General features: G+C 32.9%; 2 protein-coding genes and 1 long non-coding RNA gene across 3 annotated transcripts; all 3 read right to left on the reverse strand.

The window, feature by feature from the left end:
* Nucleotides 1-19,165: 19,165 nt before the first annotated feature.
* Nucleotides 19,166-27,133, reverse strand: LOC114727602 (uncharacterized). The gene is made up of 4 exons (XM_028914296.1): nucleotides 25,823-27,133; nucleotides 23,132-23,788; nucleotides 20,595-20,729; nucleotides 19,166-19,807 (listed from the first exon to the last, which is right to left on the reverse strand). The coding sequence occupies exons 1-4, from the start codon at nucleotides 27,131-27,133 to the stop codon at nucleotides 19,166-19,168; spliced, it is 2,745 nt and encodes a 914-aa protein (XP_028770129.1).
* A 46-nt stretch (nucleotides 27,134-27,179) lies between these two features.
* LOC114727601 (uncharacterized) lies at nucleotides 27,180-43,135 on the reverse strand. The gene is made up of 3 exons (XR_003738593.1): nucleotides 43,123-43,135; nucleotides 42,773-42,779; nucleotides 27,180-27,309 (listed from the first exon to the last, which is right to left on the reverse strand). It is a non-coding gene; the product is annotated as an uncharacterized LOC114727601 (long non-coding RNA).
* Nucleotides 43,136-52,947: 9,812 nt separating this feature from the next.
* Nucleotides 52,948-53,925, reverse strand: LOC114727604 (disease resistance protein RPS5-like). The gene has a single exon (XM_028914297.1). It carries the CDS (start codon nucleotides 53,923-53,925, stop codon nucleotides 52,948-52,950), a length of 978 nt encoding a protein of 325 aa, XP_028770130.1.
* Between the last annotated feature and the right edge of the window lie 18,164 nt (nucleotides 53,926-72,089).

Below are 72,089 nucleotides of genomic sequence, written 5' to 3' on the forward strand. Positions count from 1 at the left end.
TCCTCTCAACTTTTCTTCCCATTCAAATGAAGCATAAAGAGTTTGGCTCTAAAGTGACCCTTCCGGCCATGACATAACTTCAAGATCATTCTAGAAGAATATTGAAAACATGTTTGACAAGTCCGATGGAACAAAAATATAGCTCAACCCAAAGCCAGAGAAAGGAAAACAAAAAACTCATTTCTTAAAGAGCCACAGAAAATATGGGATCCTGGATTCATGATACCGTGCAGTATTCTAAAGTCTAGAATGATGATGTTTAGGAAAAGTCTTGTGTTAGAATTGATCTATATATGTTTTATTAGATATGTCACTGGAAGCTTCATGACGACGATGCAGGTAAATATGTGTGGGTGGGACCTCAAAACAAATTGTGGGATTCATATACTCGATATGTCTTGTACTCCTTTGCTCTGTATATTTCTTATTAGATTATCTAATTAAAAATAATATATTTATTATGTCATTATTGAAAGCTATTTCCAAAAGCTTGAATAGGAATAGAATTCAATTGAGATTTGTCCGTTCTTTAGGTTCCAAAGGACAAGGCGGAGTTTACGACTTTCCAAGCAAGCTTTAGAGAGCAGATTCCAATTCTATGTCTCTGATCTTTAACACATGTTTGATCCATTTAAAGAATCCCCATAGTAGTAATTTTAATCAAACAAATGTGCAGACTACACAAAGCATGCAAAACAAACCAAAGTAGAACATAACCTTGTAAGCTAATCCAATTAAGTATTTATGCACGATGATAGATAGATAAGCTAAATAAATAATGCACAAATAATTGGCAAATACTGCTCCATATCTATCAGCTACACGTGATCACGGCTAAATAATCCATGTAAGAAATTAAGGATTATATGTTTTCATGCTTTAAAACCGCAACATGGCACAAACAGACATGTAGCAATCATACACAAATGTAAGATAGGAAAGAAATACTACCTCATCAGCTTCCCTCCAAACCAAACCTAAGCAGATATCAAAACCTATCATATTTATAAGGGTAGATCAATACTTGATCCTACTATAATTTATAAATTAAATAACTCTTTAAATCCCAAATCTTCTTTAATTTCTACCCTTACGTAGTAATTGGTCATCTTAAACAATTTTTCTTATTCAAACCATTATCCATGGAAGGCTTCCTTTCATATCTCAAAAATATTATTCTTATTTATTATATTTTAAGGACAACGTCGTCTCCTCCTCCTTTCTAAATCCGGCTCCACTTTTATCAAGTTGTTGGTCATCATGAGAAAGCTAAAGGGAGAGAGATATACATACACACATATTTATATATATATATATTAATTTAATCCTCATTTAACTTCCATTAACACTTATATTCTAAAGAAACAAGACAGTTTTTTTCCTTCACCAATTGACAATAAATATCTTTCTATTATCACATTCACAACTTGTACCTATTATGCAGCTATTTTCCTATTTGATTTCTCTTCTCCTTTTTCCCCAATAACTTCAAATCACAAGTCAAGTTTAATTCTTCCTAAATTTCGAACATAAATTTTTCCCTTAATCCTTAGGCCATCACCACCCAATGAATCAACCATATATTCACCGATGCAACTGTTAGATATGATTAGTTTTGATGATGTCAAATAATAGAGCAAAAAGTTTACATAAATTATTTATCTCATATTTTGACTAACTATCATACTTACTATCTTGTGTAGTTTCCTCAAGAAAAAAAAGGAGTTATTATGTTGCACTTTGAGTTATGGAGAATGATCAAGAGGAAGAAGAAGAAGAGAGATTGAGAAAAGAAGAACTTGCAAGATCAAATGAAAATATCAAGATTCAAGTTCATAGATTTGATGTTAAATGTTGCTATACTCAATCAGAAGTTTGAATGGCTCAGTCGGAAGCTAAAATATACAACCGGGAAGTTATACCATCATATATTGAGTCACCCTTCATATAAACATGGAAAATAAGCTTCAGAGGTGATTTTTATGGGCAATTATCGATCACTTGATTGATCATCCATTTATGGATCAAGTTATCGATAAAATACATCCTCTGTTATGCTCTGTTCTTCATTCAGCTCTGATATAGGTTCGGTATTTCTTCAATATCTCTCAAATCACAAATCCGTTTGAGGTGAAACTTGATTCCTATGAAACTAAACTCAGAACACGGTTCATGGACACCAAATTCACCTTCAAAGAGTTTCATATGAGGGAGATATGTTGTTCGAAAGGTTGCAGTAAGGATTAACGCCTTTATTCCGACCTTTAGTCATTGTGATGAAGATAACTTTGTAACCACAACGAATTTTGGGGTAATTCTTGTTGCATTAGAAAGTAGACTCAAAGAGATTTCTGGAGATAGGTCATTTGCAAAATTTGGAGCTGAATTGGAAGATTTATGATCACTCAAAGTTGACCTTCGTTTTGCTGGAATCAGACTTCGAATGTATTGAGGCAAAGACCAGAAGTTCTACACTGAACGATTAAGTTCTCAAGCAACATGCTACTCAAACATGTTATTGAGTAAAAGCTCTAGAAGAGACGAAGAAATGAAAAGCCATTATCATATGTTACTCGAGCCTGATCAAGCGACTATATACTCATCGAGTTACTGGTACTATCTCCTCAATTCTTCTCTTTTATCTTCATACATATTATTAAGGTTTTATCAGTAACATGTTGGATAAATGATTTTTGGATAACGTTATAGATGAATATGTTTATCGATCACTTGATCGATAACTATCAAGTTTTATCGATCACGTGATAGATAATTTAGTCTGCTCAATAACTTGCTAGATTAATCGATCAACTAATCGATCATTGGTATAGCTGCTTAATATAAGATGTCGCAGGAAATAATCGATGACTTAATCGATCAGACCTTTATCAATAACTTGTTCGAATATTACATGTCTTCTTACTGTCAAAACCATTCGTTCAAAATCTTTTATCGATCAATTGATCAATCAAATGATCGATTATTATCTTCACTGCATTAACTTATGTTGAATCATTTTTTTGATCACCTAATCGATCATTGATTTATCGATAAAATGATCGATCATCCGATTTCCTGAAACTCCTGTTTTCACATAACGTGATCGATAATCAGTTTCTTTACCTTACAGGATTAAATCTCTGTTTTTCACTTTATCGATCACTTGATCGAATATTCATTGATCGATCACCTGTTCGATTAATCCACATAGTCTGTGTTTTTCGCTGAATATATTCTTACTCATTGTTTATCGATAACCTTATCCATCATCCATTTATCGATAATTTGTTCGATCATCAATGACTGAAGTTTCATTTCTGTAACACTTGGATTATCGATAATCTGTTCGATCACTTGTTCGATCATGGAACGTTTTCCGTTTAAACATCAGTCGACTATGATGATTCTTAAAATCAATGATCTATTTTCTTTCAAGCTTTTCTCATCCTTCTTTTAACATATAACTCTTTATCGAAAAGACACGAAGGCAAACGAAACTTGAAAGGGATTAACCTTGCATATTTCATTCGGAGTTCACTGTGTTCATGTTTCATCATTTATCGATCATTTCTTCGATCATCACATGATCCATAACCTATTCGATAATTGCATATATCTGCTATATCTTTTCTTCATATAATTAATCGATAATATGATCGATCAAAGGATTATCGATCAAGGCATCGATTAAGTAAGTTTATCTTACTTTCTGAATATCTGAAGATCTGATGATTGATTCCATGTTTTCCAACTTATTGTTTCAAAGATTATCATATACTTATCGCTTGATTTGAGGAAGATTATTTCAGGTAAAGAGCCACAACGAATTTATGATGTGAAGAATCGACTTTCGTCAGAAGCTTCCAACAGCTAGTTTCAACGGTCATATTCTTCAAGCCAAACGGGAAGAAAGTGCTCAACGGTCAAGTACCCAATATCATCTATAAATAGAAGAGCATTCAAAACAAGAAAAAGGGAAGAGTCTGAGCTTACAACATCAAATGCTAAAATGCCGAATCAATACATTCTCATTTAGAGCTCCGAGAGAAAACTCCCTGTCTCTGTACTTTATAGACAAAAACTTATGTATTGGTAAGATAGAGAGGAGAGTTTCCCATACGTGCTTAAGATTCATCTATCACTTCTTTGAGAGAAGAAATATTCAATTTTCATTATCATTATTAGATTGTATCCTTATGGTGAGTAAGGGGGAGTATTTACCTCGGTGTGAGGTTGCTGCTAAATAGACTGGTTAGTCTAAGAATTGTAAGTGGCGTCATAAGTGCCCGGATCAAACTTATGATTGTAGTGGTTCTCAAGTACCCGTGTTAAACTTGAGGGAGATAGTCGATTGAAAATCTCAGGGGGAGCCTAGGGACTGGACGTAGGTCAGTGAGGACCGAACCAGGATAAATCACTGTTTGCATCTTCTCTTCCCTTCCCTCTTTATATTTCAGCTAAACCATTTTACTACTGTGATTATACTTATGTCGATTCATTGTTTTTATACTCAGAATTTCTTATGAATTTAATTATATTGCGAAAAGGTTTTTGATTTATATTAACACCCAATTCACCCCCCTTCTTGGGTGATCAGCCATTCTAACAGCAACCTCCAAAATCATATACATATATGCTTATACATTAACGCATGATCACAGGTTCAAAAATTATATTCACTTTCCAAAACCACATTAGAATCTTTATTTTAAATTTGTAAGCATAGTTTAGTCACACAAAATAATCATTAAGTATTTAGAACTTGAACATTAAGCTTCACATGCTTTACTATCCAACTCTCTCCCACTTCCAAAGAACCTAAGATCAAACAATCCCTTGGCCTACTCTTCAAATCTGGAAATTCCAGATCTTTACAATTATTCCAGCATTTGAGGAATCAATTTCTAACACATGGGGGCAGCAACTACACTTAGAAACCGAGCATATACACACATGGATATATACACGTATATATTAGATTTATTCCCTTTCGGCCCAAACGCAGAACACCAATCAAAGGATACTCAACACCAAAACTCTCGGCAAAAACCAGCATATATATATGTATATATATTATCAATCTTTCCTTTACCCCATAAATCCCACAACATTATAATAGTGATTATGGTCCTTGTTTTCGCTAATCATAAACAGAGTAAAAACAAAACTATATGCAAGCCATTCAACACACTCCATTGACACAACCCATTCTCCTCTTAAACCAGAAACTATGGCCTCTATTTTTAGCAGCCAAAACAGAGAAAAAACAGCATTTAACCAAAAATTAACATGCAATACATTATACTCCTCCAGTCCTAAATATAAGACCCTTTTTATAGTGTAATTTATGTTATAAGAGGATTTAAGACCGGAGGAGTAATATATTTATATATATCAGTTTCAGTTTTTTCCCATTTGGCTCCATGAATCCGATACCCATGAACCAGAAACACATCCTATGATTCAGATTCTCACGGAAGAGGCAAGAAGGAAGGCATGCAACAGCGCAACTCAAATTTGCAGAACCTTGATCCCCTGTTCAGTCACCCTCTAAACAACTAAAAGTTGACACGCAAGCTCAAAAACCAACATCATATACCTCATTCTTGCCACAGGACACGAACCAACTGGTCCTCCTCTTCTTTCCTCCATTTTGTCTCACTACCCCATCTCTCTCTCCCCTCCATTACAGCCAAACCATGCAGATAACGGAAAAGAAAGTGGTGGGAGATTGATCAGAAGGCTCACCTTGATAGTTTGATTGGTTTGCATGCAGCAGAAATACCTCCGACCACCAACTTTGCCACTCCTACGTTGCTCTTGTTTCCTCTAGTCTCTCTCGACTTTCTCTCCCTTTTCTTTCGAGCGGTAGAGTGAAAATGAGGAGGAAGAGGGTGTTATCTGATGTTAAAGGAGTGACGGAGGACGTGTGCGATGCGGGAATAAAAATGAAATGTCCATTTTGCCCTTACACTCAATGCTTTCTTCCAATTTCATCCTTCCTCTATGATTCTGAAATTATAAGATGAACCCAGAAATTAATCCACAATATTTTATATGGATTTATATTATCCATTAACTTCTTTGACCAATAAAATAATTTCTCTAAAAAAATTTTAGGTCAAAAGTTGACTCCTAACTATTTTTATTAGAATTTTCTAAGAAACTAGCCCATTTTTACTCTAAAAATAACTTCAAAATTATTTAACCCACTTTTGGGGAATAAACTTTTTGAAAACATTTCTAAATCTTCAAAGTTCATATTTCATATTTTTTCCGATTTATTCAGGCAATAAATAATTTTAAATAAATTTTCTCATTTCTATTTTTCTTAAGTCATAAAATCTGGGGTGTTACATTAAGTGAGTAAATATTGAGTAGTTCTGATTTTAAAAGCAAATTGTTTTAAAAATGAACTTAAGATGAAACGTCGTGATGCTTTGTGGGTCAAATTCCTCAGAGAAAAATATAAATGTGGTAGTGATGTGATCCCAAAAATAGCAAGGAAGAAAAATGAGTCTCAAACTTGGAAGGGCATTCATCAAGCCTGGGAAACGACTCTGAAAGGGGTGGGATGGAGTTTAGGCGATGGGTCCCGGATTCGTTTTTGGCAGGACTGTTGGTTACCTCACCATGAGAGGTTAATATCCTATGCGATCGCTGACGTTCCCAGTAATCTTCTGGATGATGTAGTGGCTGAGTATATCAACGAAACTGGTGAATGGGATTGGGCTCGGTTTACCCGGTTCCTTCCAAGTTCTGTAATTAACTCCATTGCAAGATCTTCCCCGGTGGCACGTGGTGAGACTAGAGACTCAGTGAGATGGAAAGGATCGCGGAATGGTGCGTTTACATTAGAGTCAGCTTATTCCCTGCTGTGTACTCAGAATGGTGCCCCAAGACGTGGTGACTGGCTTAAGATCTGGAAACTTCAGGTGCCACAACGTGTTAAAACTTTCTTATGGCTCTGTGCACGGGGCTGTCTTCTCACGAATCTGTCACGAGCAAAGAGAGGGCTACAACAGAGCGATGCTTGTACGTTCTGTGAGAATTTTTGTGAAGATATTATGCATGCCCTTCGAGACTGCCATAAAGCTCAGAATTTCTGGAAAACTATTGTTCCAGCTGAGTTGCGGGCTAGCTTCTTTTCGGTGACTGATGCAGGAGCTTGGATCAGATGGAATATGAATCAGTCAACTATGTTTATGGGAGCTCCATGGCGTGTCTGGTTTGGGATTGCTTGTAGACAGATTTGGATTAACAGAAATGGAGTTTTTCATGGTCAGTCGCGAAGTATCCTGCAGCTGTTTGGACAAGTTCGGGCCATAGTCTCCTGGGCGAGCTTCCAAATGCGTCAGAATAGCGGGACGGAGGGAGTGGCTGTCAGGTGGCAGCGGCCACTCGTGAGTTATATTAAATTTAATGTGGACGGTGCTCTTGATGGACGGAACAATATTTCGGCATGCGGGGGAATCGCGAGGAACCACGAGGGAGAGGTTTTAACCGGCTTCATGCGTAAAATGGGGAGAGGAACCAGTTTTCAAGCTGAGATTTGGGCTATTTTACTTGGCCTAAAGAGGGCTTGGGACTTACAGTGGAGGAAGGTAGTGATTGAATCTGATTGTCTGGAAGCAGTTGAAGTAATTAGAAATGGGTGGACTCAAGATCATGCTGAGAATGATCTGTTAGCTGATATAAAAGGATGGCTTGAGAGAGATTGGGATGCAAGTGTCGAATGGTGCAATCGTGAAGTTAATCGCGTAGCGGACTGTCTGGCAAAACGCGCGCTTGGGGTCGCAGAAGGCATTGTGCGCTTCACCTCCACACCTGACTGACTTTATTTCTGAGTTTGTGCACAATGATGTAAGCGTTTAATCAGTTTTGTATTTTGGTTTTTTCTCCATCAAAAAAAAAAAAAAGTTGCTAAAAGCATCACTTGAGATTTGAATCGACCTTCTATTATTAGTTTATTACTCTTTTTCAAGGCTAAAGAAAATTTTTTATTCCCTAAATTAATAATTAATAAGTAGATTACTATTCCTACCCTCTCATTTTAAAAAATAATTCATGTTTATTAAAAAAGTTGTTAAAGAGAGTTACTTCTTATAAAAATACTAATTAAGGTTTTTTTTACCTCATTTACTATTTACTGCCTCCAGTTTATAATATAAATTTTATTAGAAGAAAAAATTTGTTTCAATTCATATTTTTTCAGAAGTAGAAAGCAACATCTGTTAATGCTTTTCAATTTTATGATCTACCGTCAAACTTTTTCTTTTATTTATATGCTTCTTTTAATGAAAAGAGAAATTGAGAGAATAAATAAATAAAAATATTTTAAAACAATCTCATTATATTTTGATCAATAAAAGAAAACAAAGAAAAGCAAAATTAGCTAATTTATTATTATAATAACAATAATAATTTGCAAAAGATGTGGGGCATAGGTTTGGAGTGTTGAAAAACTTTTGAAACAATTTTGTAAAGCATATTTTTTGTGCTATCATTTAGGTTTCTTTTATACTGTTGTTTCCTTGGAGATGAAGAAAATGAAAGTATTCCCTTATTTCTTCGGGCCCCAAAGAAATTGTTATTTCAGCCTTTATATATCAAAGAGAAGACAAGATGTGATACACGTCTCACTAATTTGATTGGAATCAAAAAGGGAAAATATAATGCAATTAAAGATGGCTGAGCATTGATTAATGAAAGAAGGTTCTATGGTTGCTTCATATATATTCTCTGATCCCACACGAGGTACATCTTGATCCCATTTTGACATTGTTTCTTTCACTTTCGTGTTGGGCTCATTTCACTACAATAAAAGGCTTTTTAAGGGATTTTGGCCTTAGGCCATATAGTACATTAATTAATCATATGGTTTCATGCCAGCCTTTAAACCATAAAAGCCGAAAAGCTTCTCGAGTCCCTATTCACCTATCACTTTTCAAAATCCTTATTTCTCCACTTACCTTTTTTTTTTTTTTTAATCTTTATCTATATCTGTGTTATTTTTTTCTCCATTGATTTTTTTTCCTTCAAATTTCGAAACACCTTCTCTTGTGAAGAAGAAATGGAAAAGGATAATGCAAGTGAAGATGAGATTATGAGACTCAATGTTGTGGCTTCCAACTCTCTCCATCCATCCCTAAACTCACCATCATAAGGATCAAGGGGACTATAGCAGAGAGAGATTTGCAGATAATAATGCAAGTGAAGAACAGGGATCACTCTCTTACAAGTAAAGGGCCATGGAAAGCTGAGGAAGACGAAGTGCTTCTTTGATTCAGATTATTATTTTTTCCTTTGAATCATTTAGTTCATTCAACCCTGAACCTAAATGCCCTTTCACCTCCATTTTTCACACGGCTCATCTCATTCCTACTCATATTGAGCAATGAGTCACTTCATCTCATCTCAGATTAAACAAATAAAAAATTAAAACATGTTGAGAGCATATAATTTTTCTTTCCATGAAACGCCCAAAAAGTTCAAAAAAGAAAATACTATGTTGATGACTTTGATCAAATTAATTTTTAATACAATTGTGACTTTAATTAGATTAACCTCATATATTGTCCATCATGGAGTCTCATGTTATCCTTAAATCTTAACATGTGGTGGCCTCTGTCTATTATAAGACCTGTGTAACCAAATACTTCACTAAAATGAAAAAGTTGTTAAATAATCATCTAAATTTTTAGTTGAAAATGAAAAAAAAATATTCAAATTTATTTCAGATCGTGCCAAATAACTTGTGTTTTGATTAATTGTTGGTTAATATGCCTTATATTATTAATAGTACAGAGGCCACTGCATGTTAAGATTTTTTTTGGTGACAAAGGCCAAAGGTCAGAGAAGAATTACAAACTAACGAAATAAATCAAGTGCAGCGACGTCTTCTTGGAGAATCTCTTGATCCAGACTCATCGCTGTAAGTTTATCAGCACAACGATTTCCTTCAAAGTCACACTTAAAAATTAATTCAATCAAAGTCTTTAACATAATATTTTGAACTTTCTGGGTGGCTCATGGAAAGAATATTGTATGCCCTCAATATGTTTCATTTTTCTATTTATTTAATCGAAGATGAGACGAAGTGGCTCAATATGAGTCGGCATGAGATAAAACGTATTTCAGAGCGCTCATATAATGAATTTGTTGACGAACTTTTTCAAAGAAAAATAATTATGAGATTTAAAGAGATCATTAGCATAAATTATAGGCAATATTAAAAAGGAATAAAGCTTGTTAATTTCATTAGCGTAGATTAACAAGTTACAATTACAACCTAAACATTTGATTATTACTTTTCTGGTTCTTACTATAGGACCCAATTGTTGAGTTAGTTTTGATCCTAAATATAAGACCCATTTCTCATATTTATCAATTTTCTCTAAATTATCCCTATGGATACTCTCTCAACCATAATCAAGTAGAAGAGGAAGAGGGAGTATTAAGAAAGATGATTATGGTATTTTAGGAAAAACATGTCCCATTTCTTATAATTAACTAACTTACCTAACTTCCTTAATCTAATCAAATTAGTTAAATAGGTCCTATGTTAAGGACCGGAGGAGTACTTGTGGTTGAATGTGCCTAATCTTTCTTCTTCTTCTTTTTGTGTGTCAAAGAATGTGCCTAATCTAGAAGCCATTACATATCAAGATTTAAGAACACGAGACTCCATAATGGACCATTATGAGGTTAGTATAAAGGAAAACTATGTTCTAGGTCCTTATAGTTTCAGTCAAATTTCGTCAAGGTCCCTAGAGTCTATTTTTTCGGATATGGGTCCTTGTAGTTCAAAACCGTTAAGCTTTAACTCCTTCTGTTAATTAATGCTGACATGGGAGAACGTGGTGGAAGCCTTCAGCGATGGTAAGCTAGAAGTCACTGAAGACAAATATGCTCTGTTCATCCCCAATGCTCTACTAAAACAGGGTTGAACTACTGGGAATTACAATCTGGCGGTGTCTCTCTTGCTGCCTCTACATGAAGTTTTCAGCCATCGCGTTTGATCTTATTCTATGGAGAATGTCCTGTTTTAAACAGAATTTTTGTAGAAGTTTTCAGTTTTTTTTTTTTATATTGACAACTATGTTGATTATACGATCAGTGTAAAAGAGTAAGTTCAACGGTAGTAAAATTAAAAAAAAAAAAAAAAACAGATGGATCGTTACTACCAAAACAGCCTTCACTGCGGTATGATGATCCAGTCCCTTCCTCTCCTCTCAATTTTCTTTCTTTACTTTCTCCGTCTCTCCCTTTCTGCTTCTTAACTCTCTCTCTCTCTTTCGTCTTCCAGCCACCTATTAACTTGTTAGAACGTCGCCATATCTGTATGTATATAGCTTTAATTAAAGCTAAGTCCTGTGTATATATCCGTGTTGCTTCTGGGTTTTTCCAGAGGTTTTTCAATTTTTTTTCAGTTTTTTTTTGGCCAGGGGACAACTCCAAACTGTATCTCATTAAAGTAAGCCATATATATTCATTTCTTTATTCCAAAGTTAGTGTTGCTCTCATCTGGAATCATTCTGAGTCTCCTTTCCTTGAAGACCAAGGAAAACCAAAGTATTTTCTTCTCTATTATTGGGGCCCAAAATATTTGTTATTATTTAGCTTTAACATGTCAAACAGAAGAAAGAAGCATGTGATAAAAGTCATTCTTCCAAATCCATGTCACAACAATACACACACACACGCACTAGTATATATAGGCTCTGTTTGAATTAGTATTTGAAATTACTCATAAATACATTTTATATAAATCGAGATAAAATTCCTCTCACATATGTATCATGTATTTTATAAATCACGATTGAAAAATTACTTAGAAGCCATTTCAAACTGGCCCATAATAAATTTTATGTCTCTTTATCATTATATTCTTCTTTAGATCCCCCCCCCCAAAATTTCTCATATGTTCATTTTAGTCTTAATGTAAGAAGTAATCAACTCCCCCTAATTAGCCATCCATGACAAAATTTGAAGAACGAAAGATATTTATTAATAATTTGTCATGTCACTTAATTAATAAATATAGATGTAAGCATCTAATTAATTACTGTAAATATTGTGAGAAGTGAAATTAGAGATAGAAACTTTACGTTTGGGGCCTATTGAAAAGGTTTTAGTAGTTTGTGCTAAGTCTTAAAACTTGAATCTCATTATTACAAATTCTAAAGAGTTTGACTCTAAAGTGACCCCTCTGGCCATGATCCAACCTTCATCACATAATTTCAAGATCATTCCAGAAGAATATTGAAAACATGTTGTTGGACAATTTGGACGGAACAAAAACATAGCATAACACAAAGCCAGAGAAAGGAAAACAGAAGGCTAAAGACCCGTTTGGTATAAAGAATAAATTAGAATGGAAATGAATAGAAAAGAATGGGAAGCAAGCAAATGAAAAATTGCCGATCGACCGCCTGTTTGGTATGCAATGGAATGAAAAATGGATTGATGAAAATACTATGTTTGATTGGATAAAAATATGATAGAATAGGAAAAAGCGAGAAATAAATGTCTTTAATGCCCTTGATTTAAAACAATACTAAGATAATTACTTATTTATTATTAGTAATGAAAATATTAAGATAATTATTTATGGATAGATAATTTTTAATAATCAATAATAATAATTTAATAATGATGATTTTTGTTATTATAGTAATCAAATCTATTTGGTATGATGTACTCTTATTATTATTATTATTATTATTATTATTATTATTATTATTATTATTATTATTATTATTATTATAAATAAGGATCAAATAAAAAATTAATTAAATAAATTCGAATTTGTTGAGGATATTCAGCGGCACATGTGCTTCTCAGCCTTACTTCCTCCTCTACTATTCACTGCAACCTTTTTCTTAATTTCCTATGAATCTGAACAGATTTTAAAGTTTTCATCCTCATTTCGTTCTCTTCCATAAATTTCGGCAAGTCAGAGCTTCATGATTTTGAATCTCAGATGACTCCACCGGAATCAGTTAGCGGCGGAGAATGCTAAGTCATCGGCAACAATCAAAACCAAAGAAGAAGCGGACGTGAAGAACCAACCAACAAAAGACAAGCAATTCTGTAGTGGAGATGGGCAAGCGAATAAGGAAGACGGTTGAGCGGTGGTTGCGAGAGAACCTTCGAACATGGATGAAGAAGATGAAGGGGCTATTTGGGAATTTCTGACCTTGAAAAATTGTTTTCCACCGAAAATGGGAGGAAGAAGGCTTCCCATGGATGAGGGAAAATTTCACCGCCGCCGGAAAATGCTCTTTCGAAAAAATGGTGCACCAACCATACTCAGGAAAGGAAAATGAGCCATTTTCCATTTCCCAGGCCACATTTTTTGGCCACCAAACGGGCCCTATTTTCTTAAAGAGCCACAGAAAATCTGAGATTCTGGATTCATAGCACTATGCATTGTTCTAAAGCCTAGAATGATTAAGGAAAAGTCTTGTGTTGGAGTTGATCTATGTTTTACTACATCTTATTCTTAATATAAGACCTTATTTAATTTTTATTTTGATCCTAAATATAAGACCCTAATTTACTTTGTCTATCATATTTATATATTTTTCTCCAAGATAGTCCTTTTAACAATGGTAATTCTACACAACACACTTAATTAGCAAGGATTAGAAAAAGCAACATATATTTATTATAAATAACTAACTTAATTTCTTTTATTAATCTCTCCAAATTAGTCAACTAGCTTTTATAATTAAGATTGAATGTAGTATTAAAGAATATGTCTGTTACTGGAAGCTTTGTAAGGACAGTGCAAATGATGTGGATGGGACCTAGAAACGGTGTCTGGGATTCATATATTCAACATCTTTTAATTTTTTAAAATCATGGTTTTACTATAAAACCATGGTTTTGTGGTAAGTGAAATTTTTTCGCTTTTTGAACCAATGTCGTCAGCGAAATTGTTTGCTCCATCAGTGTCATCTTCACGCCTTCCCCTCTCCCTGATTCTTTTATCTTTTGACCTATTCTCCTTCCCCATGAAATAATATTTTTCTGTTGAAAAAAATTATTTATTTTTCCATAAACATAATCTTATATTATATATATATTAATAATTACTACCTTCGGTCTTTAATATAAGACCTCATTTAACTTTTATTTTAGTCCTAAGTTTATTATTCTTATCCTTAATATAGGACCTAATTAGAGAGTTAATATTGGTCTTAAATATAAGATTATTACTCTGGTTCTTAATATAGAACCTAATTGGAGAGTTAATATGTAGATAAGGTTTTAAACTTTCATTGAAGAAAAGCTTTGACCAGATTGGTAATATGTAGTTTAAAAAAAACCTTACAAATGTTCTATATCGATACAACATCTTAATTATTACGACACTTCTTTATTTAGTTTTCTATAAACAAATTTAATCTTATTTTTTATAAATATATATACACATTAATTATTTATTGATTACATTTTCTTATATATTATTAATTATGTTGATAAGAAATATATTATTAATAAATTTATTTCTTCAAATTAAAATATATCATAAAATATATCTTTTATGTAATTATCATATTAACGTATGCTTTTTTTAGTAATTTATATATATAAAAAGTGTTTTTGATAACAACTATCTAAACACTCTCACTTCTCAAAATTACTTTTTCACAAAATCTATTCTTCACAGAATCTATTCTCTAAACCATGATTTGGTTTCATCCAAACACCCATCAATATATCTGTATTCCTTTGCTCTATATATTTCTTATTAGATTATTTAATTAAAAATAATAATTGACTTTTGATGATAAAAGTATAATTCAAATTTTAAAAAAAATATTTATTATATTATTATTAAAAACTATTTCCAAAAACTTGAATAGGAATATGATTCAATTGAGGTTTGTCCATTCTTTAGTTCCAAAGGATAAGGAGGAGCTCAAGGCTTTCCGAGCAAGCTTCAGAAAGCAGATTCCAATTTTATGTATCTGATCTTTAAGACATGTTTGATCTATTTAAAAAAAAACATAACTATCTATAGCTGATTCTTAAACTGTACATGAAGCCTTTCTTACTGGCTACATCCAAAGCTTCAGAGCATTTTTAGTTTACTTTTTAAATATTCTGACATGGCATTCCAACTAGAACTATAATTCAGAAGCGTCAGTCATAATCAGAATTGAAATGTAAAATAGATCAACAAATAAAACTAGCACATTAATTCAAATAGATGTTACTTGAAGTAATTGGTTGGATTCATTCTAATAAGATACTATATCTAGTGCTTAATATTATCATACCAAAAAATACATTAATCCTCTGATATCTCAGCTTGCATGTATCTGCCTCCTTTGTATGAGTGAAGATGACAATGTCTCCTAATTTTTTTGCGAGTATCTGCCTCCTTTGCATGAGTGAAAATGCCTATATCTACTAATTTTTGTGCAATTGGACAATCTTGCTTGTGAAGAAAGATCACTTTCTTGAACTGTGATTCAGGTGTATGCGCCTAAGTGATCTTATATTATCTAGTCTGTTACAAAGTTGTAAATCAGTTGGTTACTGGTTGTGTTATGACTATCTACTTTGCAATTGTGTTGTCAAACTTGATTACTTGGTTTTTGGTCTCATAGATTCCCAATTAATGTTTGTAACCTAACAGATTTGTGTTGGGCATTGAACGGTTCTTTGACAGAGAAAACAAAGATGCTTTGTTCACCCCAATGCTCTACTAAAGTAATCATTTCTTTTAACTGAAAAGAGTTGAATTGTTATGAATTACGATCTACGATGTCTCCTTTAGTGCCCCTACAAAAAGTTTTCAGCCATTGTGTTGGATCTTATTCTATTGATGTCAATATCCTCAGTCCTTATTGATATAGAGGATTCAGTGGAAGTTCCAAGCAATCCTCACAAGAGAATGGCAAGTCGCTAAGCAGAAATAAAGGGCATCTACCTTCAGAAATTATCTAAGCCACATTCTAAGACCCTCATATGTAGACTTTTAGGCCACCAACTAATTAGGTTATTAACACTTGCAACTAATTAATCACCTTACTAATTCAACTTTCCAACTGTGACTACTAATATTCTAGCATGGCAATTCAAAAGCATCAGTCACAATCAGAATTACAACAAAAAGGGATTAATTAGCATATAAAACTAGAAAACTGTGAGTCGTTCTGTTTTGTTTTAATGATATTATACCTTTTCTGACAAAAAAAAAACATGTTATTACTTGAAGTTGGAATCATCACAAGCGCCTTTTAAATGTCTGGCGAATATTTAATTTGCGCCTCTAACAGAAGACTTTTGATCCCCACTGCCAAAAAAAAAAAGTTCAGTGTAATGATATATGAAAAGTAGTTCTAATATATATATAATAATAGTTTATAGGTTTTAGTTGTTAATGTGTTCTTTCCAATATTAGATTTATATTAATTGATGTTGTCCTGTGAATAAATGCAAGAAATGTATAACTACACATCCTTATGCTATTTTTTAGGATAAGGATGATGCACGCCATTAACTATTTGCAATGGAGCTTTATTTTTTAAGGAAAATTTTAACGGTTACATTCACATTTTCCCATCTTTTCTGATGATATGAGCTTAACAAGTTAGTTGTTATCTGTTATGATGACAAAGCTGAAAACAAAGTAGGCAGATAGTTTTTTTACACAAGCTAAACTAAAGTTCTGTTTGTTTGTGCTAGAAAGTTTGGAGCTGTTTTTGCATCTATACTGGTCTCAATATAATATTCACTGCATTGTACTGCGTTCTCTTTGGATAATAGATATTTTCTATTAATTTAGAGCATTTAATTTCAAGCCTTTGATGGGATTAAGTGGAAAGTTGTCTTAAAAGGCTTAGATTATTGATTAAGATAGAAGTAAACCATCCCTGCATTGTTGCTGAAATTTTCGAACATCAAGAGCTCATTTTTATGTGTGACAATGTGTCATCTTTGTAGTTCAACTCACTCATAAATGCCATATTCTCATTGCCGGCCACAGTGGCTTTGATCGTGGTGGTGTTCCTTGACAACACGCTCAAGGTGGAAAAGTCAAAGAAAGATAGAGGGATGACATGGTGGGCAAAGTTCAGAAAGTTTAATGGAGATAGCAGAAATGAATAGTTCTATACGTTGTGATTTTTTCCACCTACTTGATATTCATAAGAATGAGAAACACAGATATATAAATCTTGAAGTCATGGCAGGTATGATGAGTAATATTCTTTCTTCACAACCATCCCTCCATTTTTTTTAACTTGGTCCCACTTAGGATTACAAAACATTTGGATTCATGCTCTGTAGATTCAATAAAGAGAACATTTGTGTTTCTAGCTTTAGTACCTTTTCAAAACTCTCAACTCTCAAGACTATTTCTAATTTATAGTTACATTCTTTTATGGAACTTTCTTCAAGTGTATCAATCCATGAATGTAAAGAATCCTAGTTGCTTATATATGTTTGCTAAAGTATACTTTATTAGATGAATAAAAAGGGGAGAAAACAGCAGGACTTTGGTTTATAATAGGTGGACTATGAATGATATTTTTATTTTTAAATTAAACACAAGGAAGTTTTGTTATATTCTTTTTATAGTTATCACTTATCACTGTTCCTTGTGAAGGCCGGATGTAATCTAATTCTTGTGTTTTTATAACATAATCTAATTCTATATGATCATGGAATCTAATAATGCTCAAATTAACAATATAAGATATCATATATTTATAAATGAAACATAAAAGAAAATCATAACATACGTTGTTGTTGAAATGTCCAAATATATACAATAATTTAGTTGTAATGTAACTAGCTTATGTCTTGCCTAACAATATTTTTTAAAATTAAGTTGCATGAATGAAAATTATGACAATTAGAGTTATCAAATAAATGGCGGAGCTCACAACTCGAGCTGATGTGTTTGAAATTTCTTAAAACAAAAGATAATAAAGTATACATTAGCAAGACATAAATTAGTTACATTACAACCAGATAACTTATTTATTTTTCAATTTCTGTCTTTGATGAAAAATATTTTAAATTTATCTAATTTTATTAGTGTTGAATTTTTATTCATAAATATTACATAAATGTTCCCTTTAATGATATTTTTCTCTTAAAAATTGTTTTAATTTTATACAAAATGTTGGCAATTGTTGAAAAATTTACAATTATTTACAGTCATCAAATTGATGGACTGGATTATAAAGTTTAGAACCTTCGAAACAGATTCGTTTACAATTTAAAAGTATGTTATCCTTTTTTTTCTTTTTTAATTTGAGAAAGCTCTTTTGGAATGATTTTTTCTTCATCAAAATGAATATAGAATTGTGATTATATTTTTTTAAATAATAATAACTATATTACGAACTTGAAATAGAGAATAAGATAAAAAATCATTGATTGATACAATATTTGAAACAAAATAAGCAGTGGACACAAGAGCCACGCAATTATTGTATTTTGTGTACATTGTTGAATATAATCACATAACTTCAGAGTAAAGTTATATCTACATTTTCATCTATTTTCAACACAATAATACAAATCCAACACATTTTCACAGACATAAAACCCAGTAAAACACATGCAGATAAAGAAACCAATAGAAGATCCAAAGCTCAAATCACTCCTTCATTATCTAACTTTCTAATTTGATCTCCACGGCTGACAAAAGTCAAAAACAATTAATTAGCAGCCTAATCAAAATGGAACATAGACAAAATAAAAACCAATAAACTTATTTATTCTACACAATTTTCAAAATTTTCCTTGGATAATGTGTACTAAACTACAACTAATTATGCTTATAATGATGAGAAATAATGTGTTACTACGAATGCGAAAATGGTGGAAATTCATTATTTTTTAGTTCTATATAATTATTCAACTTCTAATATTACCATAACATGTCACTTATTTAATACGAGTACATTATTATGATTTTGACATGACGACCATTATATAGACAAGGAAAAATTTTTGGGAGTGATTGCAATTTCTTAAAAAACAAATAGAGCGATGTGTGTGTGGGTGTTAAGATAGAATTTTTTTCTTCTAATCAAAGACCTTTTTTTTTTTCCATATAACGATAGAAATTGTAATGCACAAAATTATTTCATTGATTAAATATGATAGTAGTTTGAAATAAAAAGTGTAGCTACCAACCTGATGACGAGGGCTTGTCTTCTAATGGGATTTTTGAGATTTTTGATATGTTTGGACAATCTTCTATTGTTATAGTACCAGAAAGGAGGTTGGATTCATAACCTTCATAAATCTCTCTCAACTTTGGCAAATTACTGAGCTTCAAATAATTTAGTTCAGGAAACAGCCTTTGATGATGATGAGCAGCTACTTCACCTTCATAAGCTTCAACAACCCCCTCCAATTCACAGCAATTCGCTATATATAATTTCTTCAATGAAGGACAATGAGATGCTAGAGAATATGAGAACACCCTTCTCACTTTGTGACAACGAGATATAAAAATGGTCTCAAGTTTGGGGAAGCAACGAGTGGGAGTAGTAGACAGATTCTTAAGTGACTCTTCACAAAATATTCCCTCCCATTCATTGCATCCGTTTACATCAAGTTCCCTCAACTCTGGAAGGCTTGTAACGACAGCAACAGTGAATATATTTCTTAATCTCGGACATTCCAACAGTGTAATCTCTTCAAGTCTATAGAAGCTCAAAATTTGTATGGGATCTTTCCAGATATATTCTAATTCCGGTAGATCTTCTAACCATGTAGAACACAATTCTGACTTTACCGCTCTCATTTTATCATTCTCATGTTTCTGTGAAGTAAATATATTCAATGATTAGATGAAAATTCAACATATGGATTATGTATACACACACATGAACCACATAAATTTAATGGCACTGTAACATTAAAAAGTCAACCCCATTCATTTCACATATTCATAAAACTGTAATAAGATAAGCTCAGTAAGATGAATTTTATTAAGTTAGACTTTTCTTATACATATTATTGATGGTCCAATGTGAAATATATATATAGACACACACACATACACAATGTATGATCTATAAATATGCATCGACGTTGATTTATTTCAAATCAAACAGTCTTGGACAAGTCATACTTTCCATGATAAAGAACCGCTCACAAAAACAAAAAATGATTCGGCAACCAAGCATTAATGGGAACATTGCTAATACTTCAAGTAATTTCCAGCTTGATTTCATGATGAGAAGACTGCTTCATAGACACAAAATATTAAATAAAATGTGAAATGATTATTGCTTTTCGTTAGAATATAGTCTTGCTACTCGTATATATCGTTTCATAGTAAACACAAATTTTCAAATAAATTTAAAAAGTAAACAAGAGGAAAGGAAAAAAGGTCCTGTAAAAAGAATTTTCTCACGTCCAAAGAAAATGAGAAAATATTTCCACTGATTCATTCTTAACAAAAACAACCATGAATAAGTACTTTTTGTAATAAGAAAGAAGTTATTTCTCAATTTTATGTTTGATAAATAATTTAAAAGACATTTATCAATTTTATCCATGAAAAATCACAAATAAAAAAAGGAATAGTGAGAGAAAACACTCACGTGAGAGAAGATCTCTCTCAATTTCGGCAATGACAACAAGCGTAAGTACTTCAGTTTGAGAAGTGGTAGCCGATCCCCATATGATGCTTCTTCAACAAGCCTCTCAAGTTCAGAACAATTTCGAATCAAAGGTTGCTGAGAGATTAAAGCATGCAATTAGACATATTAAATTGAAAGGAAAACATACAAATTTTAATAGCAATAAAAGATGCACACTAACAAAGACCTTTTTAACGTCCACAGAAAATTTAACAAATTGGTAGTTTATAGATATTATATCAACTCCAACTTATTCTAAATAAAATACAGTCCCACATAATTATTCGCTTGACAAAATAAAAATAAAAAATAAAAAAATGTTGTTCAGAAAAATAAAATTAATTATTTGACAAAAAAATTAAAATGAACTAAAGAGATTAAATTTTTTATCAAATTCATATGTGGAAAGATAAATTAAAAAATGCAGCATGCAAATAATATTTTGTAGTACTGAAAATAGAAAAAGAAAAAGAAAAATTTGAGCAGTTTAATCTTTAGTATTATAATGTAAATGCTAAATAAAAATTCTATGAAAAAGAGGTAGGTGAGCGAAAGAAAAATTTTATCAAAATGTTTGAAATCTCTAGACACCAATTTATATTATGCATTATAAGTATTTTCCGAATTGATCATTTAATGGCAAAATAAAAATAATGTACTTTTAAAATTGTGTTAACATAATCTCAACATGCGTTTTACCAGACTCAATCAATTTTTAGAGTAACATGGAAAATGTGTGACTGGCAAATATTGTATATACTTTTTACTACATGATTATGTTAATTCTCTATTATAACAACTATATCACATTTAATAAATAATATATATATATATATCTTTTTTTAACAAGAAGTACACATATTAAATATTTCTTGACCGACAAGAATTATTTGAACAAAAATACTAATATTAACTTAATTTTTAGCAGAAAAAGAAAGAGCCACAAAAAGGTATTTTCTCACATCAAAAAGAAAAGAAAAGCATGGCAAAAAAATTTGAAAGGGAAAAATATTTCTCTTAAAGTATGTGTAGTTTTTATATAATGCATCAACACTAATTTATTTTTGAATAAAAATAACTTTGAATAAGCACTTCCCACAATACATACCTAATAGCAAAAACAAAATGAAAAAGTCATTTACTTGACCAAAATGCAAAATACGAAATGTAAAATGTTACTGCATTTGACAAATAAAAGTTGTTATATATTTTAAAAAAAAGAAAAAGGAAATAATATTTTATTATCATGAAAATAAGGAAAACTCAAAAAATAGTTTCATCGTGCAGCCTGAATATATAGCCAAGAAAATTTAACAAAAGAGTGTCAAGAAAGAAAACTAACTACATAATGAAGAAAGTGCAGCAAAGACTTGCAGGTTGGAAAGCCAAGTGGATCTATTTAGCTGGTAGAACGTCCCTCTATCATCCAATGTTGGTGGAGGTTTGACGATGGTTCAGTCAAAAAAAGGGTTTCAATTGCTTGGTCCTTCTCTTAAGAACTCAACTGGGAAGGCTTCTGCCCACTTAGAATAGAAAGAATAGGAAGACAAACTAAAAAGAAAGATGGACAGAAAAAGAGAGAAACCTTACCCCGAAACAAGGGACTAAGGGCTAGGGGGTATGAGCTTAGGGGTTACGGGAAGACTTCGACGGCTTAGAAAGAGAAAAGGTACTCGCTCACTGGAGCAATAAAGAAAAGAAGCGTACGGCTTCACTAGGCAATGAGCCCGCATACACACGAACTCACTATAAGACTCACTTGCAACAATGGGAGAGACGGAATGCTTAGAAGAATGGAAGAAAAGATTCCAAGAACTACAGTAAGAAGGAAATCGAAATCCAGGGGAGGTCCTATTCCCTCTCTGTAGATTGTAGAAATTTTTATATCAAAAGGACCTCATAGAAATATTGTCTTATTCCTTATCTTGGTGTCAAGATTTCTAAACCGAAGTCTTTGATATCAGACACTGGCTTCTATGCATTTGCAAAGATGTTCAGGGGACCAGGTGTTGACCTGTCACCTATATCTGTTAAAATGATAAGGTCAGCTTGATTTTCAGTAGCTCTAATGCCGGTTATGAAGCAGATTGGTTGCTATTCGATTCGTATTTCTATGTGATTGAGGGGCGCCGGTTATAGAGGGTATTCTTCTAAGCCGACAGACATCAATCCTAATTAGTTTCGTCATATTTTTGTCGCGTACTCACCCAGTGGCATCTGTCCACCACCCATTCAGGTACAATAAAGTGAAGTCAAAAATAAAATAATTACTGTAGAAGTTATGTTTAATGATTATACAAATATATATTATACGATAACAAACAAAAAATTTTCAAATAAAAGGGAGATGTAAATTGAACATGGCTACTTGAGCAAATGCGTCAACATATATATATATATGGATTATTATTATTTCTAATATGCAATGATTCAAGAGAGACATTGCGGATTTGCTGGTCAAAGAAAAAAGAGAGAGAGACATTGCGGATGAGACTTACCTGTGGATGATCTTGCATATCATGAAGTAGTGGATCCCCATGTGCAGCTTCTTCACCAATAAGCCCCTCAAATTCAGAGCAACTGTCTATGTATATGAACTCTAGTGAAGGACAATGAGATGCCAGAGAATAAGATAACAACCATCTCACTTTGTTGCAATTATATATGTTAATCTTCTTAAGTTTGGGGAAGCAAATATTAGAAGAAGAGAGGTTTTTGAGTGATTCTTCACAAAATATTCCCTCCCATTCCTGGCAGTTATCTACTACAAGTCTTCTCAACTCTGGAAGGCTTGCAACAATAGCTAGAGTGAAAATACTTTTCAATTTTGGACAATCTGTTAGTGAAATATCTTCAAGTCTGTGGAGGCTCACAATTTGGGTGGGGCCCTTCCAAATATATTCCAATTCTGGTAGAACATCTAATTTTAATTCACTCAACTCTGAATCCAGCTTTAGAGGTTCTTGGGCTTTAATAGATTCTTCATCATCTTCTATTCTTCCTCTGACTTGGATTTCCATTATACCATTCTTTTTTCCACTCCTTTCAATTTCTAGACTTTTCAACCTTAGAAAAAGGATCAAGGATTGCTCATTTTGCAACTGATTGAACCTTTTTGCTATAACGCCCACATAAGCACTATCATTTTCCTTTCCCTGTAAATGTATTAAAATTAAAATTAAAATTATGAAATGGACTGATTATAACAACTTGCTTTTTACTCTAACTAGATTTGAGATTAAACCTAGTAAGTTTCTTATATTATATATTAATTATTGCCAACTATTGCTAGTAAATAATCCTCTTTAACAAGTAGGCAAATATATGTAATAACAATAAGGACTTCTTACCAAAACTTGAAATGAAAATATAAAAATTTTAATAGCAATAAAAGAGACACGGTAAGAGAGATCTTTTTAAATATCAAAAGAAAATTTAAGAAAAACATTTATCTTAAAATTTGGTATCCTAAATCATTATTTTATTGACAAAAATATAAAACAAAAAATTTAAAGTGCTGTTCGGAAGAATGAGATCAATTTTTTGATAATAAATTAAAATGAGCAAAAGACATTCAAGTTTTTATCAGATTCTTGTGTGGAAAGAAATAAAAAATACAATTTGTAAATAATTTTTTAATACTCCAAAAAGAAAGAGAAAAATACAAGTAGTAGTGTATTTTGGTTATAATACATAATTAGTAGTTAATCTTCCCTTTAACATTATGCAAAGTTCTCCAATTATATATGATTATGCATGTATCCTATATATTTTTAAAATATTATCATTGAGGTGCACTGCAAACTATATTTTATACTGAGGACTAGCAGTAGTACAAAGATATAGAATTTCATTATACAAACATTATTATATAGTTAAAAATCTTTAAGTCAAGAAAGAAACGACACTAATTTATAATATATTAGCTTCTTTAATTACCTTGTACAATTAATATATAGATCGTGATATAAATTATGATTTACCAAACTATTTTATGATAACAAACAACACTTTACTTTCATTTTGAAATCGATATTTTTTTTTGGGCCAAAATTTTGAAATTGATTTCATGTATTTTTTAAATGGTGATAATTAACATAATCTCAACATGTATTTAACAAACGAATATTCTATATTTGTTTTGCTACATGATTACATTCAACCTCTGTTATAACATTTAATTAATATATATATATATAAGTAGACATATTATATATTTCTTGACCAACACAAATATTTATTTGACCCAAAATTGAAATATGAACATACAATTGTTTAAGACAAAGAGAGGCACCGTTAAAAAGTGTTTTTTCACATCCACAGAAAAGCATGGCAGAAAAATCCAAATGAAGAAAGAAAGAATATTTTATATATGGAAAATGCATCAATGCCAATTTATTATAAATAGAACAACTTTGAATAAGTACTTCCCACAATAAATACTTGATGCCAAAAAAAATTTAATAAGAATTAATATGAAAAGTACAAAGCTTGAAGAAGCAATAGTATTTTGTTATCTTGAAAATAAAGCAAAACCCAAAAAGTAGTTTTATCGTGTAGCCTACATACGGAGCTCAGAAAACTTCACAATAAAAAGAGGCTTATACAGTTACAATGAACTCAAGTCAAAAATAAAATGGCTATTATACCTTACTAAAAATATTTTTTAATATATATTATACGATTGTAAACATGGCTATCTATAAATTAAAAAGAACGTAGAGGCAGAATAAATAAAAGAAAAATAACATGACTATTGTTGCCTATTGACAATATATATATATATATATATATTTGATAACACAATATATATATTTTTTTAATGCTTATATATACTGTTCGATCATAAGCACAGATTTTTCAAATTAACGAAAAAGGCAATATCTTCAATTTGTTATCGGAAAAAAAAAAGGTAGAGTGAGCAAAAAGAAAAAAAATCACCTACAAGTGAAATTATTAGCAGTTGCATGATTCTAGTTTTTTTTTTTCCAGCACAACCAAAAGGATATCAAATTTATGCGTGTCAAAAGAGAGAAGCAAAAAAATTCAGTTTAAAAATTAAATGAAAAGATAAATATTTTTCATCAAATGTGTGAATATGGACTATTATTTCTAATATGCAATGATTCAAGAGGAATTTTGCTTCATGGTCAAAAAAAAAAAAGAGGAATTTTGCGAATAATACTTACATATGGATAATATTGCTTATCATGAAGTAGTGGATCCCCATGTGCAGCTTCTTCATCAATGAGCCTCTCAAATTCAGAGCAATTGCTTATAATTATTTCCTTCAGTAAAGGACAATAAGAAGCTAGGGAACAAGACAATAGCCATTTCGCTTTGTCACAACGATAAATACGAAGTTTTCTCAACTTTGGCAGGCTCGTAATGGTGGCATGCGAGAAGATACAGATTCTCAATTCAGGACAACTCCGTATCCATAGCTCTTGTAACATGGGGAGAGAGCAGCCAATAGACGAATCTTGAAACACTTGTTCAAGACTATTCATTTCAAACAATGTTAAAGTGATCAAGCGTGAGAATACTTGTTGTGTTTGAAGAATGTTCACATCAGGGTTCTTGATGATGAATCTTTTCTCTTGACAGCATGATACCACTAAGTGCTTTATCTGAAAATTTGTATCTTTATAATCCCACTCACAGTTATCTAGCCAAAGGTGGTTTGCTCTAAGAATGAGATCTTTCATTGATGCATTCAAAGTAGAGACTCTAAAGCCTTGTATACATAAAGCTCTTAATGCTTCATCACAACCATCCAAATATTGTTGAAAAGAGTCATCCAAATATTCATAAATTAATCTGGAATCATAGATAACATACCTCTTCAAATTTGAAAGAGAGAGAATTTCTGGGATGACAGATTTGTGGTCCCAAAAGTATAATTCTTCAAGCTGCTCACATCTTCCAATTACTTCTAAAGGGCTTTTCTCAATTTGACAACCAAATATATCCAAAAGTTTCAGCATTTTCATATCTACAATTCCAATAGGTAATTCAGCAAATTGAGAACCACGTAAGTCAAGAATCTCCAATCCTTTAAGTTCACCCAAAAGAGATATGTCCCCCAAATTTTTCCCTCTAAGGCATAAGGTGTGAAGATTAGTTAATGATACAATTGATTGTGGAATTGAACAAAAAGTTGGATCCCACCTCCGCAATTCCCACTCAAATCCATGTCTTATGAGTGCCAAGACTTTGAGTGACTCCATTGCTCCAATATCTCGAATGAACTCATATGGTTGAAGTAGTAGAATCTCAAGTTTTGGAAAATGCAATTGTTTAGAGAGCTCGAGATCCTCATCCAAATTCCACAATGACACTGCCTTTGTATCTTCCAAACTTTGGTGGTTACCAATTAACATCTCTGAAATTTCTTGGTTGTCCACCAGAACTTCTTGACATTGCTCCTTTGCAATCCACAAGGCTACATCTCGAACCACATCATGCAATTTTACATGTGCCTGCTTACCGGTATGCATTAACAAAGAAGAATCTAACAATTTCTCAATGTTAGCTAAAACCCTATTCCTTGTTTTCTCCATTGTGTAAATTCTTTCACCAAGCTTAAGAGTCCCTTTGCCAAAACGAATTAAATCCTCTATATGGATTTCATGATCCTCAGGAAACATAGAGCACAATATGAAGAGCGACTTAGCTAGCGGACTCGACAAATTATCATAACTTACTTTGAGAGTTACATAAGGGGTCTTCAAATCATCTTCAATATCCAGTGGTGGGGGATGTCGTAGCCTTTCTAATGTTGATCTCCACGTATGAATACTCTTTTCTTTTAATGTGCTTCCAACTGTTACAATTGCTATAGGCAAACCCTTACACTCATCAACAATCTTCCTTCCGATGCTATCGAACTCATTCGTTGACACACTAGTTGTGTTAGCATGCATCTTGAACAAAGCCCATGTGAAGTTTGAATTTCCTTTGATTGTCGCTTTGGGGTCACTCCAAAAATTAACCGAATTAATGCAATATAGTGCACAACTCGGGTCGTTTCACTTTGAGGAGCCGAAAACGAAATTAAACCCTAGTAAATAAATTCAAGTAACCTAAACTATAAAAAGAGAGATTTTTGATTTTGAAAAGACTGCTAATTAAATACTACGAATCAAATTGAAATAACTGAAGATAAAAGAAATGAAAATGAGACACACAAATAACACTGATAAAAATCAATCCTCCAATTCAACAACGCAGGCAATCATCACTCTAAAAGATGTGGGAGTTAAAAACAATGAATTAAGAATTATAATTAAGCTTTTGATCCAACAACCGAGCCACCTCGAGTTGCCACAAAATATTTTCCTAAAATCCCAACTTACTAACTGCAACCAGAATAGTAAAATGGAATTAAGGATGTCAAAAACCAATGCTTAATTAGAACTCTTAAATCCAAAATAACAGAATTAAAGCTAGCAAGAGACTATATGATCCAAAATTCTAAGCCACCTTAGAAAATCACAATATATTAATTCCAAAATCAATACAAATGTCATAACCACAACATTATAATTGAGATCAAAACTATAAACAGCCCAATGTCAAATGCTAAACAATAATCCAGCCACAATAATTTCCACAGATAATCAGATTAAACAATACAATTATCCCAATAATCAGAAAAATTATCCTAAGACCTAGGAATTATTAAACAATTATTGAGTAGGAAATTAAAGCAACTAAAACTCCCCTTTGATGATATAAGCTCCTGCCATTATTGTTGAATTAGAGAATTGTTAAGCTCTAGCCATGGACTGCCATAAGAAATGCCACAATCAGTATTTTGCAGTCAGCCATGGAAGAACAACAGCGTGAATCCCTTCCTCCGTCGTCAAGCTCGCGCTGTCCAGGTCTCTGTTTCGTTTTATCCTCCTTCGGCGTCTGCGTGTGTAGCTTCCAGCTCTCCTCTGTTCAGCTCGTCCAGCGCCGTCCAGTGTGTGTGTGTTTCCCGTCGAGCGCCCCCTGCCACCAGGAAGGTTCAACGGAGAAGATGATGAGCGGTCCTTCGTGTTGCTCGGCTCCTGTTCGCTGGTTCGTGCGGCGCCTCCGTCTCTCCCCAGCTTCGGCGTGCTCTGCTCTGTTTTCCTTCCGCCGCCAGCACTTGGTTGCACCACTGGTCTGTCTCCGCCGAGCTCCTCAGCTCGCTGGTTGCGCCGAGAGGGGAAGAAGATGAAGACGATGGTGATGAAGGGAGGTTCCTCCTCTGCCGCCGGCTCCCAGCTCCCCTTCGTGCGGCCGCCGCTCCGCTTTTGTTCTTCTGTGTGTGTCTCTCCTCGCCTCGCGTGTGTGTGTGGGGTTTTTTTCAGTCCGCTTCGCTTCCTCGGCTCAGCGTGTGTGCGCTCTGTTTTATTCGGCCGCCAGCACGCTCCTGCTTACCTCCAGCCGCCTCCTTGTATGTGTGTTCGGCGTCTTCGTTTTCAGCTGATGAGGATTATTAGGTTGGGGCAAAACGCAACGTTTTGCCCCAGCTTATTATTATTTATTTTTCTTTTCTTTTAATTTAATTATTTTTCCTTTTTTTTTCTTTTTTATTTATTTATTTATTTATTTTTGAATCTTCCAAGAACCTGCAAGCAAAATTCAAGGATAAGGTAGCATTAATTGTCCTCAAAAATCAATTAATCACAATTAAATCAAAATATGACAATTTTGCCCCTATAAAATAATAATTCAAAATAAAACAAAATAAATCAATTAAGGCAAAAAGGGACCAATTAAGCTGACAAAACTCATATAAAAGATACCAAAATATATAAAAATAATTGAGTTTGTCACCATGCCTCTTCCTCTGTTAAGAGAGACAACTCAATTTTACTCTCACAATCCATAGAGACACATACATCTCGAAGGCGAGTGGTCAACAAGATATGACAACCTCCAGTGGTTGGAATTCCAATATCTTCAAGCTTTAGTTTGCTCCACACATCATCCAGGATTATAAGAATCTTCTTATTTTTCAATCCTTCTGACAGCCTTTGTGCTTTAGTAAGTTGAGTTGGCTCTTGAAGTTGTAAGCCTATTTGCCCTGCTATTTCCTGCTGAATGTTCAGAATATTTAGGGGTTTAGAAACAACTACCATGATGACCTTGTCAAAAAGCTTCAGCTCATCCACTTTCTTGCCCACTTCTTTTGCCCAAGTGGTTTTGCCTGAGCCCCCTATACCATATAGTCCCACCATCTTGTTTTTGCCATTTATAATTGCCTCCAAAAGACGATTATAAGTTGATTTCCTTGAGTTGAAAGCCATAAACTCTTTGGAAGAGAAGTAAGTAATGCCAGGAAGTTGGATCAGTTGGGAAAATGGCTCAAAGCTAGAATTTTGTTTGAGATCTGTCATTTGCTTAGCTTTATTTTCCATTCGTTTTGCTAAAGAATATCTGAGTGACACATTAAAACACTTGTTTGGTCCTCCTTCAAGCTCTTGTTGCAGCTTTTGCACCTCTTCTAGGATTGCATTCACATCGTCCAACCACTTCTTCACGGATGGCATTATTTCTTCAGTTTTTCGATCAGCTTCTTCTTTACGCTTTTTCACGTCTTCTAGTTTTGCCTCCAGCTCTTGTTTTGTTTTCTCAACACCTCCAATGAACTGCTTGAAGCAAAACAAATAAGTAGCTCCTTGTGAAATTGGAGCCACCAAATATTCTGCAAGCTTTGACCCGATTGATATCACAATCTCTGCCATCTGATGCAATAAAACGCAATCACATATACTTACTTAATGTCGCTTTAGTACTAATAATCTCTCATATTATAAATATAAAATCAAGTAAAAAGAGTTCATTCTGCTGTCACATACTTTTGCTGCCAACTAATATAAAATCTAAATAATGACATGAAAATTAACAATGCAGAAAGACGATAACTGAAACTAATTAATTATAAGAGAGTACAAGAAAAAATAGGAATTCTCAAGTTATACCATACCAGAAGATATTATAGACAGCATTGTAAATTAATGATTAACAAATACTCTCTAAAAATGGAGAATTTTTTCTTAAACAAAAATTGAAAGTATTTCCTGCGATTTCCCAAATATTGAGCATCAGAAAGTATAACTTAGGCGCCAGAGTATTGTAACTTCAGATAGTTATAGAAATTATTTAAGCAAAAAAAATCATAAGACGTAGCAAACAACTAAAATGAAAAAAATAAAAAAAAATAAAGCATTTATTCAATTAATTACCTCAAACTGTACAGTCAAATTAGTCTGGAAAGGAAAATGTTTCTCCGAAGCGAGCCTGGAATCAATAAAGAAACAAACAGTGATTCACGTAATTAAGCCTATGGCATTATGGATCTTAAAATTTAGAATTCAATTTCTACAAATATTCATTCTCCTAAATTTATTATTGTGAAGTTCAAAAGAATGAATCGAACAGATTTGCAATTTTTTTATACTGCTCTTTCACCAAACTTCAAATAAAAAGTTGGGAAAATTACCCACAGGTTCCGAAAAAGAAAATTAAACATAGATAGTTTTCAAAATATTTTGTATTTACAACTTTTAATATGAATCAATGATTCGTGGAAGGATGATGATTTGGTTTTCTTCTGAAAATACACTAAAAAAATCTATCAGCTAATAATTAAATATTTATACCGCTGTTTTTTTTTGTTCAATTGATATAAATATCTAAATAAAGATCCACAATACATATTAAATTAATAACGACACCCAAACCCGATAGAAAAAGTAGAAACATCACAATAAAACTAAGAGTTTTTAGATTATTCTTTACTTTAGGTAAAAAAATCGGCCTGGGCGTTCAATCAGAAAACTGGCAAATTGGCCTTCAGTTTGGTCAAGTTTGCTTGTTAGACCCAGTGACAAACGGGTTTAACCAAGTAGCCACCAGGTGGGATGGGTGATTATCCGGTTTAAAATTTTTTACGTCCTAAAAATGCATAAACTGTGAGAAAGGAGAAGATTTACCGAGAAAAGAAGGTAGAGGAAGAGGAAAAATAGAAAGAGAAAACAAACCTTACTGTGAGAGAATTCCTAAACATGCTAGAAAATGAAGTGAAGAAGCATTTTAGCGTGGAAACTAAAACGCATGGAAGAAAGATAAAGGGATGATTCAACATTCAAGGCTTTACCAGGGGAGCTTATTTGTTGTTGAAGCTGTAAGAGAGAAACTGTGAGAGAGAGGGGAGAAACTAGAACAGTAAAAGGTAAGAAGGAAGATGACAGAGATAATGGAATGGATGAAGTATGGACAAATGAAAGAGAAATGAGGAAGGCAAATGCAAATTAGCTGAGAAAGAGAAATGAAGAGCTGTGAAGCGGGTTCCAGGTTTGCTATTTTATTGTGCTTGCTGGTTGTTCGTTGTTCAAAGAAGAAAGAGGAAAACTGCTCATGATGCGTGTCATGGAGAGGAAAATGGGAAGCAGTAACGTGAGAGAGAGAGAGAGAGAGAGAGAGAGAGAGAGAGAGATATGTATTTTAATGAACTGCAGATTTTTGTCTCAACCACCTAAAAATATCAAACATTTAAAGTAGATATGTATTTTAATAATTTTGACTGCTACAATTAAACATTTAAACTGTTGGGAAAAAAATAAACATTTAAACTATTTTCATAGTTTCTTAGATTTTGTTGAGTGATTTTTATTTATAAATGTTGTTATATTTTTTTATTGTCAATTAAATTATATTATTTTAATATGACCAGTCTGACTCTGGCTGGACCCTGATCTAGTCTATTGTCTCAGCCGGTTTAGTGATTGATCCGGTGTTTTATTTCTTATCTTTGTCAAGATATCAATTCATTTGGTGATTGAGATATTATTTCCTTACTATATTCATGGCAAATAATAAGAAAAATAAAATATAAATAAAATAAGTGACTAAATGGATTATTATGATATTTGATACTTACCTCAAATACCATAATAAAGTTACACGAATAATGCAGAAATGCCCTCCCGAGTAACTCTTAGGGATGTTCTGCTGTACAAAAGTAACAAATAACAATTGATGCAATTGGTACAAATACATGATATATTAAATTTTTTTTAAAAAAAGTTTAAGTCTTAAAATTCATTATTGCAATTTTTTTGGCCTGATATTATTGCAATTATTGAGGAACTAAAAGGAGGGAAAAATAAAGTTCAATAACCAAACTTGTTATGAAATGCAGAAAAAATAAATTCATTCAAGAATAAATATTCAGTTAATATAAATTCATCATAATATGACAAAAACATCTGATAGATTTGATGTTTAATATTTTAATATTATAATATTTGATAAAATTAATTTAAAAGCCAATAAAAAATATAATTTGATTGAAAATATTTCAGGAGCCAGTGAACAAAAAGGAAGGTGATCAGAAAATGGTATTTATTTTATTTACGTACTTATGTTTTGATATGATTAATCTATAAGATCAAAATGATTAGACATAATTCTTCGATCTTGTCAAAATATGAAAGTTAAGAAACAACATTCTGCATGATTATACTATCACAGATTGAACACACACAAATCCAATAAATACTAATTTACAGTCACCTGGTGATAGGGGTGAGCAACAAACTTATTACCCGCCAGGCCACCCGTGACCCATGAAATTTTTGCCCGTTTGAGCCCTCCCAATTAACCCAAATAAGAGATTATAAACGGGCGGGTTTAAATAGACAGGGTAGCCCATTAAACAGGTTAAGCTATGGGTAAGATATTAGGCTGCCCATACTCGCCCATTTCAGTTTTAATTTTTTAAAAAATATTTTTATTCTTCATTTAATTGATGATATTGTTTCTCATTCATCTTTTATCAAACATTTATGCTTGTCTGAACTTTTATTTTATCCTTTAAGTGAAAGTTGGAACTTTCAAAGTTTATGAGATTTTTTATGATTGGTGACTATTTTTATAATTTTATCAAACTTTGATTGTTTGTGACTCTAAGTGATGTTGTGTGATTGGATATGGTTGATATTATGTGATGTTATTTTATATTTGATTTGCTATTTAGCATGCAAAATTTATTGACAGCTTCATAAGGTTACATATACAAAGTAACTATGCTGAAAAAATTACAAAAAAAAAAATAGAAACATAAATGGGTTACCCCGTAAACTGGTCAACCCAAACAGGCTGCCCCATAGCCTATTTAATAAGGGCTAAATAGGCTGCTATTGGATTATGGGTTAGCCCATGCCTGTTTATTCATAAAGGGGCAGGCTAGGGCCTAACTTTTAGGCTAGCCCACCCTGCCTATTGCTCAACCCTACTAGGTGAGAACATCTAATAGATTGTTTTTTATGTTTAATTTTCTAATATTCATAATTTTTCCCGATAAAAATTAATTAAAGAATCAACATAACAAAGGTTCTCCAAAGACAATATTGACCCGCAAGACGCCTTAGATGAGCTGATGAAAGAGGGCAATGAACGGCATAAGAATGTCAACAAAGATAAGAAGGAAGTCTGAACTCTTTAAAGGAGAATAGATGATGAGGATTTATTTTTTACTTGACCTCTTTAATTATGGGGACACCAATTCTAAAGTTGAAGTAAGCCATATGTTCATTCCTTAATGGTGATTTAAATCGGTTTTGATGCACACTGCTTTAGGTTTCTTTTGTGCTGTCCTTTTGCTTGAAGATGAAGAAAATAAATATTCCCTTCTTTCTTTGGGCCCCAAAGTAATTGTTATTTCAATTTTAGTATGGCAAAGGGAATAAGTATGTAAAACAGGCCCCAAACAATCAAGTTATTCCCCACGTAGTACTTTAAAATATTCATATTTAATAAGTGTACAATAGGAATTAGGGAAAAATTTCTTTTTGAAAACTTAATTAGTTAAAAGGACCTAAATTTGGGCACATACAATTATCATCTGTGAGTGTCACATTTCATCTGTTGTATGCAACATATTTTTTGTTATGTGCAGATGCTTTACGTATTGATAATTGTTACACATCTCTAATGATATATTGCATACAGTAAAACAAAAGTTACACTCATATATATCACAGTTGTATTCGCTCAAATTTAAATTCTTTTAGCTAATTAAATTTTTAAACAGGAACTTTTAATCAAATTTCCTGCGGAATTACTATGGTTGTTTAAAGGGAACTCGTATGCCAAAGACTTGGGACAACAAAAGTAAACATGAAATCTTAGGCGTCACACACCTGGATGAGCAAGAAGAGAGCCTGGTTTGTAAAATCAAGATGAAAAAGAAAAGCACCAGTCAACTTCCAAGTCACTAATTTAATTGGAGTCAAAAAAGAAAAGGATCATGTACATAATTACATATGCTTGAACATATTTGTACTTAAAGAAGGGTTGTTTCAAGATAAAAAGCTAACACTAGTACAAAATTCTGCTCATGTGATTATAATATAATTTGGAAAAGAGCAGTGGTTGAAAAGTCTCCCCGAGAAACCTACTGGATCTAGTGAATACTTTAGTTACATCAATTCATTTGATGTTCAATATTATAATATTATAATATTTGACAAAATTAATTTAAAAGCCAATAAAATATATAATTTGATTGAAAATATTTCAGGAGACAGTGAACAAAAAGAAAGGTGATCAGAAAATGGTATTTACTTTATTTTTTGTAGTTATGTTTTGATATGATTAATCTATAAGATCAAAATGATTAGACATAATTCTTCGATTTGGTCAAAATATGAAAGTTAGGAAACAGCATTCTGCATGATTATACTGTCACAGATTGAACACACACACAATCTAATTAATACAAATTTACAGTCACATGGTGAGAACATCTAACAGACTGTTTTTTATGTTTAATTTTCTAATACTCATAAATTTGTTCTCGTAAAAATTAATTAAAGAATCAACGTAATAGAGATTCTCCAAAGACAATATTTACCTGCAAGAAGAGAGTCTGGTTTGTAAAATCAAAATGAAAAAGAAAAGCACTAACCAACTTTCAAGATAAATCACTAATTTAATTTAATTGGACATCAAAAAACAAAGAGATCATGTGCGTAATTACAGATGCTTGAGCATATTTGTACTTAAAGAAAAAGATGGGTTGTTTCAACGTAAAAAGCTAACACTAGTACAAAATTCTGCTTATGGGATTATAATATAATTTGGAAAAGAGCGGCGGTTGAAAAGTCTCCCCCAGAAATCTACTGGATCTAGTGAATGCTTTTATACAATATTTTCTCCACAACATTTAGCATCTTAATTTAATTTCGTGGTTCCGTGGGGTCATCATAGAAACAGACTCTGGGATTCTAGCTCGAAGGGGAAGGAGATGAAGGGGTTCTGTAACGGAATCCATAGGGGAATTCTTTCTTTGATGGAGAAGGAGTGAGCTGCTCGTGTCTGCAAAATCAAAGCGAAGTTCTAATTCTTGTGCATATATTATGGCTAAGACGGGATTTGGTCTTGGGGGGGAGTTTCAGATCTGGGAGAAAAGGCGCCCCGGTTCGAAAGGGATAAGGTTGGTGTACGGAGGTTGGAGAACAGGTCTGGGCTGATGTAGTTGGTTGTGTTTTGGACCCTAGGCCTCTTCCTTTGCCGAAACAAAAACCATGTGATGACTGATGAGCACCAAGGGAAGACACACAGAGATAAACACAGAGAAATAAGTATGTTGTAGGTATTTATCGCAATAGTGATTCTACATATTTTTTGCCAAAAAAATGGAGACCTTACAATGAAATCGAGAGACTGAGGGAACAATTTATTCAATTTTTATAATTATCATTTCAATAAGTTTTTGACAAAAATTAAAAAACTAATTATTTTAACTATTTTCATTAGTCAGGGTAACATTTTACAATGTAAAACATATGTATACGTGTCTGTGTTGGGTATTATCATAAAAGAATTTATAAATATTTACTTAAGAAAAAAATATTCAAAAAAAATTTTCTCAAGAACTTAAATTTTCAAGTCACAAGCCCTTAACATAATATATTAAATATTCCCTTGACTAAAGAGGTGTGTAAAACTTTATAATATAATTATTCATCGTTTAATAATTTAAATTTGGAGTTTAAATAATGATTAGAGACACATTAAAAACTAATAAATATCTTAAGTTAACACAAGCTGTATGTATGTAGTATAGTTTTGTACAACATGTATTTCTAATATTCCATGCAAAAAGAAGTATATATTTTATGTACCTTCCTCCCCTCCCTTTCCTTTCATTTTCCTCATATCAAACGAACCCTGAGAATCTTATTCAAAATTTAACCAAACTACAAGCACTATCAAATTAATTTTTCCTATTTCAAAAAACAACATAGCAAAAAATCTTCACGTGAATATTTACGTGTTTGACAAATAAATGAACTTGAAAATGTTTGATGAGAAGCTTGAATAGTAGAGGCAGGTTGAAGAAAATGATTGAGACTGCTGCTAGTATGTACATATCCTGCAAGATTGAACATAAATATAAGAAAGAACAAATGAGATCAAGTGAATGTAAATGAATCAAACAAGTTAATCTAAACTCTTTAACAATTTAGAAATTAAACGAAATACCACATAAGAAGTCATCAACAACTAAATAATACAAATCCAACTAATATAAATTTACTCTCACATGGCTAGACCAAATAGCAAACTCTTGTTGATGTTTCACTTTCTATTATTCAATTTTTCCTAGCAAAAATTAATTTAAGAATCAATATAACAAAGAATCTCCAACACAATATTTACCTACAAGATTGAAACATGGCCTTGAGGATAAGAGGGCAATGAATGACAGAAGAATGTAATTACGGATACTTGAACATATTTGTACTTAAAGACAAAGATGGATCGATTCAAGTAAAAAAGCTTGCAACACTACAAAAGCAGCTGATTGATTCTAGTGAGTCAATGTGCACCATAAGCTTCTTGCTCTCTAGCAAACGGAATGCTCCATCAGCAAGTATGATTACAATTTGGAATACAGCAATGGTTGAAAAGTCTACCAAAGAAACCTACTTGATCTGAGGCATCTTACTGAATGAACAAACCTAATTACAATTTAATCTCTCACGTTCACCTTTAACTATGGATGTTCCAGCTGATGAGGTCTGTCTTTGATTAGCCAAACATGCCTACCTAAATAAATATAAGAGAATACTATAGTTATGGTGAAAATCTACTTGACATTGTTTCTAGTGAATAGTCTTAGCACAATATTTTCTCCACAGCATCTAGCATCCTAAATTAATTTTTATACAATTTTTTTCTTAAGCTGGCAAAAAACAATTGTTTCTAAAAATATTTTCCGGTAATAATGAGTATCCTAAACTATATTTTGGTGTAATCTTGGTTATGAAGTTTTACGGTGTTAAATGAGTAAAAATTGTATCAATATTATTTTAGAATTTTGAGTACTTCTGATTTTCAAAGCAAATTGTTTTACAAATTAACTTAAGATGATAATTAAGTTACGTTGACACATTTATAGTCGCTAAAAGCATTACTTGAGATTTGAATCGACCTTCTATTATTAGTTTATTACTCGGGTAAAGAAGATTTTTTGTTCCCTAAATTAATAATTAATTAATGAGTAGATTACTATTCCTACTGTATCATTTTATAAAAATAATTCATGTTCATTAAAAAAAGTTGTTAAAAATAGTTACTTCTTATAAAAATATTAATTACGTTTTTTTTTAACTCATTTAATGTTTACTCCCTCCAATTTATAATATAAATTTTATTAGAAGGAAAAATTTGTTTCAATTCATATTTTTTCAGAAGTAGAAAGCAACATCTGTTAATGCTTTTTATTTTATGATCTAACGCCAAACTTTTTTTTTTTTATTAATAGGCTTCTTTGAATGAAAAGAGAAATTGAAAGAAAAAAATAAATAAAAATATTTTAAAACAATCTCTCATCATACTTTTGATCAATAAAAGAAAACACAGAAAAGCAAAATTAGCTAATTTTATTATTATTACTATTATTATTATTATTATTATTATTATTATTATTATTATTATTATTATTATTTGCAAAAGATATGGGTCATATGTTTGGAAAACTTTAGAAACAATGTTTTAAAGCGTATTTTTTATGCTATCGTTTAGGTTTCTCTTATACTGTTTTTTTCCTTGAAGATGAAGAAAATGAAAGTATTCCCTTCTTTCTTTGGATCCCAAAGTAATTGTTATTCCAGTCTTAATATATAAAGAGAAGACAAGATGTGACACAAGTCTCACTAATTTGATTGGAATCAAAAAGGGAAAAGGTAATGCAATTAAAGATGCTTGAACATTTATTAATGAAAGAAGGTTGTATGCCCACAATATGCTTCATTTTTCTATTTATTTAATCAAAGATGAGACCAAGTGGCTCAATATGAGTGGGCATGAGATGAAACGTGTTTCAGAGCGCTCATATAATGAATTTGTTGACCAACTTTTTCAAAGAAATGTAATTATGAGATTTAAAGAGATCATTGACATAAATTATGGGCAATATTAAGAAGGAATAAAGCTTGTTAATTTCATTAGCGTAGATTAACAAATCACGATTTCAACCAAAACACATGATTATTACTTGTGGTTGAATGTGCCTAATCTAGAAGCCATTACATATCAAGATTTAAGAACACGAGGCTAAGCTTTAACTCCTTCGGTTAATTAACCATGCCGACATGGTCTAAAAATATGAGTTGTCATTTTTTTTTTCCTGGTGACTAAGGTTTTTTTCCCCACTGGGAATGGGAGAAGTTGGTGGAAGCCTTCAGCGATGGTGTGTTCTGTTCATCCCCAGTGCTCTACTAAAGTCATCATTTTTCTTCTGGAAAAAAGAAAAATCTACTGGTGTCTCTCTTACTGCCACTACATGAAGTTTTCAGCCATTGTGTTTGATCTTATTCTATGGAGAGTGCCCTGTTTTAAACAGAATTTTAGTGGAAGTTTTCAGTTTTTTTTTTTTTAATATTGACAACTACATCGATTATACAATCAGTGTAAAAGAGTGAGTTCAACAGCAGCTAAAACAGCAGGTCGATCGTTACTACCAAAACAGTCTTCACTCTGGTATGATGATCCATTCCCTTCTTCTTCTCTCAATTTTCTTTCTTTACTTTCTCAGTCTCTCCCTTTGTGCTTCTTAATTCTCTCTCTCTCTCCCCTGTCTTCCAGCCACCTATTAATTTGTTAGAAGGTCTCCATATCTGTGTGTGTTTGTGTGCAGCTTTAATTAAAGCAAAGCTCCGTGTATATATCTGTGTGGCTTCTGGCTTTTTCCAGAGGATTTTCAGTTTATTTTACGTCATATCTCCGGATGATTTTGGCCGCTAGCAGCCAGGGATATACGACTAACCCGACCCGGCAGCGATGTTACCCTTTTGCTTTCGGCCGATAACGAACAAAAATCGATTTTCTCCTCTGTCCACAAGGATACAGAGGATCTAGCGGTGGAAAAAAAAAAGAGTTTTTCCCTGTCCGGATTTGAAGAGAAAAGTGGGAGGAAAGAAAAATACAGGAGAAAATAGGGTACAAGGCCTATCTAATTTTTTCTCTGACTTTTTTTCTCCACATATGGAGAGAAAAACTCACATCCCTTGTATGTCCTCCTCCAAAATAGTCTAGTAATCTCCCATTTCTATGTTTGATGCAAAATTTTCTTTTTATTTTTATTTATGGCTACTTCATAATTCAGCACATTAATATTAATAAATCATCTCACTGTATTATGGCCAAATTCAAAACCAGCACGCAAACTCCATTATTAATATATATATCTTCATATATTTCAAATTTTATTTTAAATTTTGATTATTAATATATAATTTATTTATTTCTTTTATCGTGTTTAATTTAAAAAATTTACCCACTTTTTATTTTTACCTTAAAAGTAATATTTTTTACTGAATTATTTGGTTTTTAAAATATAATCACATGACAATATTCTTTTACCAAATCATTTGATTTTAAATTATTTAATGATGTTAGTCTTAATATGATGTTTTCATTGGAATGTTTAATTTTATTTTCAACATGATATATTCTGATATAGATATAAAGGTATTTTAGTCATTTACATATTTACTCTTTTTTTTTAATTTTCTCTCCTCTAATCAAACAAGAAGGATGATAACATTTTCTCTTCAATTTTTTCTCTTTCTATTTTCGTTCCTTTTAACCTTTATTCCCATCCAAACGAAGCATAAAGAGTTTGGCTCTAAAGTGACGCCTCCGTCGTGACCCAATCTCCATCACATAATTTCAAGATCATTCTAGAAGAATATCGAAAACATGTTTGACAAGTTAGACAGAACAAAATTATAGCTCAATACAGAGCCAGAGAAAGGAAAACAAAACACTAATTTCTTAAAAAAGCCACAGAGAATTTGGGATTCTGGATTCATAGCACCGTGCAGTATTCTAAAGCCTAGAATGATGATGTTTAGGAAAAGTCTTATGTTAGAATTGATCTATATATGTTTTATTAGAGAAAATGTATGTTACTGGAAGCTTCATAACCACGATGCAGGTAAAAATATGCGGATGGGACCTCAAAACAAATTATGGGATTCATATATTCAAATGTCTTGTACTCCTTTGCTCTGTATATTTCTTATTAGATTATCTAATTATAAATAATATATTTATTTGTTATCATTGAAAGATATTTCCAAAAGCTTGAATAGGAATAGAATTCAATTGAGATTTGTCCGTTCTTTAGGTTCCAAAGGACAAGGCGGAGTTTACAACTTTCCAAGCAAGCTTCAGAAAGCAGATTCCAATTCTATGTCTCTGATCTTTAACACATGTTTGATCCATTTAAAAAACATAACTATAGCTGATTATTAAACTGTACATGAGGCTTTTCTTACATGCTACCTCCCAACGTTCAGAGCAATTTTAGTTTACTTTCTAATATTCTGACATGGCGCTCCAGCTTGAATAGTAATTCAAAAGCATCAATCATAATCAGAGTTGCAACATAAAACTAGGACATTAATCCAAATAGATGTTACTTGAAGTTATTGGTTGGATTCATTCCAATAAGGTACTATCTCTTATTCTTAATATTATTATACCAGAAGATACACTAATCCTCTGATATCTCCGCCAATACGTATTTGCCTCCTTTTTGTGAATGAAGATGACTATATCTACTAATTTTTGTGTGATTGGACAATTTTGATTATGAAGAAAGGTCACTTTCCTGAGCTTAACAAGTCAGTTGTTTTCCGTTATGATGACAGAGCTGAAAGCAGAGTAGGCAGATGGTTTTTTTACACAAGTTTCCACAAGAAGCTTTGGGGCTGTTTTTGCATCTCTACCGTTCCTGATATTCACTACACCGTACTGCATTCTCTTTGGATAATAGATATTACACTTGTTTTGTGTGCAAGCAAAATGGAATCTATTTTCGGAAATGTTGAACCAAACAAGTTAAGTTAAATAAATTTCAGTCTATTTCTTTGTGGTTTGACTTGAAGTTAAAATGGTTTAGAATATTTTCTATTAATTTAGAATATTTAATTTCAATGCCTTTGATGGGATTAAGGGGACAGTTGTCTTAAAAGGCTGAGATTATTGATTAAGATAAAGCAAACCATCTTTGCATTATTGCTGAAATTTTTGAACATCAAGAGCTCATTTTAATGTGCGACAATGTGTCATCTTTGTAGTTTAATGCACTCATAAATACCATATTCTCATGGCCGGCCACAGTGGCTTTGATCGTAGTGGTATTACTTGCCAACACGCTCGAGATTGAAAAGTCAAAGAAAGACAGAGGGATGACATCGGGGCCAAAGTTCAAAAAGTTTATAGGAGAATATTTCTCCTTTCAATGGAAGAGTTCTATACTTTGCCATTCAATTTCAATAGGTTCCTTCCACCTACTTGATATTCATGAGAATGAGAAGCACATATACATAAATCCTTAAGTCATGACATATATGATGAGTGATATTATTTCTTCACAATCATCCCTCAATTTTTTTTAAAACTTGTTTCCACTTAGGACTATAAAGCATTTGGATTCATGCTTTGTAAGTTCAATAAACAGAACATTTATGTTTCTAGCTTTAGTAACTTTTCAAAAACTCTCAAGACTATTTCTAATTTGTAGTTGCATTCTTTTATGGAACTTTCTTCAAATGTATGAATCCATGAATGTAAAGAACCTAATTTCTTATAAAAGTTTGCTAAAGTATACTCTATTAGGTGAATTAAAAAGGGCGGAAAATAGAGACCTATGAGCAGGACTTGGGTTTACACTAAATGGACTATATATGGATGATATTTTTATTGTTAAATTAAACACTAGGAAGCTTTGCCATATTCTTTTTATTATTATCACTTATCACTAATCCTTGTAGAGGCCAAATATAATTTAATTCTTTTTTTAATAACATAATTTAATTCCATTTGATGATGGCTTAATATTATTATCCCTTAATGACGTTTTCTCTTACAATTGTTTTAATTTTTATACAAAATGTAGGCAACTCTTAAAAAATTTATAATTATTTACAGTTGTCAAATTGATGGATTGGATTATAAAGTTTCACTTAAAATGCTTTATAAACATTAACATGACTTTATCCTTCGGAAGGATGAAGCAAGTGTGGAGAGATTATGGGTGGGACCTTCAAAACTTATTCATCTACAATTTTAAAGTATGTTATCCTTTTTTTTTTTCATTAGAAAAACCTTTTTTGCGATGATTTCTTTTACATATAAATCAATATAGAATTGTGCTTGTATTTTTTTAAACAATAACAACTATATTGCGAGATTGAAATACAGGATGACATAAGAAATCATTGATTGATACAATATTTGAAATAAAATAAGTTACGCACACAAGGGCCACACAGTTATTGTATTTTGTGTCCAATCTTGAATATAGTTGCATAGCTCCAACAGACTCAAATAAAACACAACTTCAAAGTAAGGGTATGTCTAAAATTTTAAGTTTTTCTCAATTTTTTGTGTAATTTTCAATACACTGATACAAATCCAACATATTTTCACACACAACATAGTAAGAAACAAATGCAGATAAAGAAACCATTGGAAGATCCAAAGCTCATTATCAGCCGTTCATTGTCTAACTTTCCAATTTGATCTCCAAGGCTGACAAAAAAAACAATTAATTATCAGCTTAATCAAAATGGAACATATAGACAAAATAAAAATTAATAACCTTGTTTATTCTTCACAGTCTTCGAGACTGTCCTTAGATAATGTGTATTAAATTAGAGCTAACTATTTATAATAATGAGAAATAATGTGCTAAAAATGTGTAAAAGGTGGAAATTAATTATTTTTTAGTTCTATATAATTATTCAACTTTTAATATTACCATAACATGTCACTTATTTAATACGAGTACATTATTATGATTTTGATATGAGGACACGGCAAAAATTTTGGGAGTGATTACAATTTCTTATTAAAAAAATTAGAGGGATGTGATGTGTGGGTGTTAAGATAGATTTTTTTTCCTTCTAATAAAAGACCTTTTTTTTTCCCATATAGCGATAGAAATTGTAATGCACAATTATTTCATTGATTAAATATGATAATAGTTTGAAAGAAAGAGAGAGTGTAGCTACGAACCTGATGATGAGGGCTTGTCTTCTAATGGGATTTTTGAGATTTTTGATATGTTTGGACACTGTTCTATTGTTATAGTACCAGAAAGGAGGTTGAATTCATAACCTTCATAAATCTCTCTCAACTTTGGCAAATTACTGAGCTTCAAATAATTCAGTTCAGGAAACAGCCTTTGATGATGATGAGCAGCTACTTCACCTTCGTAAGCTTCAACAACTCCCTCCAGTTGACAGCAATCCCATATATATAATTTCTTCAATGAAGCACAATGAGATGGCAGAGAATATGGGAACACCCTTCTCACTTTGTGACAACGAGATATAAAAATGGTCTCAAGTTTGGGGAAGCAAACGGTGGAAGAAGTAGACAGATTCTTAAGTGACTCTTCACAAAATATTCCCTCCCATTCATTGCATCCTCTTACTTCAAGTTCCCTCAACTTTGGAAGGCTTGTGACAATAGCAAGAGTGAACGTATTTCTTAATCTTGGGCATCCCCACATTTTAATGCTTTCAAGTCTATGGAAGCTCAAAATTTGTATGGGATCTTTCCAAATATATTCTAATTCCGGTAGATTTACTAACTCCATGGAACACAATTCTGACTTCACCACCCTCACTGTGTCATTCTCATGTTTCTGTGAAGTAAATATATTCAATGATTAGATGAAAATTCAACATATAGACTATATATACACATGAACCACATAAATTTAATGGCACTGTAACATTAAAAATTAAACCCCGTTCATTTCACATATTTTTAAAATTGTAATAAGACAAGCTCAGTAAGATGAATTTTATTAAGTTAGACTTTTCCTATACATATTATTGGTGGTCCAATGTGAAACATATAGATACACACACAAATATATGATTTATCCATATGCATCGACGTTGATTTATTTCAAATGATAAAGAACTGCTCACAAATAAAACGGAAACAAAGCATGATTCCGCAGCCAAGCATTAGTGTGAACACTACTAATGTTCCACGTAATTTCCAGTTTGATTTTATGACAAGAACACTCCTTTATAGATGAAACATATTAAATAAAAATTGAAATGATTATTGCTTTTCATTTGGATATAGTTTTGTTGTTTGACAGTAAACACAAATATTTCAAATAAATTTAAAAAGTAAGCAAGAGGAAAATAAAATATGTCCTGTAAAAAGAATTTTCTCACGTCCAAAGAAAATGAGAAAATATTTTCAATGATTCATTCTGTACAAAACAATCATGAAGTTATTTTCCTGACGAAGCTATAAAATGAAAAATATAAAGTGTTGTGTTTGATAAATAATTAAAAAATAAGTTTAACAAATTCATCCATAAAAAAATCACAAATAAATGTTAAGATAATAGTTATTTATATTTAAAAAAGAGAAAATTTAAAAAAAATAGTGGAATCATTAGTATGTAGCGTTAATACAAACCTCTAAAATTGCATAATAAAAAAAATTTGTTATCTATATGTGCGCGCGCGTCTGTCTACGGAAATCTTGAATAAAAAAAAGAAATAGTGAGAGAAAACACTTACGTGAGGTGGTAGCCGATCCCCATACGATGCTTCTTCAACAAGCCTCTCAAGTTTAGAGCAATCTTCGATGTTTATTAACTCAAGTGAAGGACAATGAAGAGATGCCACAGAATAAGACAACAGCCATCTCACTTTATCGCAATTTATGATGCTAATCTTCTTAAGTTTGGGGTAAAGGATCAAAGGTTGCTGAGAGATTAAAGCATAGTAGTTAGTTTCACCAAAAGAGTTGAAAGGAAAACATACAAATTTTAATAGCAATAAAAGATGCACACTGACAAAGACCTTTTTAACGTCCACGGAAAATTTAACAAATATTGTATATATGTACATAATTTGTAGATATTATATCAGCTCCAACTTATTCTAAATAAAATACAATTCCATATAATTATTTGCTTGACGACATAAAAAATAAAAATCAGAAAGTGTTGTTTGGAAAAATAAAATTAATTAATTGATAAAAAATTAAAATAAACTAAAGAGATTAAAATTTTTATCAAATTCATATGTGGAGAGATAAATTAAAAAATGCAGCTGGCAAATAATATTTTGTAGTGCTGGAAAAAGAAAAAGAAAAATTCGAGCAGTTTAATCTTTAGTAGCATAATGTAAATGCTAAATAGAAATTTTATGAAAAAGAGGCAAGCGAGTGAAAGAAAAATTTTATACAAATGTTTGAAATCTCTGGTGAGAACTTCTACAGACACTAATTTATATTATGCTAGCTATTATAAGTATTTTCCGAATCGATCATTTGATGGCAAAATAAAAATAACGTACTTTTAAAATTGTGTTAACATAATCTCAACATGCGTTTCACCAGACTCAATCAATCTTTATACTAACATGGAAAATGTGTGACTGGAAAATGTTGTATATACTTTTTACTACATGATTATGTTAATTCTCTATTACAACAACTATATCACATTTAATAAATAATGTGTGTGTGTATATATATATATATATCTTTTTTTATAATGCATCAACACTAATTTATTTTTGAATAAAAATAACTTTGAACAAGCACTTCCCACAATAAATACCTAATAGCAAAAACAATATGAAAAAGTCATTTCCTTGAACAAAATGCAGAATAAGCAATATAAAATGCTACCGCATCTGACAAATAAAAGTCATTATTTTAAAAAAATTAATAAGAAAAAGGCAAAGCTCAAAAAGGAAATAATATTTTATTATTATGAAAATAAGGAAAACTCAGAAAATAGTTTCGTCGTGCAGCCTGAATATATAGCTAAGAAAATTTAATAATAAAAAGAGGTTTATACAGGTATAATAAAGTGAAGTCAAAAATAAAATAATTACTGTAGAAGTTATCTTTAATGATTATACAAATATACATTATACGATAGCAAACAACAATTTTTCAAATAAACGGGAGATGTAAATTGAACATGGCTACTTTAGCAAATGCATCAACATATATGGATTATTATTATTTCTAATATGCAATGATTCAAGAGGGATATTGCGGGGGATAAGACTCACATGTGGATAATCTTGCATATCATGAAGTGGTGGATCCCCATGTGCACCGTCTTCATCAATGAGCCTCTCAAATTCAGAGCAATGGTCTATGGATATAATCTCTAGTGAAGGACAATGACATGCCAGAGAATAAGATAACAACCATCTCACCTTGTGGCAACCCCATATGTCAATCTGCTTAAGTTTGGGGAAGCAAATATTAGAAGAAGAGAGGTTTTTGAGTGATTCTTCACAAAATATTCCCTCCCATTCCCTGCAATAATATACTTCAAGTGTTCTCAACTCTGGAAGGCTTGCAACAATAGCAAGAGTGAAGATATTTTTTTAATTTTGGGCAGTTCTGCAATGAAACATTTTCAAGTCTATAAAGGCTCACAATTTGGATGGGGCCCTTCCAAATATATTCCAATTCTGGTAGACCATGTAAGTTTAATTCACTCAACTCTGAATCCAGCTTTAGAGATTCTTGTACTTTAATATATTCCTCATCATCTTCTACTCTTCCTCTCACTTGGATTTCCAATATACCTTTCTCTTTTCCACTCCTTTCAATGTGTAGACTTTTCAACCTTAGAAAAAGGATCAAGGATTGCTGATTTTGTAACTGATTGAATCTTTTTGCTATAACGCCCACATAAGCACTGTCAGTTTCCTTTCCCTGTAAATGGATTAAAATTAAAATTATGAAATGGACTGATTATAACAACTTGCTTTTTACTCTAACTAGATTGGAGATTAAACCCAGTAAGTTTCTTATATTATATATTAATTATTGCCAACTATTGCTAGTAAATAATCCTTTTTAACAAGTAGGCAAATATATATAGTAACAATCAGGACTTTTTTTTATTACCAGAACTTGAAATGAAAATATAAAATTTTTAATAGCAGTAAAAGAGGCACGGTAAGAGAGATCTTTTTAAATATCAAAAGAAAATTTAAGAAAAACATTTATCTTAAAATGTGGTATCCTAAATCATTATTTTATTGACAAAATATAAAACAAAAAATTTAAAGTGCTGTTCGGAAGAATGAGATAAAAAAGACAATTTGTAAATAATTTTTGTAATACTCAAAAAAGAAAAAGAAAAATACAAGTAGACAATTTGTAAATAATTTTTGTAATACTGAAAAAAGAAAAAGAAAAGTACAAGTAGTAGTGTATTTTGGTTACAAAACATAATTAGTAGTTAAATCTTAAAAAAAAATCTCTTAGTCCCAATAATTTTAACTTAATATAAAATTTGGTGCCCGGACTTTTATTTATTATTGCTACCTAGTCCTTAATCTTCCCTTTAATCTTTAGTATATAACATAAATATTAAGCAACAGTATTTAAGTCAACTTCTTTATATTCATTATGCAAAGTTCTCCAATTATATATGATTATATATGTATCCTATATATTTTTAAATATTATCATTGAGGTGCACTGCAAACTATATTTTATATTGAGGACTAGCAGTAGTGCAAAGATATAGAATTTCATTATGCAAACATTGTCATGTAGTTAAAAGCAATGAACAAAAAACCGGATCGGATACTGAACCGGTCTAGATAGTGGGTCAAGGGTTAATGGGTCAGACCGGGGTCAGACCGGTCATATTAAAATAATATAATTTAATTAGAATGACAATAAAAATAACATTCATTAATAATAATCATTTAACAAAATACCAAAAACAACCCATATGGTTTAAAGTTTAAACATTTAGTTTCAGATTTCATATTGAACAAAGTGGGGAACCGTCCATAATTTTACAACTGTCCATAGTTTCAGATTTCACTACTTCACTATATACAATGAAATGACCACAATTTTAAACCAAACACATTCACAATTTTGAAACCAAACAAGTAATTCTAAACTAGAGCATCAAATTATTTCAGAGTACCATTAATTTTCAGAATATCCATTCCTCACGCATCAATTTTGGAATCATTGATGAGTTCAGATTTCAGAATACAATTAATTTTCACAGAATATCCATTCCTCACGCAGAAGCAGAATTCAAATTCCAGAATGACAAAATCAAACCATAAAAATAATTAAAATGGCAGAGATTAATAGATTATCACCGTCACTTCCTCCAAGTTCGACTTTGCTGAGTGGCCGAGAGCAGAGAATGAGTTCAAAACTTCAAACGAAAATTGGCAGGCTGGACTTGGGAGAACTGAGATCGGCGAGCACTCAGCCACTCACTAACAATTTGGATCGGCGACGACAGGGCACCGATGGCGCGGGCAAGGCGAGGAGCTTCAGGCGCGGGCAAGGCGAGGAGCTTCAGGCACGGCGACGGCAGGGCACCGAGCAGCTTCAAGCGAGGCAGGGGACGATGGTCGACGACACACCGAGAGTGAGGGCACAGAACCGTGTGCGAGCTTCAGCAAGCTGGGAGATTCAGCGAGCTGGGAGCCTGGGACCGAGGACGGGGAAGTAAGCTGAGCACACGACGGTTGTGAGGGCGACGGAGGACGAGATCGAGATTGCCAGAGACCGAATGAGGAAGAAGGACTAAAGGAGACGGGCGCTGGGTCGAGACTCGAGCGAGGTTGCGATGCGAGACTGCGGGGATTCGAGCTGGTTTTGGAATCGCCGAACCAGTTTGCAAGTTTTTTTTTTTAATGAAACGACGTCGTTTTCGGGCTCTGGAGGGGGCAAAAAGGTGAACCGGATAAACCCCCTAAACCGGCGGTTTACCCGGTTTAACACCGGTTCTTACCGGCTCAACCAGTTTACCACCGGTTCAAACCCTGGCCGGTTTTTTCCTTAACCCAGACCGGACATTAGGCCGGTTCACCGGTTGAACCGGCCGGTCCTGTCCGATTTTTTTTTTCCATGGTTAAAAGTCTTTAAATAAAGAAAGAAACGACACTAATTTATAATATATTAGCTTCCTTAATTACTTTTCACAATTAATATATAGATGGTGATAGAAATTATGATTTACCAAACTATTTTATGATAACAAACAACGCTTGACTTTCATTTTGAAATTGATTTTTTTTGGGCCAAAATTTTGAAATTGATTTCACGTATTTTTTAAATGGTGATAATTAACATACTCTCAACATATATTTAACAAACGAATATTCTATATATGTTTTGCTACATGATTACATTCAACCTCTGTTATAACATTTAATTAATGATATATATATAAGTAGACATATTATATATTTCTTGACCAACACAAATATTTATTTGACCAAAAATTGAAATATAAACATACAATTGTTTAAGACCAAGAGAGGCACCGTTAAAAAGTGTTTTTTCACATCCACAAAAAAGCATCGCAGAAAAATCCAAACAAACAAAGAAAGAACATTTTATATATGGAAAATGCATCAATGCCAATTTATTATAAATAGAACAACTTTGAATAAGTACTTCCCACATTAAATATTTGATGCCAAAAAAGAATTAATAAGAATGAATATGAAAAATACAAAGCTTGGAGAAGCAATAGTATTTTATTATCTTGAAAATAAAGAAAAACCCAAAAAGTAGTTTTATGGTGCAGCCTAAATACAGAGCTCAGAAAACTTCCTAATAAAAAGAGCCTTACATAGTTACAATGGACTCAAGTCAAAAATAAAATGACTATTATCTCTTACTAAGAATATTTTTTAAAACATAAATATATCTTTAAATTAAAAAGAGAGTAGAGGTAGAATAAACAAAAAGAAAAATAACATGACTATTGTTGGTTATTGAGAATATATTTTTTTTATGCTTATATGTATTGTTCGATCATAAGCACAGATTTTTCAAATTAAACGGAAAAAGTAATATCTTCAATTTGTTCTCGGCAAAAAAAAAAAAAAAAAGGTAGAGTGAGCGAAAAGAAAAAATCACCCACAAGTGAAATTATTCGCTGTTGCATGATCCTAGTTTTGTTTTCAGCACACAAGTTAAAATAAACAGGCATTGATTTCATATAAATTGAGAAAAGGATATCAAATTTATGTGCATCAAGAGAGAAAAGCAAAAAAATTCAGTTTAAAAATTAAATGAAAAGATAAATATTTTTCATCGAATGTGTGAACACGGACTATTATTTCTAATACCCAGTGATTTAACGGGAATTTTGCAAATAATACTTACAGTTGGATAATACTGCTTATCATGAAGCAGTGGGTCCCCATGTGCAGCTTCTTCATCAATGAGCCTTTCAAATTCAGAGCAATTGCTTATGATTATTTCCTTCAGTAAAGGACAATAAGAAGCCAGGGAACAAGACAATAGCCATTTCACTTTGTTGCAACCATCAATATGAAGTTTTCTCAACTCTGGCAGGCTCGTGATGGTGGCATGCGAGAAGATACAAATTCTCAATTCAGGAGAACTCTGTATCCATAGCTCTTGTAACATGGGGAGAGAGCACCTGAGAGATAAATCTTGGAACACTTGTTCAAGACTATTCATTTCAAACAATCTTAAAGTGATCAAGTGTTGGAACACTTGTGTTTGAAGAATGTCCATATCATGGTTCTCGATGATGAATTTTTTCTCGTGACAGCATGATACCACAAAGTGCTTTATCTTAAAATTTATATCCTTATAACCCCACCTACAATTATCTAGCCAAAGGTGGTTTGCTCTAAGAATGTGATCTTTCATTGATGAATTCAAAGCAAAGACTCTAAAGCCTTGTATACGTAAAGCTCTTAATGCTTCAGCACAACTATCCAAATATTCTTGAAAAAGGTCACCCCGATATTGACAAATTAATTTGGAATCATAGATAACATACCTCTTCAAATTTGAAAGAGAAAGAAATTCTAGGATGACAGATTTTTCGTCCCAAAAGTATAATTCTTCAAGCTGCTCACATCTTCCAATTACTTCTAAAGGGCATTTCCAAATTTGACAACCAAATATATCCAAAAGTTTCAGCATTTTCATATCTACAATTCCAACAGGTAATTCATCAAATCGAGAACCACGTAAGCCAAGAATCTCCAATCCTTTAAGTTCACCCAAAAGAGATATGTCCCCCAATACTTTCCCTCTAAGGCATAAGGTCTGAAGATTTGTTAATGATACAATTGATTGTGGAATTGAATCACAAGTTTGATACAGCCTCCTCCCAATTCCCAATAAAATCCACATGTTATGAGTGCCAAGACTTTGAGTGATTCTATTGCTCCAATATCTTGAATGAACCCATGAGGTTGAAGTAGCAGAATCTCAAGTTTTGGACAAAGCAATTGTTTAGAGAGCTTGAAACCCACATTCAAATTCCACAATGACACTACCTTTGTATCTTCCAAACTTTGGTAGTTACCAATTAACATGTTTGAAATCATTTTGTTGTCCACTAAAATTGCTTGGCGTTGCTTCTTTGCAATCCACAAAGCTGCATCTCGAACTAAATCATGCATTTTCACATGCGCTTCCTTTTCTATACTCACCAACAAATAAGAATCCAACAAGATGTCTAGAGCATATAAAATCTCTCTCCTTGCATCCTCCATTGTGACAATAGACTCCTCTAGCTCAAGTGTCCTCTTGCCAAATCGAATTAAATCCTCTCTATGAATTTCATGATCTTCAGGGAACATAGAGCATAATAAGAAGAGGGACTCGGCTGTTGAACTTCACAAGCCTTCATAACTCAATTCTAAACATGCATTAACATTGGTCAAACCTTCTGCAACATTTAATGGCTGATCGCGTTCTAGTCTCTTAGTGCTGACTCCCATGCTCTAATAGGTTTTCTCTTTAAGGAGCTTCCAACTATTATTATTGCAATCGGTAGCTCCTTGCACTCATTAACAATTTTCCTTCCTATGTCATCAAACATATTTGAGGAATCATTGCGTAGATTTGCATGTTTCTTGAATAATTCCCAGGCCTCCTCCTTAGTTATCAAAGGCAGTTCAATAGTCTTACAACCCATAAAGCCACATACATTGCGAAGGCGAGTTGCTAACAAGATCTGACAACCTTCAACAAGTGGAATGCCAATATCTTCAAGCTTTAGATATTCCCACACATCATCCAAGATTATAAGAATCTTCTTATTTTTCAATCGATTTGACAGCCTTTGTGCTCTTGCCAATGGAGTTTGATCTGAAATTTTCAAATCTATTTGCTCTGCTATATCTTGCTGAACTTTTGTAACATTTAGAGGAGGTTTCGAAACAATGACCATGATGACCTTTTCAAAAATCTTCATCTTGTCCACTTCCTTGCCTACTTCTTTTGCCAAAGTGGTTTTACCTGAACCGCCCATACCACAGAGTCCGATCATCTTGTTCTTTTCGTCTTTAATTGCCTCCAAAAGATCCTTATAAGTAGATTCCCTTGACTGAAAATCCACAAAGTCTTTGGAAGAGAAGTGAGTGATGTCAGGAAGTTGGATTAGATGAGAAAAATGGTCTTTCTCAAAGTAGGACTCCTTTTTTAGCTCCATCATCCTCTTTGCGTTATTATCCATTTGTTTTGCTAAGGAATACTTGAGAGACACGTTGAAACAACTCTTTCCTTCCTTTTCAGCCTTTTGTTGCAACTCTTGCACATTCTCTAGAATTTTCTCCACGTCATTCAACCAGTTCTTCACAGGTAGCATTATTTCCTCACTATTTCGAGCAGCTTGTTCCATGCGCTCCTTCACTTCTTCGAGTCTTCTCTTCAGCACATGTTCAGCTTCCATAAGCTCTCCAATGAATTTCTTGAAGCAAAATAAATAGCGAGCACGATCTAGAATTGGACCCGCCTATTAGGATTATGGTTTTGATGATAACAAAGTTAGATTAAATTGGTTAAGTATGTTGATCTATCAGCTGATCGATCAAATGATTATCGATAAGCTGTCAGATAATTGTTCAGTATAAATCAGATTTATATTAACTGTTTTAATTGATGAGATGTTTGATAATTCATCAATCGATAAAATGATCGATAATCGCTAACGTAAAAGCAATAGAAGGTAATTGTCGGTTATCGATAGTTTAATCGATAATATCAGATGATCGAACAAGTGACAGATAAAAAAAAGTGAATCTGGACTGACCTTATCGATCAAGTGATCGATAAATAAGTTATCGATAACGACATCGATAAATGGTAAGACACTCTACCTACTTTAATAATGTTTCTGGCATTGTTTATCGATCACATTGTCGATCATTTTATTATCAATAATATGATCGAACATTGAGCTCTAACCTTCTTAAATGCAGGTACTGATTATAGACTATTGATCGATAACTTTATCAATCATCAAATTATCGATAACATGATCGATAATCTATGTGCCAGTTGCTTCTACTTAGTTTTCTTTAGAACTAAATTATCGATAACCTTATCGATAATTAAGCTTTCCTACTTAACATTTTTTTTCAGATAACATGATCGATAAACAACTTTAGAACAAACTCTTCACTTTACCGTTTATCGATAATTTGATCGAACATGCCTTGATCGATCACCCATTCGATAATTCTTGAAATCCCTGTTTCTCACTGAAGGTTTCACACTTGACTCTTATCGATAACATTATCGATCACAATCTTATCGATAATATGTTCAATCAACATGCACTAAAGTTTCAATTCTGTAACACTTGAATTATCGATAAATTTATCGATCAACCTTTACTCGGTAAACTAATCGATCATTTGATTTCTGTCAGTTTAATTTCAGCAAGTTACAACATTTCTCATACTCACCTATCCTCATGATTACTTTACCAAGTGGTGTATATTCAAAGGAACTCGGATTTACATATCAACCTAAGATTTCCTGTTGCACTTTATCGATCACCTGATCGATAAACCATTGTTCCATCATCTGATCGATAAACTTCTTTAACTAATCGAAAATTTCTCTATCTGTTTTTCGATAACCAAATCGATCAGCCAGTAATCGATCACCACTTCGATCAACCATGTCCAGAATATCTTTCTGCACCTTTTACGGATGATTCATTCTATCTAGAATGATTGAGTAATTAATTAGTCATTCCTCCTGATCCATGACTAAAGCTTACACCGCGTTATTCTTACTTGTTTAAGTTTAAAATATGGATGCAGATTACTAAGAGAAATTACAACGGCTCTTCAACGGGATTACGTAACCTGTAACCTACATTGTCAGAAAGCTCAGACGCATTAATGGTGGAACCGTTGGAATTGGCTAAACACACAAACGAAGTCACAACGGCTAGAAGCTCTTCCATCTAATGGTTACTTAACGATCTCAACTATAAAAGGTGCGAAGAAGCATTAATGAGAGGATTGAATACCGGAGCTACCATATGTGATTATTAAGTCTAGCATTCAATACTCTGTTTCTTCAATACTACTGAGCGTCAGTGTTCATCATTAAATTTCACTCTGTAAGAGAGTCGATTTCTATCCTTTATTAAGCACTATTGAGTGATACTCAAGAGTGTGGACTCTTGAGCAGGTTTGTATCCTTACGGGAGTAAGGGGGAGTGATTGAGTGATTCAATTATTGTACTGAGGCACCAAGAGCCTAAACAATCTTGGAAGATAGTAAAATACTCAGAGGTGTTCTGAGGACTGGATGTGGGTCAAGTGGTTAAGACCGAACCAATATAAATCCTGTGTCTTCCCTTTACGGTGAAATCTCTCTTAACTTTAACTCTCTGTTTCCGATATTGTCTGTGTTTAATTTCAATCAATTTTTTTACTCACCCAATTCACCCCCTCTTGGGTGAGATTGCTTCTAACATTTGGTATCAGAGTAGGTCTCTTTATTAAAGATTTAACAGTCTGAAGAGAGATCCAATGGCAGGATTCGGAGACAGTGTGCTACCAGAAGGATGCTCAACGTCCAAACCGCCTGGCTTCAGTGGAGAGAATTACACCTTCTGGAAAATGAGGATGAAGATCTTCATCAAGGCCACAAAGTATGGGTTGTGGGACGTAATAGAGCATGGCAACTATGTTCCAATGAAAACAATAGATAGACAGCAAGTACACAAAAGTCCCAGGGAGTTCGATGAGGAAGACAAGAAGCTGGTGACCCTAAACGACAAAGCTGTCAACATACTCACATGTGCACTTAGCTAGAGGGAATACTTCAGAGTTTCGAGTCTAGAAACTGCAAAGGAGATGTGGGAAGCCCTAGAGATAGCTCACGAAGGAACCACCGGTGTAAAACAGAGCAGAATCAATACTCTCACCACCGAATTCGAGTTATTCAGAATGAAGGAAGGAGAGAGTATTCGAGACATGGAGGTCAGATTCTCACATCTCATAAACCACCTCATTGCACTTGGGAAGAAATATAGTCAAGAAGATCAAGTGAGGAAAATACTGAGCGGTCTCACAAAAGAATGGGAACCGAAAGTAACAGCAATTGAAGAAACCAAAGGAGAATCCATTGGTTCTGTTGCAGCGCTGTCCGGAAGCCTTGCTAAATACGAGAGCAAGCAAAAATATAAAAAGGAGATGAACGAGAAGAACCAGAAAAGCATCGATCTTAAAACTCAAGAGAGTGAAGATGACAATGAAGATGATCTTGAAGATGATGAAATGAGCCTGATAGTCAGAAGGTTCAAGAAATTCTACAAGAACAGAACTGGAAAGAAGTTCCAGCCAAAACGCAGAGCCTCAACATATCAGAATGAATCAAAAGATCCAATCATTTGTTTCGAATGCAAGAAGCTAGGACATATCAAGGCGGAATGTCCCCAACTATCCAAAATGAAGGATAAAGAAAAGAAGAAAGAAAGATTTAGAAAGAAGAAAGCCTTCGTCACATCAATCTGGGGAGATAGTTCTTCAGAGGAAGAAGAAGAAAGTGATGATGAAGAAACCGCTAACATCTGTCTAGTGGCCCAGGAAAATGAAGAATCAGAGACAGATGAGGTAATAATTTCTGAACCATCTTATGATGAATTACAGTCCGAATACAATGCATTACATTTAGAATTAGTAAGAATTGCAAAGGAGTTAGTAAGCTCCAAGAAGAGAATAAAGCTCTTAGAAGAACAACAATAAAAGGTTGAAGACAATGTAGATCCGCTCTCAGGCTGCAAAGATTGCGAAATGAACAAAAAGAAGATTGAGGATCTTACCAAAACCTTAGAAAAATTTACTAAAGGTAGTGAAATGCTTAAAGTAATCCTAGGAGCTCAACGATGTTCGATGGACAAAACTGGTATAGGATATGATCCATCCCAGGATAAGTCAAAGGGAAAGAAAAAGAGTAGTGGTAGATCATATCTTACATACTTTAGAAATACTGTGCATTCTTCCAATCCATTTGCACTATGTTCTTACTGCAACCGTAAAAGTCATTCAACTTCTTCTTGTTACCATAAGAAGAAGGGGACCTACGAAACATTAAAATGGGTGCCCAAAGGTACTTATGTACCAAAGACAACTCACACTAACCAAAAAGGACCCAAGAAGGTATGGGTACCTAAAACATGATTTTGATTTTGCAGGTATGTCTCAAGGCATCCAAAACAAACAAAGGGTATATTGACAGTGGGTGCTCCAGACACATGACGGGTGACACTGAGAAGTTTACATTACTCATACCAAAAGAAGGAGGAAAAGTAAGTTTCGGAGGAAACCAATCAGGAAGAATTGCTGGAATCGGAGAAGTCAGAAGTAACATGGGCATGAGGGTCGAAGATGTATACTATGTGGAAGGCCTATGTCATAATCTCCTCAGTGTCAGTCAAAGTGCAGACACAAACAACTGGGTGATCTTTGATTCTGAAGAATGCTTAATCATAAGCAAAGATGATCTACCTCTGAAGAAAGAAGAATTGAATACAAAGCTGAGAGCTCCAAGGGATGGTAACTGTTGTACACTTCAAATTGATTCTAAAACCCCTGAAAACTGTTTTATTAGTAAAAAGGAGGAAAGTTGGATTTGGCACAAACGACTTGCACATGTTAACATGAATCAACTTTCAAAATTAACAAAAAGGGATTTAGTTGTCGGATTACCAAAAATTCAGTATGAACATAATATTATTTGTGATGCATGTCAAAAGGGTAAGCAAACAAAGACTTCGTTTAAATCAAAAAGGACAGTCTCAACCGAAAGACCACTCCAAATGATTCACATGGATATGGTCGGTCCATCAAGAGTAAAAAGCTTCAGTGGAAATCTCTATACTCTTGTGATAGTTGACGACTATTCGAGATTTACCTGGACTTTATTTCTTTCCTCTAAAGATGAAACGTTTAATGCATTCATTGTTTTTGCCAAAAAGGTCCAAAATGAGAAAGGTATATCTATTGTGTTAATCAGGTCCGATCACGGAGGAGAATTTGAAAACAACGAATTTGCCGACTACTGTGAGGAGCATGGAATTGACCACAACTTCTCTGTACCAAGAACTCCTCAACAAAATGGAGTAGTTGAACGAAAGAATAGAGTACTCACGGAAATGGCTAGAGCAATGTTGAATGAGAAGGGAGTCTCACAAGTATTATGGGCAGAGGCAATGAGCACAGCTTGCTACATATCCAATAGAGCCTACATCAGAACGCTGCTCAGAAAGACGCCATATGAATTGTACAAGGGGAGAAAACCGAACCTGACTCGTCTAAGGATCTTCGGTAGCAAATGCTATATTCACAACAACAACAAGGAAAATTTGGGTAAATTCGATCCTAAAGCTTATGAGGGTTTGTTTCTCGGTTATTCTAATCGTAGTAAAGCTTACAGAATTTTCAATAAACGAAACTTTACAATAGAAGAATCAATTCATGTTGTGTTTACTGAAACTGAACCAATTTCAAAACCTCTAGATGATGATGCTGAGGTCGATCAAAACTTTCAAAAACTAGATTTGAACAAAAATTCAAACAAATTAATCTCAGAAACCATTTCAGAAAACAGAGATGATTTAAATGATCCTTCTTCACAAGAAAATCTAGAACAACCAAAGGCTTGGAGACATAACTGAGATCATCCACTGGAACAAGTCATTGGTAAAGTCAATGAAGGGGTCAAAACCCGGAGACAAGTGTTCAATGAAGTTCGTTTTTCTATATTTTTATCTCACATTGAACCCTCCAATATTGACGAAGCACTATCCGATGAATTCTGGATAGTTGCAATGCAGGAAGAGCTTAACCAATTTGAGAGAAATCAGGTTTGGGAATTAGCACCCAGACCAGATGATCATCCGGTCATTGGCACCAAATGGGTATTCAAAAACAAGCTCGATGAATGCGCACAAATCGTCAGAAATAAAGTCAGATTGGTAGCTAAAGGTTATAATCAAGAAGAAGGTATCGATTATGAAGAAACGTATGCTCCAGTAGCCAGATTGGAAGCCATACGAGTTCTTTTGGCATTTGCCTGCATCAAAGATTTCAAACTATATCAAATGGATGTCAAAAGTGCATTTCTGAATGGTTATATCTTAGAAGAGGTCTTTATCAAACAACCTCCTGGTTTTGAAAACTCAAATTTTCCTAATCACGTTTACAAACTTAAAAAGGCATTATATGGTTTAAAGCAAGCTCCTAGAGCCTGGTATGAACGTCTTAGCAACTTCCTAATAGAAAAAGGATTTGAAAGAGGTAAAGTGGATGCCACACTCTTCATTAAAAGAAATAAGAAAGATCTTTTGATTGTTCAAATTTATGTAGATGACATTATTTTCAGTGCTACTAACGAAGATCTTTGTCAAGAATTTGCTAAGCTTATGCAAGGAGAATTCGAGATGTCCATGATCGGAGAGCTAAATTTCTTTCTAGGATTACAAATCAAACAGAAGAAAAATGGCATATTTATATCCCAGACAAAATATCTGAAGGAGTTACTGAAGAAATTTGGAATAGAGAATGCCAAAAGTGTAAAGACTCCTATGAGCTCAACCTGTTCGCTTGATGTAGATGAAGACGACAAAAACATAAATCTAACAAGATACAGAGGAATGATTGGCTCATTACTATACCTCACCGCTAGTAGACCAGATATTCAATTCAGTGTGGGAATGTGTGCAAGATATCAATCAGCTCCAAAAGAATCACACGAAGAAGCTGTCAAGAGGATACTCAGATATCTTGTAGGAACTCAAAATTTAGGAATCTGGTATCCAAAAAGGGGAACTGAATATCTAATGGGATACTCAGATGCAGATCATGGTGGATATAAGACGGACAGAAAAAGCACCAGTGGACAATGTCAATTTTTCGGAGGATGTCTCGTCTCATGGTCAAGTAAAAAGCAAAATACCGTGGCAATCTCCTCAACAGAATCAGAATATGTAGCCATTGCCTACTGTTGCGCTCAGATCTTATGGTTAAAGCAACAAATACAGGATTTAGGAATCAACTTACGAGAGATTCCAATCCTATGTGATAATACGAGCACGATAAGTCTGTCCAAGAATCCAGTCCATCATGCCCGAACCAAACACATCGATGTCTGACATCACTTCATTCGGGACCATGTTCAAAAGAAGGATGTAAAGGTTGAGTTCATTCCCACTAAATATCAAATAGCCGACATCTTCACAAAACCTTTAGATCAACAGAAGTTCTGTTAGAAACAATCTCACCCAAGAGGGGGGTGAATTGGGTGAGTTACAAAAATTTGAAATTAAAAGCGTGCAAGTATTGAATAAAACAGAGAGTCAGAGTAAGGAGAATTTTAACCGCAGAGAGGAGACACAAGATTTATACTGGTTCGGTCTAAACCACGTGACCTACTTCCAGTCCCCAGAACACCTCTGAGTATTTCACTATCTTCCAAGATCGACAGGGCTCTTGGTGCCTCGGTACAGTAATTGAATCGCTCAATCACTCCCCCTTACTCCCGTAAGGATACAACCTCTCTCAAGAGTCCACACTCTTGAGTGTCTCTCAAGTTTTTAATAACAGTAGTGAATGGCTCTCTTACAGAGTGAATTCAATGATAAACACTGATGCTCAGTAGTAACGTGAAAAACAGAGTATTGAATGCGTAACTAAATAATCGCAGGTGGTAGTTCAGGTATTCAATCTCTTCATTAATGCTTCTTCGCGCCTTTTATAGTTGATACCGTTAAGTAGCCGTTAGACAGAAGAGCTTCTAGCCGTTGTGACTTCGTTTGCGTGTTTCGCTGGTTTCAACGGCTCCGCCATTAATGCGTCTGAGTTTCTGACACTGTAGGTCGCAGTTTACGTAATCCCGTTGAAGAGCCGTTGCACTCGTTTTCATTAATCTGCATATTTTAAGATTCGAACAAATGAGAGTTTTGTGGTGAGTGCTTTAATCTTGAACACAGAAAGAAGGCTAATTTATCATTCAAGGATTTGTGACGAAATCATTTATCAGCAAGAAGAACAGAGTGTCATTCCGGTTTAGTTTGATCGAAAAAGTGATCGATTACTTGATGATAGATCAAGTTATCGATAAACGGAATGAAGACTTTTCGAAATAGATCACCAAAATTATCGATCAAGTGTTGGATCTTTGACTCTAAGAATTATCATAGAAAGAGGAAATCGTTTCATGATCGAGCAAGTGATCGAACACATATTTGATCGAACAGATTATCGATAATTCAAATGTTATTGAAATGAAGCTTCAGTCATTGATGATCGAACATCTTATCGATAAATGTATGATGGATAATATTATCGATAAAACATGGTTATGTAAATAATCAAAGAAAGACACAGGCTATCTGAAATGATCGAACAGTTGATCGATCATTGATTATTCGAACAAGTGATCGATAATAGTGAAGAAAGAAGTTTAATCCTGTAAGGTAAAGGAAATGATTATCGATCACGTTTTGTGAAAACATGAGTTTCATGGAATTGAATGATCGATCATATTATCGAAAAACCAGTGATCGATAACTTGATCGAAAAAATAGTTCACCATAACTTAATGAGAATATGTCAATTCTTAGACTCTTTATCGATCACGTTATGTGAAAACTTATTTAAGCAAACAAGTTAAACTTATCGATAATGTTATCGATAATTTAGTTGTAACAAAACTGAGTAAGAGTAGATAAGGACATTGATTATCGATCATGTGATCGATAATTTTATGATCAATAAGGTTATCGATCCATCAGTGAATTTGATCACCTGCATTCAGAGAGTTAGAGCATAAAGTTCGAACACGTAATCGATAAACAAATGGTCAGAAATATGATCGATAAATTTGTAACAGAACTAATGTGCAGAACAAGTAGATTGTGTTACCTTTTATCGAGGTTGTTATTGATGACTGATTTATCGATAACTTGATCGATAAATACACTTCAGATTTGGGTCTCTTATCAGTAACTCGATTGTTTACCTGATATTATCGATCAGCTTATCGATAATTTACCATACTCTTGTGTGTTTTTTTACGTTAGTGATTATCGATCACTTTATCGATAAATTACTCATCGAATAGTTCTTCGATCAAAAAGACTACTATAGACCTGATTTACACTTGATCATTTATCTGAAACCTTAGCGATAAACGATTGCTCGATCAGTTGATCGATCAAAATACTTAACCCTGATATTCTGACTTTGTTATCATCAAAACTATAATCCTAACAAGTTCAACTTCTTTCGAAGAGAATTGGGAATGGTAAATCCCAATGAATTGTAAGGAATCTCTTGTTATTTATTAAGATTAATTGTTTAAATTTAATGTTTTGTTGATAAAATAACTAACTTAGGCATCGGAGTATGTAGAAATTTGTTTTGCAGGAAGCTCTGTTTTGATGAAGAAAAACAGAGGTAAACAGAGTATGAGATTATCGATCACTTGATCGATAATCATGAAGGCAAAAAGAAAGCAATTTATTGATCACCTGATCGATAAATCCAAGTCGTAAGAAAGGAAGGCACTCCTACACAAAAATTATCGATGACTTGATCAATAAATGCCTTATCGATCAAAACATCGATCAGGTGCTTCAAGGTTTCGAGTCCTCTCCTTCAGTGTTGGTAAGCATTAATCGATAAGCCGATCGACAAATAGATTATCGATCAAATGATCGATAAACTAGACCAGGTACGCATCTCTCTTACTAATTTTATCGATAACATGTTCGGTAATTGCATGATCGATAACGTGATCAATAATTCTGTTCTGTGTTCATGTGTGTTCTTCATATTTATCGAACACGTGATCGATCAAAAGTTGATCGATAACTTGATCAATAAATTCTGAAGATTATAACGGTACTTTTTTTAAACCCCTCTGTCAGTTATTGAACCCTAGCTCGAATACTACCCGTCCCCTGTTTCTCGCAACAGTCAAGAATCATTGTTCTATTAAATTTCCAATCTCTCTTCCACTTGAATCCATCACTACTACCTTTTCAACCTTCACCGAGCTCAAAACACACTGTTTCAACCGTTCGATTTCTCAGAAATTTCTCAATATCTTATAAATGGCGCGAGTAAAACAACCAAGTGCGGAAGGGGAAGAAGGGTCGGAGAAGCAAATCCAATCAAGTGACACCACTCCTTCGGGCACTCGAAAATGATATAGACCAAAAGTAAGGGAGGAACCATCAAAGAAGAAGGGTGTTCTAAAAATTCACGAAAGTCGGGCTGAAGAGCAACCGGTCTCTCTAAGAAAATCTCCCCGGTCCAAATCAAAATTACCGATAGTCACTGAAGAATCAGAAACCGAGTCGGATGATGGTGCCTCAGTTTAGAAAGCTATGGAGACCGCATTGAACATATCCATCCCCAAGCAACTGAGAAAGAAAAAGCAAAGGGCAAGTGAAGGAGTCGCACGGGAAATTCCTCTTGAAGGTATATCAACTGAGTTCTCTGAGTTATTAACTGGCAATCTTGATAGTGAAGTTAATCTAGCAAAGTATAAAGCTGATTTTGCCAATAGAAAATTCTGTCCTGTGGTATCTGTGGACTTAGAGGGTCTGAAGAAAAACAAGCAGATTGCTCTTGACTTAAGTGACCCAATGCAGCATTATTCAAACTGGTTAATCATTGGTGGTGAATACTGTCCTGAGGTAGTTAAAAGAGTCTACTGTAATATGGAATCCGTAGAAGAGTATGATGATCAGGATAATCTTATAGAGAACTACTTAAAGGTCACACTGAGAGGCAGATCTTTCAAACTCACAAGTGTCAAGATAAATGAATTACTCGAGACTCAAGAATTTGTGAGAGGTAGCAACATGAATGAGGTAAAAGCCTACAAAATTTTAATGCAGAGTGATGACTACCCTGGAGAGCTGAATTTCCCTCCTAAGCAGATGTGTGATTACTATCGAATCATACATTACATCTACTCTAGGAGTATGATAAATAAGTCTGGAAGATTCTCACACCTCACTCAAGATGACTATTTGCTCTTAGCAAGAATTATCAGTGGAGAGAAGCTCAATATTGGGGACCTTATCTACACTGAGATGAAGGACTTCGTCCTTAACAAGTCCAAATACACCCCAATTCCCTACCCTTAGCTGGTCACCTACCTTCTACAGGCACATAATATTGCCCCATTTGAGCCCGGAGAACTCAAGACCAAGGTACCAGCTTTTGGTCTCACACAGCTCCACAAGATGCGAATCTCTGTTCCCTTCAAACCATCACAGAAGACTTCTCAGAAGGATAAAGGGAAGCAACCAGCTGTCAGTACCTCTCGCACTCAGGATGAGGCTGAATCCACTGCCGCTCCATCTCATGCTCCTGGTCCATCTTTTATGGAGAGATCACTCAGGGAAATGTTTCAGGCTGAGCTTCAAGCATTTGAAAATCGAGTATATATCACTGCCAGAGAATATGGGGAAATTTCTGATAAAAAGTTTGATGGTATTTCCAAAATCTTGGATCTTCACCGACAAGCCATGATGATTCTGGAAAAAGAAGTCTCAGAGCGATTTGATTCAGTGGACAAAGAACTTAGAGAGCTCAAAGGGATGGTTACTTCTCTCTGCAACAACTTCACTGCCCCCAGCACAAGTTTCAGCTATGAGGATCTCTTATCTCATCCACCCTCTCCCCCTTACCCTGAGCCTGCACCTACTTCCTCTCCCTTACCCACTTCTCCTATTTCCACTTCTCCTTCTGTCCCATCTACCTCTGTCGCTATCCCCACCACTCTTGCTGTTATCACAGTCCCTCAACCAGTTCCCTCCTTCCATTTTCCACTTTCTTGTCTTCCTCCTCTTCCTATTCCCTTGACTATTCCCTCTGTTCCTACTCCTTTCCCCTTATCTGATGCTGACAAAAAGGGGGAGAAGAAAACTGATGGTTCTTAGTTGTTTTTATTCTATTTCCTGTCACTTCTTAGTTGTTTTTATTTTGTCACTTTTGTACTTTGACTAATATATACGTTGGCTACTAATGTTTATAGCTTACAGTTTGCATTCTCACTGGTTATCTACGGCTGTGAATCTATTTAATATTTTGATTATTGTTGATTCTAATGCTATCTGGTTTATATCTCTTACTTATGTTTTGTCATCATAAAAAAGGGGGAGAATGTTAGGATTATGGTTTTGATGATAACAAAGTTAGATTAAATTGGTTAAGTATGTTGATCGATCAGATTATCGATAAGCTGTCAAATAATTGTTCAGTATAAATCAGATTTATATTAACTGTTTTAATTGATGAGATGTTCGATAATTCATTGATCGATAAAATGATCGATCATCGCTAATGTAAAAGCAATAGAAGGTAATTGTCAGTTATCGATAGTTTAATCGATAATCTCAGATGATCGAACAAGTGACAGATAAAAAGAAGTGAATCTGGACTGACCTTATCGATCAAGTGATCGATAAATAAGTTATCGATAACGACATCGATAAATGGTAAGATACTCTACCTACTTTAATAATGTTTCTGGCATTGTTTATCGATCACATTGTCGATCATTTTATTATCGATAATATGATCGAACATTGAGCTCTAACCTTCTTAAATGAAGGTACTGATTATAGACTATTGATCAATAACTTTATCAATCATCAAATTATCGATAACATGATCGATAATCTATGTGCCAGTTGCTTCTACTTAGTTTTCTTTAGAACTAAATTATCGATAACCTTATCGATAATTAAGCTTTCCTACTTAACATTTTTTTCCAGATAACATGATCGATAAACAGCTTTAGAACAAACTCTTCACTTTACCGTTTATCGATAATTTGATCGAACATGCCTTGATCGATCACCCATTCGATAATTCTTGAAATCCCTGTTTCTCACTGAAGGTTTCACACTTGACTCTTATCGATAACATTATCGATCACAATCTTATCGATAATATGTTCGATCAACATGCACTAAAGTTTCAATTCTGTAACACTTGAATTATCGATAAATTTATCGATCAACCTTTACTCGGTAAACTAATCGATCATTTGATTTCTGTCAGTTTAATTTCAGCAAGTTACAACATTTCTCATACTCACCTCCAAGATTTTTTGCTTGCACAATCCTCATGATTACTTTACCAAGTGGTGTATATTCAAAGGAACTCGGATTTACATATCAACCTAAGATTTCCTGTTGCACTTTATCGATCACCTGATCGATAAACCATTGTTCCATCATCTGATCGATAAACTTCTTCAACTAATCGAAAATTTCTCTATCTGTTTTTCGATAACCAAATCAATCAGCTAGTAATCGATCACCACTTCGATCAACCAGGGATTACGTAACCTGTAACCTACATTGTCTAAGTTTAAAATATGGATGCAGATTACTAAGAGAAATTACAACGGCTCTTCAACGGGATTACGTAACCTGTAACCTACATTGTCAGAAAGCTCAGACGCATTAATGGCAGAACCGTTGGAACTGGCTAAACACGCAAACGGAGTCACAACGGCTAGAAGCTCTTCCGTCTAACGGTTACTGAACGATCTCAACTATAAAAGGCGCGAAGAAGCATTAATGAGAGGATTGAATACCGGAGCTACCATCTGTGATTATTAAGTCTAGCATTCAATACTCTGTTTCTTCAATACTACTGAGCGTCAATGTTCATCATTAAATTTCACTCTATAAGAGAGTCGATTTCTATCCTTTATTAATCACTATTGAGTGATACTCAAGAGTGTGGACTCTTGAGCTGGTTTGTATCCTTACGGGAGTAAGGGGGAGTGATTGAGTGATTCAATTACTGTACTGAGGCACCAAGAGCCCGAACAATCTTGGAAGATAGTAAAATACTCAGAGGTGTTCTGAGGACTGGACATAGGTCAAGTGGTTAAGACCGAACCAGTATAAATCCTGTGTCTTCCCTTTGCGGTGACATCTCTCTTAACTTTAACTCTCTGTTTCCGATATTGTCTGTGTTTAATTTCAATCAATTTTTTTACTCACCGAATTCACCCCCCTCTTGGGTGAGATTGCTTCTAACACCACCAAGCATTCTACAACCTTTCCACCGATACCAATGATAATGTCTTCCATCTAATGCAATCATAATTTATGTCATAAGTAATCATCCCTAATACAAGTCCATTGTATACGCATAACATATATACAATCAAGCAATCATAATGAGAGAATATATATACATATATATTGAGACAATGTATATCTAATAAAATTGGTCTTATATCACCATCCATCTCATGAAAAACCGATAAATATTTTATGACAAAGCAAGATATATATAGCATAATTTATTAACATATATGTTTCTCCCGTCATATGACGCAGCACTAAAAAGAACAACAATATAAACAATTAATTAGTGTTGAATGCAATCCATCTGCTAATAATAAAATATTCACTCCCCTAGTTTTTGTTCAAATATTGATATAAATACATAAATAAAGGCCCACAAGAGACCCTTGAAGGGATAAAGACATAAAATAGACATGTAAAGAAAAAAGATGATAACGAAACCAAGAGTCCTTGGATAAAAAAAATTAAAGTTACAAAAAGTAAAAATAAATTATTCTTTACTTGAGTTCTTTACCAATGTACCAATTCATTTGGTGATTACGAAGTTATTCCCTTATTATTATACTCATGGCGAATAATAAAAAAATAAAAATACAAGCAGATAAGGAGTTTGGCGGGACGAGTTAGTCTGATATAATCATTATTACTTACCTCAAGTATCGTAATGAAATTAGACAAATAATGCAGAAATGTGCACAGAGTGATTCTCAAATGAAATTAATTAAGAGATGCCCAACTGCAGAAAAATAGCAAAAAACAATTCACCCAATTAGTACAAACATATGATATATATAAATTTTCAAAGCTTGTCCAATATATCAGCAACTTGCAAAAAGACAGACCAAATTAAAAATTATCTTTTTTAATTAATTTTATCCTAAGATAATCATGATGCAAAATAAAACTAACTTGTTAACTATCAGTTGTTTGATACATACATATTTAACTTAAAACTGAAAATTGAATCATTCAAGATTTGGGTGATTTAAATTAAAATAGTTCATTTAGATTAAAAGCATGTTCAATAACATCAATTCAGAATAATATCGAAAGCACCTACAAATTAAGTGTTTAATGCACTATTATTCTGTGGTTTGAAAGTACTCCTCCAATCCTAAATATAAGACCCTTATATCCACTAGTATAAGGGTCTTATATTTACGACCGGAGGAGTATTATTACTCTTTTATAGTCTGAAAGTTTAGATAATTAAGTTAGATTTTAATGAATAATATAAGTTAAAAATAATCTGATTCCTTTCACTGGTATATATTTCCCAAAATAGACAATTCATCAAATTCAGTAGTAAATTTCAATTAATATAGATACAATGTAATACGCAAACATTAACATCTAACAGATTTCACTTTTGATTTTCTAATAAAATTTTGATTCAATCCAAATAAAATGGAGTGTCCTCAAATCAAAATTTACCATTGACATTGATTTTAGGAATTCAAGGGAAGCAATAAACGACTGAGTATTGACAAAAGTGACTTGCAGAGAAATGTGAATATCAAATATTATATATACATTTATATATATATGGGTTAAATAAAGGTTATTTTTGCCCAAAAAGTATCGTTGCGGCCTTGCAGGTACATATATTTACTCAAAATTTGTCACATGTGTATTTTTCTCTCCAAATTAATTACTCTAATTTTGTTCTGTTAATATCGTTAGTTTCTGTATAGGGGCTAGCGGTACTAACAAAACAACGTTACGAAGATTAATAGTGTTAACGAACTAAAACTTAAGTGTTTTAATTAAGAGAAAAAACACACAGATACTAAATTAAAAATTAAGATAAACAATAGATACCTATAAAATGATTTTTTCTGAAAATATTTGCGAGGAGCTTTAAGCATCCAAAAGTTTGTTTTATCTCAATGTCATATTGGAATTGTTAAAAAACAACAAAGTCACTCCTAACTGTTAAAAAAAAAAAAAACACTAAAGTTGATTGCTAATATTCTTCAATAGTTAGAACAGTATTGCTCTTTTGAAAATACTTTCAGAGTGATATTAAACTAAAATACTTTCAAATACGCATAATTCCTTGGTGGATATATGCCACGAGGGCAAAAATCACCATTAGCCCTCTCTATATATAACAACTGTAAGCTTATCGTAGAACAGAGAAAATACAGATATTTAACCTTATATAATTGAACTACCTGTTTCCAATAAATAAATATAAATGGATTTAAATATTAAAAAATAAAAGTATTAATAGCAAAAGGGTGAATCATATATTTTGTGTGGAATTCAGAGGCAAGAACGAAGAAAAATCATATTTTTACCTTTTTTTTTTTACCTATATTTCCCAAAACATCATAAGACGTCATATAAAATTTAGTCCAGTATTATTACAATGTTCAAATTATTTATTTTTCACTATCATCTTGATTGCCGAAAAGAATGCTAAAACAAATTTGTCATCATAGAATCCAAGAACAAAGAAAAAAGATCACATTTACACATTGTTTTAATTATGTTCTCTTGTTAAAAGAAATATAATTTATTGTCATGTAAAATAAATAACTTATATCCTGTTATTTACCTGTAATATGAATTGAGATAATTTTGATGATTATTAAGGCAGAACAAGAATTAATGGAAAGCAAAACAGAAGGAAGATGATTAGAACTGCTTCTGAAAAAGTTAAAGAAAAGAAACAAGAGTGTGAAACTATGAGGCTTTAAATAAATAAACAAAATTAAAACAAAAAGGAAAAGAAATTATTCTTTACTTGAATTTATATGTAATATAACTTTATACTTTGAAAAAAAAAAAACAAAGGAAACATTATGATTTCTCGTTCGAAATCTGCTCAGACATTTCCTCATTCCTAGGCCGCGACTGTAAGTGAAAATAACATAAGATAAATAAAAGCTAAAATACCTCATTATATTTAAAACCAAAAAATATTCACTAATGTCTTGTGTTAAAGTTATTTTTCATCATATTTCAAGATTAAATTTTTCTTGTAATAATAATATTTATGTAACAGAAAGATAAACTCCCAACAATATGATATGAGAGGAAAAACTGCAATGCATCTCTCGTCTCTCATATTATAAATATAAAATCAAGTAAAAAGTATTCATTTTTCTGTTTTTTTGCCAATTAATATAAAATCTAAATAATAACATCAAAATCAATAATGTGTTACTTCTAATATTCTCATGCTACTTAAAAGAAATGGAATAAAACGAGATGTTTCATTAAAAAGAAAAAGAGTTAAAGGAGATATAAAATAAAGAAATGATAATCTGATAATTACCTGGAAAAGGATCCGGTGATAATATTGATATCTTTTGAGCCAAAAACCAATGCAGAAGGATAATAACTGAAACTATTTAATTATGAGAGTACAAGAAAATCAGGAATTCTCAAGTTAATTATAGTATACTAGAAGAAATTATAGACAACAATGTAAATTAATCAATACCTTTAAAAATAATACTTATCTGGTTCTAAATATAAGATCTATTTTGTAGCGCATATTGCACTACAAAATAGGTCTTATATTTAAAATTGGAGGAGTATAACAAAATGGACAAATTTTTTCTTAAACAAGACTTAAAGTACTTCCGATTTTCCTTCTCGGACAATACTTACATCAAATTCCTTTATATTTATTATGTCAAATTTTCTGATAATACAAAGTCATCTGTCTTATTTTTAATATATTATCATTTAATTATAAACCCACATGAAAAAAATATAATACACGACTATATATGATTGAAGAACACTTAATCTAAGTATTTTCCTTCTCAAAATTGTATAACTTAGCTCCAAATTATAGAAGTCGTTTAAGTGGAAAAGTCCTTGTGTATTTATGTACATGAATTTTCATTGTATAATCATGAGCTTAGCAGACCGCAAAATAAAATACAACTGAAATAAAATAAAAAGAATTATAAAATATTTGCGCAGTTAATTACCTCAAACTCTGCAATCAAATTAGACAGGAAAAGAAACTAAATGACCCCGGAATCAGATTTTGTGATACCCATGCACCTTCAAGAGAGAAAAAAACGGTGATTGATTTAATTAAGCCTATGATATTATCCATCTTAAATTTTAAAGAGTTTGAATTCTACAAATATTTATTATTATAAATTTATTGTGAAATTCAAAAGAAAGATGTAAAAAATTGTAATCATTTTATAATGCTCTTTCACCAAACTCCATAAAAATTTGGGATAATTACTCATAGGTGCCAAGTAAGAAAACTAAATACAGATAGATGCCAAAAATATCATAGTTACAAATTAAACGTGTACATTTACAAGTCAAATTGTGTCATTTACACATCAAATTTAACAATTTATTTTTGCATGTCAAATTACCATATTTACAAGTCTATTTGGGTCATTTACAATAATGTCAAACTTTTGAAAAAGTAGAATTCCTTCTGACTTGCCATATTTTATGGCTTGTTTGATTCT

This window comes from Neltuma alba, unplaced genomic scaffold (genome assembly GCF_004799145.2).
Source record: "Neltuma alba isolate B1F8T4 unplaced genomic scaffold, ASM479914v2 tig00012497_pilon, whole genome shotgun sequence".
NCBI lineage: Eukaryota > Viridiplantae > Streptophyta > Magnoliopsida > Fabales > Fabaceae > Neltuma > Neltuma alba.

Coding starts and splice junctions, on each gene's coding strand:
- LOC114727602 (XM_028914296.1), bottom strand. CDS start 27,133: ATGCATACCGGTAAGCAGGCACATGTAAAATTGCATGATGTGGTTCGA. Junction 23,789..25,822: donor ATAAGCAATATTATCCATAT/GTAAGTATTATT, acceptor ATACATTTACAG/GGAAAGGAAAATGATAGTGC. Junction 19,808..20,594: donor TGAGAGAGATCTTCTCTCAC/GTGAGTGTTTTC, acceptor TTTACTTCACAG/AAACATGAGAATGATAAAAT.
- LOC114727604 (XM_028914297.1), bottom strand. CDS start 53,925: ATGGAAGCTGAACATGTGCTGAAGAGAAGACTCGAAGAAGTGAAGGAG.